This window comes from Ceratotherium simum, chromosome 14, assembly GCF_057802395.1.
Source record: "Ceratotherium simum simum isolate JZ-2026a chromosome 14, ASM5780239v1, whole genome shotgun sequence".
Classification (NCBI taxonomy): Eukaryota; Metazoa; Chordata; class Mammalia; order Perissodactyla; family Rhinocerotidae; genus Ceratotherium; species Ceratotherium simum.
In genome coordinates this window covers 22918028-22976739 of record NC_141913.1, presented here as the reverse complement: position 1 = coordinate 22976739, position 58712 = coordinate 22918028, and the positions used below count along the sequence as shown (strand labels likewise).

The window sequence follows — 58712 nt, the reverse complement described above, 5'->3', positions numbered from 1 at the left end:
GTACACTCTTTGACATCGGTCATAAAGGGATCTTTTAGAATTCCATATCGACTTGGACAAGGGAAACAAAAGAAAAAATAAACAAGTGGAACTTCATCACACTAAAGAGATTTTGCAAGGCAAAAAAAAACCAGGATCAAAATGAAAAGACAACTCACCAGCTAGGAGAAAATATTCACAAATCATATATCCAACAAAGGGTTAATCTCCATAACGTATAAAGAACTCACACAATTGAACAACAAAAAAACAAACAACCCCAATCAAAAAATGGGCAGAGGATATGAACAGACATTTTTCCAAGGAAGATATACAGATGGCCAATAGCCACATGAAAAGATGTTCAACATCACTAATCATCAGGGAGATGCAAAACTACATTGAGATATCAACTTACACCCCATTAGAATGGCTATAATCACCAAGACAAAAAATAACAAATGTTGGAGAGGTTGTGGAGAAACGGGAACCCTAATTCACTGCTGGTGGGAATGCAAACTAGTGTAGCCTCTATGGAAAATAGTATGGAGCTTCCTCAAAAAAATTAAAAATAGAAATACCTTATGATCCAGCTATCCCACTACTGGGTATTTATTCAAAGAACCTGAAATCAACAATCCAAAGAGGCTTATGCCCCCCTATGTTCATTGCAGCATTGTTCACTGTAGCCAAGAAGTGGAAGCAACCCAAGTGTCCCTCAACTGATGATTGGATAAAGAAGATGTGGCATATACATACAACGGAATACTGCTCAGCCATAAAAAAAAGACAAAATCGTTCCATTTGCAACAATATGGATGGACCTGGAGGGTGTTATGTTAAGCGAAATAAGCCAGGCAGAGAAAGACAAACACCGCATGATTTCACTCAGATGTGGAAGATAAACTTAACACATGGACAGAGAGAATAGTGTAGTGGTTACCAGGGGGAAGGGGGTTGAGAGGTGGGCACAATGGGTGAAGGGAGGCATTTATATGGTGACTGACAAACAATAATGTACAACTAAAATTCCATAATGTTATAAACTATTATGACTTCAATTAAAAAAGGAAAAAAAACCCCAGATATCAGAGTTCAAAATAATTGGAAGTAAAACTATCTCAACCAGTTTTTAACTAATCAACAGTTCATGCTACATACATATTTGATAAAAATGGTTTTATTTCAACCAGTCAGTGATTTCTGATTATTTCTTCTCTATAGTTACGAAGAAAGGATGACTCAATTGACAGGAACTCTGATCTTCCAAACACTGGTGGTGAAGAGCAGAATTTTGGTTTGTTTCTTTTCAAAGTTTAGGAAAAGGTGAAATTAATAGGTCCCTCTTTCTTTAAAAAAAAATCAACAAAAATGTAAGTTTCATAGACATATGCATATATACAAAAAGTCACTGATATGAGCATAGTTGTAAGAATGCGTTATAAATTTTAAAGTAGAGAGAAAGGTATCACAGACTGCCAAGAATTAAGGAGAAAAGATAACAGAACTCTGATGTTTAAAAGTGACAGGATCAAACTAAGACTAGATATAGAGAAGAAATATTTAAGAAAAGCCTTTGGAGGACACCAAGACATCTAGCTGAATTAACTTAAGGAATCGCAAAAGGATGATGACAGGATTCTGAAAAATTTTAAAACTAGATAAATGAAAAAATTCTGATGAATGAGTCTTTGTTAATTACAAATTTCATAGGTATTTTTATAAAATGGAATGGGAACGCTTTCTGTTGAAATAAAATTGAATATGCTACAAAAAAAACCAAGAGGGACGGGGTGACCAATTGAGTCAGACGCTGCAGGTGGGTCAAACAAGATGAGACCTGAGAGCTGATCCTTGGATTTAGCAAAACGGAGGTCTTTGGCCATCTTGTTAAGAACAATTGTGGCAGACTCAAAGCAATAAAAACCATACCAGGGGCCTGCCAGGTGGCACAAGCAGTTAAGTGCACGCGCTCCGCTGCGGCAGCCCGGAGCGGGGTTCACCGGTTTGGATCCTGGGCACGCACTGACGTACCACTTGTTAAGCCATGCTGTGGCGGCGTCCCATATAAAGTGGAGGAAGATGGGCACGGATGTTAGCCCAGGGCCAGTTTTCCTCAGCAAAAAGAGGAGGATTGGCAGATGTTAGCTCAGGGCTGATCTTCCTCACCAAAAAAAAAAAAAAAAAAACAGACCAAAAAAAGCCATACTGGAGTGAGTCAAATAGGAATGAAATAGAGACAACGAGTATGGACAACTCTTTTGAGATGTAAAAGGAAGAACAAAAATGGGACAGGAGCTAGAAGGCAGAATGGGGTTAAGAGACAGTTTGGGTTTTGGTTTTGGTTTTGTTTGAACCAGGTGAAATCATAGTATGTTTGTAGGTAGATAAGAATAATCCAGTAGAGAGGGAAAATTTTGTGATGGTCAGAGAGAGGGGACAATTGCTGAAACAATGTTCTGTAGGAGGTGAGTGAGGTGAGATCTAGCACACACGTGGTAAGACTGCACTCTGAGAAAAGTGACTTTCATCCATAGTAGGCCAAGTACTTGAGGTGAGTAGACCAAGTACATGAGGCAGGTAGGTAGATGTGGGTGAGGACGTTCTGAAAGTTCTCTTACGATTATTTCTAATGTCTCATTTCTACATAAATCAGGTAAAAGTATCAACTGAATAGATTTGTTGGGAGAATCGAATAAGTTAATATATATAAACACATAGGAGGTGTGTAATAAATGTTAACAACTATTAAATTTTATTACATGTTATTCTGGGTAACCTAATCTATCCTCATGGGTTGAATGAAATGACCTCGTATCCTTAAGCTTCAGATTCAAAATCCTACTCCTGCTGGACATCTCTCAAAATCAACAAGTCTAGAACCCCAAAAAGAAACCCTGTACATTTTAGCTGTCACCCTCCGTTTCTGCACAATCTCCTCAACCTTTGGCAACCCTAATCTCCTTTCTGTCTCAATGGGTTTGCCTACTGTGGACTTTCCATATAAATGGAATCATACAATATGTGGTCTTTTATGGCTGGCTTCCTGCAGTTAGCATAATATTTTCAAGACCCATCCATGTTGTAGCATGGATCAAACTTTCTTTCTTTTTACTGCCGAATAATATTTCATTGTATGAATATGCCACATTTTATTTATCCATTCTTCAGTTGATGGACATTTGGGTTGTTTCCCAACCTTTGGCTATTATAAATAATGCTGCTCTGAACATTCTTATACAAGTTTTTTTAGTTTTTTGGGGGTTTTTTTTGGCTGGGAAAGATTCGCCCTGAGCTAACATCTATTGCCAATCCTCTTGTTTTTTTTTTTCCTCCCCAAAGGTCCAGTACATCATTGTATAATCTAGTTGTAAGTCCGTCTAGTTATTCTATGTGACCCACTGCCATAGCATGGCTACTGACAGACCAGTGGTGTGGTTCTGCGCCCAGGAACTGAAATGGGGCTGCCAAAGTGGAATGTGCAGAACTTTAACCACTAGGCCATCAGGGCTGACTCTCTTGTACAAGTTTTTATTTGGATGTATTTTTTATTTCTCCTGGAAATACACCTAGGAGTGGAATTGCTGGGTCATATAGTAACCCCAAGTTTAACCTTTGGATGAACTACCAGACTACAGCAGGTATATTTTTCCATTGCAGAAGTGAAACCATGGATACCATTTTTCTTTATAAAAGGTTTGTGCTGCACTAGCTGGAGATCTTGAATGAGAGAACTTTTCATTCAGGTTAGCTGGTCCTTTGATGCCCCACTGTGCAGAGCAAACCACTGCCCTGCTGGCCACAAAGAGCCCCTTTCAAAACCAAGACTCTGCCCTTAGCACTCTAGGTGGGGTTTGGAATGTGACTTCTAAATAAAGTCATAGTCATTTTTTCCTCTTCACTCATCATCCACACTCCCCAGTAACATCTTAATTAAAAAATAGTGTATTTAAAATAACATGTGATTCTCAAATTTATTTTGTCATCCAATTATAATTGTGTGATAAATCTATTGGCTGCAAGATGTTTGAACATTTATATATGCATGGTAGTTACAGATGGTATTTTATGGTGTTTGGATGATTTTTTAAAAACAAAATAAAACACCATCTAAATCTTTCATCATACCCAAACCAATACACACTGCATAATCTTTCAAAAGTTCAGTTTCCACCAGGTTATTACCCTCTTCAAAGACCTTCAGTGTCTCTGAGGTAAAGAACAGACTCTTTGAGCTTGGCTCACCCTCTGCTCCATCTGTGGCTCAGTCTTATCTCCCGCCACACCCTCTGTGAATTTCTGCTCTGTCTGCTCTGCTCTCTGCACCTTCTCCCGGACGCACCCTCCTGAGTCTGCTTCCTGGCCCTCTGCTCTGAGAATGCTTCCCCCTTCTGTTACTATCTAGGTATGACTCACCTTCTGAAGTCCAGGTCGATGTCAGTCTCCTCTATGAAAGCTTCCTTGACATCAACAAAGTGATCGCCCCCTCCGCTGAGATTCTGCAGTATTTATTTTTGCCATACATCATTGAATATATTTTTATAGACGTATCATATTTTCCCACTAAGTTATAAGTTCCTTGACGGCAGAATGACACAGTGCCCTTTGCCCTGGATCCATAGTTTTTAGTGTAGTGTGGGTCTGAGGAAAGGTGATTTTGCCAAAATGTAATTTTGATTTGTTAAATGCTTAACGAAAGCTGTGTTTTAAGTAGTATATAAATGGTTTACTATAAATAACATTTCCTTTTAATTACTTCAGTAATTCCCTACATTCGTGTTGTTCAGCGACTAGCTTTTGGACTTCTTTTTGGGCAAATTGGATTTGTAATCAATCTTGATTAAGTGCCTACTCTGGGCAAGATACTGGAAATATGAGAGTTCAAACAGCAAATTTGCCCTTATGAACTTTGTCTTCTAGCAATCACCTTCACGATACTCTTATTTTTCCTAAAGTTTCACAATCATGTTACATGAAATTTTGGACCCTGAGTTTCATGGACCCCAGGACGTACGTAGCATGTTTGCTCTGACAAGAGGAAGAGAAGTGGGCATTCTCTTTCTCACTATGTTGAATACTGTATGACCCTCTACAACCATCTACACTATGCTGAATTTTGCTCTGCTGCAGAACCTGCCCTTTCCTTTTCCTGGACACTCTTTCTCTGTTTCTCTTCAGTTCAGCTCAGCAAACATATATTGAGCCCCTACTATATTTGAGGCATGATGGAAAGCAGTAGTAGCCTGACTTATTAGTATATGTTATATGTTTGTATAGTATATAAAATGGGTGTTATATATAACATATAAATTTATATGTGTATATTTTTATAAGCAGGGTAGAGTAGCATTTAATAAGGGTTGTTAACGAAAGTAAATATGTCAGGGGAAAACCAAATAAAAGTAAAATTACCCTGAGGAAGTGCTTAGTCAATAAAAGCATACCATAAGAGGTACAAAGGAAGTGAGGGCCACCTGAGGAAACAGCCAACGCATGCTTGAAATATCTCAGACTCACGGTGGGGCTTCTGGAGAGGGACACAAATAAAGCGTGCACTTGATGAGACTGCTATGTGTGAGTGTGTAGGTGTGTGCCTGTCTTTTTTTTCTAGGGGAAACAAAATTATAAAGACGTGTGCAGTAAGTACTACAAATCATGGTCTCTTTTTCCTTCCTCATTCGAATTGCCCCAATATACCAGCTCTCTGTTCTCCACTCTCGCCCTGTTCCAAGCGCTTGGGTCTTTGAGTGTTCTATCCATAATGTCATAGTTCGACGCTGCCCCCTTGTGGCTGTTACATGCATGTGTTTTAACCCGCCTTGTTAATGTGCCGCTTGTCTATAGCTACTTTTGTAATTTGATGCCATTCCTAATACTTTCTGCATTTTCATCCCAACCACTAACTCCACCCGGCATTTAGGAAGAACGCGTTACTTGTGTGACAGACAAAGAGTAGAAATAGGTGCTTCCTTCCTCCAGAACTGCTGGTTTTCCCGTCATAGACTCATGAAAATGGGTTATGATACTTTACATCCTTCAGGATAACAAGTGTCCCAAGAGCTTAAAATGGTGGCAGGGTTGCACATTACGTTGGAGTCTAGACATGATTATAGTATTCTCCCAAATTGCCATGTAATCTTTATTTTAAAACCCCAGTATCCCACAAGCAATAACGAATTTCTTTCACCAGCATTTATTGAGCACCTGTTAGCCGCTGCCTTGAGGAGCCCCCAGCCCTGTGAGCCACCGTGCGGGACCGCAGGACAACTGCTGTAGTGCAGTCTGCTTACACTGGGGATCTTCATACATCGGGGGCCTGGGAAAGAGCGCTCGAGTCTCTCTGAGGGGTCAGTGATGGCTTCACAGAAGAGTCTAGGCTGAGGCTTAAGGTGAAAGGTTATGGGGCCAAGGTTGGGGGGAGGTTAGACATTCCAGGCAGAGGGCAGAGCAGCACTGTTTCGGTGAGGAAGCTCACACAACACCACTCTGGGACTTTATTCTCAGAGTTTCGCCAGCCCAGGCAGCACTCCAGGATCTTGCTTTTAACGACTTGTTTAAACATTCTTAGGAGAACCTTTTTTTTTTTCCCAAACAAAATCTTACACTGAACCATAGGGTATTCCTGAGTTACAGTTTGACCAACCACTGCATTACCTGATGTTTGTTCTCTTTCCTTCATATAATTTTCCGTTTTCAAAATTACTTATTCTAAAGCAACACGAGGTCTTTTCACAGTCCACTCGTCCCTAGAAACTGGACTGGAAATTGGCTGAGACTGATGTCTCTAAGAAATCACAGAAAACTACATTTTTGATACCTAGCAGGGGAGGGACAAAGAGAGGAGAAGCAAAGTCCTGCTCTCTCATCTCCCTATAGTAGATGCCCACAAATTAGCTCGGAAATGGACAACCCACAGCACCAAACCGTTAGGAGCCTTAGAGAGTATGAGGAGGCCGCACATTGAGATAAGCGTTGGATGTATAGACAATAAATAATATCCCATGAAAATAAGAAATATGGTTCAAATGTATATAAATGTTGAATGAGTAATAAATTATAAATACATTTAGAGTTGTTACTGGATTAATAGCACTGTATATTTCCTCAGTCATAAAAATCAGCTGCTCATCATGCGGGGAGGTCTGAGAAACTTTTTGAAATTCGAAGGAAGTTTGCAATGCTGGAAAAGACTGGAAGAACCGGTTTAGTTCTTTTTCCCTGTTTTTGTCTAGGTGCTGCCTACTTCTCCTTCAGATCTGGTTTCAACTGGGATCTTTTCTGTGACCTCTGACATAATCATATCCTGCTGTTTCATGCTTTCATAGCTTCCTGTGCCTCTCCTCTGTAGAACTTATTACAGTTGCAATTTTAGATTTGTGTGTGTGTGTGTGTGAATATTTAATGTTGTCTCTCACCCATTACTATAAAATGTCATATGGGCAGGGACTGTGTCTTTCTGCTCAATACTATCTGTCTGAGGTGTAGCACAGTTCCTGGCATACACTAATCACTCATTAAATATAAATCATTCATTAAATGAATAAGTACAATAAACTAAAAGTCCCTGAGCCTCAGTCCAGAGAGATAAATACAGGGAAGATATGTCAAAGTAGATCAACTAAGGCCCTGGTGGCTAATAGATAATTCCAGAGACCTGGAATTCCAAAGGAGGTCTCCTTGGAGGGGAGACCCAGACATGTAGAAGAAGGGGAAGACAGAGCTCATAATTGTCTTCTGTTAGACCATCAAAGGGCAATTTCACCTTTTGTGGACAGCCAGTGTTGGAAAAAACATCAGATTAAGAACTAGGGACTAGGTTCTAGTCCTGGATCTACCTCCTTTCAAACTGGTGTAGAACCTTGGACCAGTTACCTAACCTCACCCACCTCCACTCAGATTCCTCATCTGTAAAATGGAAATATTTTCTCCATCTACATCATCATTGTGAGAATCAAGCAAAACAATGGATCCAAAAGTACATTAAAATTATAGAGTATTTAGTAAATATAAGGGTGGTATTTTTTAGCTACTTGTCTTTCACGATACTCCTCTTCAGCCTCTCCTAATTTGTATTTCATTCCTTATTTTTCCTTTTTAAACCTTCAGATTTTTCCTCAAGTTTCTTTATGAAATGCTTTCTATAGTTTTTCTGGATAATTTTCCTGTAATTGTTATTGATTATGCATCTTAATAACTATCTAAAATGAACTCAATTTCTTAAAGGCCCCACAGAGACTATCCATCTCAATGTCTTAGTGGCTCAGTGAAAGGAGAGCCAACGTTCTTTCTCCTTACTGTCACAAAACAATTCAACAAATACTTATTGATTGCCTACTGTGTGTTAGGTGTTGAGCAATACCAAATTAGCATAATCACAAACCTCAAACATTTTGTAGTCTGGTCTGGTGCAGTGGTTCTTAAGCCTGGCTACACATTAGATTCATGAGAGCCTCACCCCAAACCAAATAAATCAAAATCTTGGAGACAGAACATGGGCGTGGTTGTTTTTCCAAAATTTCCCAGGTGATTCCATTGAGCAGCAGTGTTGAAAACCATGATCTAGTTGGAAAAGAGACTTATACAAGTTTATTGTAATGCTGTGATAGAGAAGTAAACAAATTGCTATTAAAGTAATAAATTCTACTTGGAGATGTAGGGAAGGAAGACAATTGCTGTACCCTCCAGGTCCTTCTGGCTGGTCTAAGAATTAAATTGACATCTATTAAAAAAGAGAATAACAGGAGAAAATCAAAGTTGAATAACATGTATACATGGGAGAAACCCAGGAAAACTGAGTAACTTGCCAGAAGGGCCAAAACCACCACCTTTAAATACCATCTTCAGCTAAAGACAAAGGAGGATGTTGGGGGTGGGGGGAGTCAGTTATGAGAGATTGCCAGAAAAAGCACAGTAAACAAGAGTAAGGTTATAATGCAGATTTAAGTCCTCTTTTGCATTGATAAGAGTTTCTGGGGGGCCGGCCCCATGGCTTAGTGGTTAAGTGCGCACAGTCCTCTACTGGCAGCCCAGGTTTAGATCCTGGGTGCGCACTGACGCACAGCTTGTCAGGCCATGTTGAGGCACCGTCCCATATACAGTAACTAGAAGGATGTGCAACTATGACACACAACTATCTACTGGGGCTTTGGGTAGAAAAAGGGGGAAAAAAAAGGAGGAGGATTGGCACTAGATGTTAGCTCAGGACCAGTCTTCCTCAGCAAAAAGAGGAGGGTTGGCATGGATGTTAGCTCAGGGCTGATCTTCCTCACAAAAAAAAAAAAGAGTTTCTAGAGGTAAGGTCATCCTCCTCTTCCTGGTACAGAGAGGGAGATACCTTTACAGATAGAGATTTCCCTTACAAATGTAAATGTCTTATAGAGGGTAAATTCTACTTGGTTTTCAGAGCTTTTCTCATGTCTGCAGTTTTATTTTGTTTTTTTTAAATAACCAGCCCAAAATAATCCTCATGCCAAAGAGACACATCTTGAGGTGGCAAATTCTGCTCCGCTGCAGAGAGAAAGCAGAATATAAGCTCCATGAGGGCGAGAGATCTTTGTTTTGTTCATTGATGTATCTCAAGCACTAGAACATGTCCAACATAGCCATTCAATTCATATTGTTGAGCTGTAGCTTTAAGAGCAAATAAGTAGGATTTCAGCAAGATAAGGTATGGGAAAGGAATTCAAAGCAGAAGCACTAAAAAGAAACGACATGAGAATAAGCACAGAGTATGTGGGAAGAATTTCAAATAGTTGAATAAAACTAGATTGCAGATTGTATGATGGAGGCTAGTGGAAAACTGCATTGATTTCTATGCTAACAAATTTGTTCTATAGTGTGGAGAAATTGGTCAATATCAAAGAACAAAACAGTATACAATTTATAGTTTTCAAAAATAACACCAAAGTTCTAAGGTTATCAAATATGTCTCTTTATGAACCTGCAGTCCTATAAACAAGATGACTGTCTGCCTCCATTTTTATAGTGGAAGAAAGTTGATGAGGTTTATTTTCCTATGTTCAAAACTCGCTTAGTTTGACGAAAGAAGCTAAACTGGCAGGTGCCTGGCTTTCATTACAGAAGCTCAAGACACAAACAGAAATTTAGAGATTCAATATTAAAAGAGGGTGAAAATATATAAATAACATTGCTTAAGAATAAATATCTCCTAAAATAAAGCAGATTATCAAATTATTAGGGTACAACTGAAAAGAATTCTGAATTGAACATCTTAATAGATTGGAAAAAAATTCTTTAGAAGAAAATTTCTCGGGGCCGGCCCAATGGCCTAGTGGTTAAGTTTGGCATACTCCGCTTCGGCGGCCTGGGCTTGGTTCTTGGGCGTGGACCTACACCACTTGCCGGCGGCCATGCTGTGGTGGCATCCCACATGCAAAATATAGGAAGATTGGCACAGATGTTAGCTTAGGACAAATCTTCCTCAACAAAAAGTTATTAATTAATTAATTAAAATAAAAAATAAATAAAAGAAAATTTCTCTTTGGAGGAAGCCTCGTGAGTTAGAGGGAAAAAATCAGATTTCAACAAGTTCAGATAAGGTATGATCCCTGGGCCAGACACTTTAAAAAAGAAAGAAGTTACTAGAAAGGGTAGTCTAACAATGTTATCATAAACTGATACCAATGAGGAAGGATAAGGGGAAATATTTAAAGAAATCAAAGTAACTGCACATTTGAATAAGATCTAATTTTTTTAGTGGGATCAGTCTTATAAATGGGATGTACATACAAGGATATATAGCAGTCACGGCCTAAAACTCTTAAGAATCGTTTCCAAGGGGCCGGCCTGATGGCATAGTGGTTAAGTTCACGCACTCCGCTTCAGCGGCCTGAGATTTGCAGGTTTGCATCCTGGGTGTGGACCTATGCACTGCTCATCAAGTCATGCTGCAACAGCAACCCACATGCAAAACACAGAGGAAGATGGGCACAGGTGTTAGCTCAGGGCCAATCTTCCTCACCAAAAAAAAAAAAAAAAGAAAGAAAAAAGAATCATTTCCAGAAGGTTAGTGTCCAGGATATTGTTGGGGAAGAGGGAGAATCCCCTTCTGCCCTTTCCCTTAAGGTTCTTATGGCTGGCCAAATAATTAAAAGACAGGTTAGCAGAAGAAAATAAAACTAAACAAAGTTTAATAACATGTATACACTACACGGGAGAAACTCAGAAAGAGAACTGAGGGGGCCGGCCCCATGGCGTAGTGGTTAAGTGTGCACGCTCCACTGCTGGCCACCCAGGTTCGGATCCCGGGCGCACACTGATGCACCACTTGTCAGTCCTTGCTATGGCGGCATCCCATATAAAGTGGAGGAAGATGGGCATGGATGTTAGCCCAGGGCCAGTCTTCCTCAGCAAAAAGAGGAGGATTGGCATGGATGTTAGCTCAGGGCTGTTCTTTTTCACAAAAAAAAAAAAAAGAGAACTGAGCAACTCATCATTCTGATTAACCTGCTGCCTTAAGTATTTTCAGCTAAAGGCAAGGAGGGTGTTGAGGGGTTAGTGGTTTGGGATTTCAGAGGGGAGGAAGACAATTCACACAGAGAGTGAAATGCAAATGTTTTTCAGATAATTCCTTACAGGGCCACCTATAGAGAATGTGGCTGGAGAGACAGAAGTCACGGTAATCAAGATTGTGCAGATTTAAGTCCTCTCCTTCCGTACTGATAAGAGTTTCCAGAGATAAGGCCGTCCCCCCTCTTCCCAGTACAGAGAGGGAGATACCTTTACAAATGTAAATGTTTGGTAAACAGAACTTTGATAAGAATGGGCTTAGCAAGGACCCTGCCAGTCTGTCCATACCTAGAGTTAAATTTCTTTAGGCAGTTAGTGGGGGAGGTCAAATGTCCGTCAGAGAAAATAATCAAGGTAAAGAGATATATTTTGAGGTGGCCAAATTTTGATCTCCCACAATTTCAAAGACTCTTGAAAAATTCTGCAGATTTTACTTTTCAAATTTTTAGAGATTTATTTGGAAGAGGAAAAAGACAGATACAGGTTTTCTGTTTGGGGTAGAAGGTATAATGTCATTAATTTATTCCAGTGCTTCTTAAACTTTGGGATGCTTGAGAATCACCTCAAGGCCTTATTAAAACACAGATTAATGACCCCAACCCCAGAGTTTTTGTATCAGAAGTCTGTGGCAGGGCTTAAGAATTTGTTTTTCTAACAGATTCCCAAGTAATGCTGATGCTGCTAGTCTGGGCAGGATCTGAGAGACACTCTGAGATTTAGTGCATGTCTTGGTTTGGGTTCCACAAGAAATAGACCCCGAGACAAGGATTCAAGTGTAAATAGTTTATTTGGGAGATACAGAAAACATCTGTAGGGGAGGGAGGAAATGTGTGCTCTGGAGCATATAGCAAGTCCTGACCAGTACAGGGCCATCCGGACTGCCCTGAGCAAAAAAGGTGAGAAGTGACCTTTCAGACCAATAGATCATATGTAGCTGGATGGGGAAGCGCATAAGGGTGAGGTGTTCTATGTCGAGGAAACAGCGCGTGTGAAGACTCTCTGGTGGGAACGTGTATAGCAACTTTGGAGGAACAGAATCTGTGGCTGTAACGCCCTGGTCTCTAGTAAGGAGAGTGATGACAGATGAGGCTGGGAAGGTTAAGCAAGAAGCAAATCATGTAGGTTTGTAGGCCAAGTTAAGAACTTTTGTTTCATTTCTTTTTCTCTTGAGAACAATGGAAATCACTGGATGATTTTAACCAGAAAATGATGAGAAATTCGAGGACATATACTAAGGAAAGCAAAAGTAGACTCAGGAACACTGATACCAGTCCACAAGTAGGGACGATATGTTTGGGTAGTGGAATGACAGTGAACAGGAAGAAAAGCAAAGAGACTTAAGAGTTTTTTAGGAGATAAATAGGACATGATAATGAATTGGATATGTGGAGTAAGGAAGAGAAGTGTCAAGGAAGACTCTCAGGCTTTTTTGGCTTAAACACGTGCTGGAAGGTACTATGATTACCGAGCTGTGGAACACGGAGAACTAGGTGTGTGGAGAAGATATGTGTGGTCTTAGCTTTCATGAGTTTGAGATGCCTGTGAGACAATCAGAGGTAATGAGCTAATAATTGGGTATACAGGTCTGGTGCTCAGTGGAGAAGTGCAGATGAAAATTTGAGATTGGTTAACACAAAGCTGGTACTTAAAACCTGTATGAATATGATCACTGATGTACAATGAAGGATGAGAATCTTTGATTAGGGATAAAGTATACAGTGAGAAAAGAGAAGGGCTAGAACCGAGCCCTGATGAATTCTAACATTTAAATGCCTGGTCAAAGAAGGCAAACCAGCAATGAAGAAGGAGGAGATGACTCTAAGGAGAACCAGGAGAGCTGAGTGTCATATATGCCAACAGAAAACAGTATTTCATCACAATAAAATAAAATAGGTGCTAACTAGCTATGAGACCTCTGTCTAGGACATAAGGGACTTTTCAGCATTAAGGTTGTCAGGATACAAACCCTGATTTCCATCTTTTCTACTAAGGAAAATAATATTTAACTAGAAAGAGTGGCATAAGCATAATTAATAGAGAAGTGAAGCTCAAGATACATAAACAAAAGTAAATAGCTGCTTCAGATGAACTCGCTTCTGTAGGTCCAGATAAATTGCATCCCAGTATGATAAGGATGACAGTGGCAACCCCAGGACAATGATGATAATGACAGCTGTTTGCAGGGAGCCTCCCACATTAAAGCTTCATGTTCAATCTGTGGGTAGCATGAAAAGAACGAAAGAATGAAAGACAGGTGGCTGTCTTCCAAAGATCTTCTTCCGCTAAGGCTTCCCTGGACCAGACCCACACCACAGCATACTCAGACTTCCTTCCTTCTTTTCCTGCTCCGTGTCTGCCTGTGTTCACCAACTTCATCCCCCAGCTGATTCATTGTAGTTTCTCTCTTCCCTCTTCCCTCAGTGCTTTTGAACTGGTGACACATTAACTAACCTCTGGCTTCACCTTGAGGTTTTGTTTTTTGGACCTAGGCTCACAGAGAACTCAGATGTACAGCCCAAAGGGATCCAACCCCACCACATTCTCAAGGTGGGTAGAATACCAATCTGTGATGATTATGACAATGATCACTTTTAAATTTGTGATGTTATCAAAGAACTACTGCAAATAATCCTTGAGCAATGATAAAGGCGACACGAGAGACAAGTAAACCAGGAAGTCCCATGTTTAGAAAAATGAAGACACAGGCTACAGTGACTTCACGTGTACATCTCCATCACTGGATTAAGTGACGTGATATCTCAAACCCGATTCAAAACTGTTATAAAATAAAGATGTCCTTTCCTGCATTATAATTTTCACAAATGTCAGATTAACTTGCCTCCTTGTCATCATCTTAGGCCACATCACATAATAAGCAGCAGGGTTATTTATCAGGAATATGAAAGTAACAAACCTGCATAGATTCTTTACTTCTATTTAGACATGTTTGTACTGAAAAGTCTCATACTCATGATATCACAGGCCCTCAGTAAGCACCAGCCACTCAGTACTTAAGAAACCCTACCTAGATCAAACTGCTCCCGATTCTTGTGCAAAAAGTACTTCTTCAGAACCAGAATGTCTTCCCCAATGTTCACAGCCTAAATAACAAATGGAAGAAACAAAAACTTCCAGCTCCATTGAAATAATACATCTATCGCCAGTGAAGACCATACAACATCCCACATACAGTCTCCCTTAAGCATCCCTAGTAGAACTAATTTTCCAAAGAGGAGAACACATACTCTGGAAGTTACCCGTGAGAATTATGTTGCTTGACAAAATTCCAGAAGAGCTGGCTTGTAAGCAATTGGAAAACACATAGTAATTAAAGGACCCACTGTATATTCACTCAGTCAAATCGAACTAAATACATTTCATATTTTAACACATTTAATGGACCAGTAGATTAGGAATTGCTAGTCTTGTGAATAATATGCAAGGGCAGGATAAGAGCATTTAGGCGTAGTCATAAGTGGTTTAATAATCGCACTCAAATTTTACTGATTAACGGATGGAGCCTGACTAAAGCAGTCTTTAATGGTTTGCTCCCGGGCTGGCCTGGGTTCTGTGCAATAAGGTCAAGGCTTTACTTATCAAATCTGCAAATAGGGCCGGCCCCGTGGCTTGGTGGTTAAGTGCGCGCGCTGCAATGCTGGTGGCCCAGGTTCGGATCCCAGGTGCGCATCGAGGCACCGCTTCTCCAGCCATCCTGAGGCCGAGTCCCACATACAGCAACTAGAAGGATGTGCAGCTATGACATACAACTATCTACTGGGGCTTTGGGGGGAAAAAATAAAATAAATAAAATCTTTAAAAAAAAAAAAAATCTGCAAATAAACCTTGGTATGATAGCTAATACATTGAGTGCCAAAACCAAAATTCCGAAAATGTAAGTAGCAACAATGGGAAAAACTAAAAAAGATAAAATTCAATAGTCATAAATGTAAGGTCCTAAATTATGAAAAAACATTTTAGAGGTTATAATTGACATAAATTGCTGTCAGCGCTCATGTACTCTTGAGCAATTCTGACTAAACTGTGGTTTCTAATACAATGTACATAATAGTACCAATTATTCTGCATTGATCAGAAAAAAATAGAGAGGACTGTATTGTAATCAAGAGGCCAACAGTTCAGAGCATTAACGAAACTGAACTGGGACCAGTTAATGAAAACCAGAAAGATAAGTGACTCTAAAACCAGGCCACGAGGAATGACTGAAGATAATGAGGACGTTTAACCTGAAATAAAGTAAAAATTTTCCTGATATTGCGAGAGTTTCTTATTTTATGCATTCAAAAGCAGAAGCATCTACAGATTCAGTGCAATCCCTGTCAAACTTCCAATGGCATTTTTCACAGAAATAGAACAAACAATCCTAAAATTTGTATGGAACCACCAAAGACTCTGAATAGCCAAAGCAATCTTGAGAAAGAAGAACAAAGCTGGAGGCATCAGGCTCCCTGATTTCAAACTATATTACAAAGCTACAGTGATAACGGTATGGTACTGGCAGTAAAAATAGACACATAGATCAATAAAACAGAATAGAGAGCCCAGAAATAAACTCACGCATATATGGTCAATTAATTTACGACAAAGGAGCCAAGAATATACAATGGGGAATGGACAGTCTCTTCAATAAACGATATTGCGAAAACTGGACAGCAATATGCAAAAGAATGAAAGTGGACCACTGTCTTATACTATACCCTCAAATTAACTCAGAATGGATTAAAGACTTGAACATAAGACCTGAAACTATAAAACGTCTAGAAGAAAACATGGGCAGTAAGCTCCTTGACATCAGTCTTGGTGATGATTTTTTGGATTTGACAACAAAAGCAAAAATAAACAAATGGGATTATATCAAACTAAAAAGCTTTTGCACAGCAAAGGAAATCATCAACAAAATAAAAAGGCAACCTACTGAATGGAAGAAAATATTTGCAAATCGTATATCTGATAAGGGGCTATTATTCAAAATATGTAAAGAACTCATACAACTCAATAGCAAAAAAATAAACAATCCAATTAAAAAATGGGTAGAGGGCTGGCCCTGTGGCTTAGCGGTTAAGTGCACGCGCTCTGCTACTGGCGGCCCGGGTTCGGATCCCGGGCGTGCACCGACACACCGCTTCTCCGGCCATGCTGGGGCCGCGTCCCACATACAGCAACCAGAAGGATGTGCAACTATGACATACAACTATCTACTGGGGCTTTAGGGAAAAAAAAGGAGGAGGATTGGCAATAGATGTTAGCTCAGAGCTGGTCTTCCTCAGCATAAAGAGGAGGATTAGCACGAATGTTAGCTCAGGGCTGATCTTCCTCACAAAAATAGAATAGAATAAAATAAAATAAAATAAAATAAAAAATGGGTAGAGGATATGAATAGACATTTTTCCAAAGAAGACATACAAATGGGCAACAGGTAAATGAAAAGATGCCCAACATCACTAATCACCAGAGAAATGCAAATCAAAACCACAATGAGATATCACCTCACACTTGTTAGAATGGATATTATCAAAAAGACAGGTGTTGGCAAGGACACGGAGAAAAGGGAGCACTTGTGCACTGTTGGTGGGAATGTAAATCGGTGTAGCCACTATGGAAACAGTATGGAGATTCCTCAAAAAGCTAAAAATAGAACTACCATATGATCCAGCAATTCCACTTCTGGGTATTTACCCAAAGGAAACAAAAACACTTAACTTGAAAAGATATCTGCACCCCACGTTCATTGCAGCACTATTTACAATGGCCAAGACATGGAAGCAACCTAAGTGTCCAATGGATGAATGGACAAAGAAGATGTGATGTATATATATACACAATGGAATATTATTCAGCCATAAAGAAGAATGAAACCTTGTCATTTGTGACAACATGGATGGACCTTGAGGGCATTATGCTAAGTGAAATAAGTCAAAGACAAATACTGTATGATCTCACTTATACGTGGAATCTAAAAAATACAAAAACAAAAACCAAACTCATAGATATAGAACAGATTGGTGGTTGCCAGAGGCAGGGGGGTAGAGGGTGGGCAAAATGGGTGAAGGTGGTCAAAAGGTACCAACTTCCAGTTATAAAATAAAGTCAGGGGCCGGCCCGGTGGTGCAAGCAGTTGGGTGTGCACTCCGCTGCAGCGGCCCAGGGTTCGCCGGTCGGATCCCAGGTGTGCACCTACACACTGCTTGGCAAGCCACGCTGTGGCGGTGTCCCATATGAAGTGGAGGAAGATGGGCATGGATGTTAGCTCAGGGCCAGTCTTCCTCAGCAAAAAGAGGAGGATTGGCAGATGTTAGCTCAGGGCTGATCTTCCTCACACACACACACAAAAATAAATAAATAAATAAATAAATAAATAAATAAATAAATAAGTCATGGGGATATAATATACAGCATGGTGACTAGAGTTTAATAACACTTTATTGTATGTTTGAAAGTTGCTAAGAGAGTAGATCTTAAAAGCTCTCATCACAATAAAAAAAATTGCAACTATTTGTGGTGATGGGTGATAACTGGAGTTACTGTGGTGATCATTTCACAATATATACAAATATCGAATCATTATGTTTCACACCTGAAACTAATATGATGTTATATGTCAATTATATCTCAATTAAAAAAACACAAAAGCAGGGGCCGGCCCCGTGGTGCAGGCGGTTAAGTGCACGCGCTCTGCTTTGGTGGCCCTGGGTTCACGGGCTTGGATCCCGGGCACGCACTGATGCACCGCTTGTCATGCCATGCTGTGGTGGCGTCCCGTATAAAGTAGAGGAAGATGGGCACAGATGTTAGCTCAGGGCCACTCTTCCTCGGCAAAAAAAGAAGAGGATCGGCATCGGATATTAGCTCAGGGCTGATCTCCCTCACAAAAAAAAAAAAAACAGAGGCCATAATTTTATGTTATTTATTTTTGATCAGATGAGAGTATGGAATTATGAAGCTGTTTTATGGAGATCACTTTGATTGGATGTCACATGCCACAGCCTGAAAACATTCTTGAAAGCTCACTAGCTCAGAAAGTGCTCCCTTCAGCTCCACGGCACTAGGCTCACAGACTTAATCACTATTTTCTTTTTGCTAAGCCATCATCTCTGCTCAGCTTAATCTTCCTCATAAACTGCTGGACTTCTGCAGCTTGTCAACTGAAGACAAGGTTTAAATTTCAAAAGGCAGGACACAATTTATGCATTTTTTCCCTAATAAAAATACTGTTTTTTAAAAAGACCACATATTTTTCAGTTTGTTTTGAAAAAAATTCAAACTTACAGAAAATTTGCAAGACTGTTACAAGTTCTCATATACCCTTCATCCATTGTCTCTAGGTGTTAATATTTATTTATCTGAGTGTGTATCTTTCCTTTTAGCTTAATCATTTGAGAGCAAATTGCAGATATTGTGGCCTAATGTTTCTGACGTATCTCCTAAGAACAAACACATTCTCTTACATATCCACTATACATATTAGTGGAGGGACAGACACTTAGATCAATGGAACAGAACAGAGAACCCTAAAAGAGACCCACACAAGTACACCCAAATGATTTTTTACAAAGATGCAAATGCACATTCAATGTAGGATGGAGAATCTTTTTGACAAATGGTGCTGCAGCAGTTGGACATCCATAGGCAAAAAAAAAAGAACCTCAATCTAAACCTCACAACTTACACAAAAATTAATGGATTATAGATTTAAATTTAAAATATAAAGTTATAAAACTTTTGTAAGAAAACATAGGGAAAAGTCTGCAGGACATAGGGCTAGGTGAAGAAGAGTTTTTACACAAGACACCAAAAGTATAATCTGTAAAAGAAAGATATCAATAAATTTGTCTTTATCAAAACTAAAACCTTTTTCTCTGTGAAAGACCCCTTTAAGAAGAAGAAAAGAAAAGCTAGAGACTGGGAGAAAATATCTGCAAATCATATATCTGACAAAGAACTTGGATCTAGACTATATAAAGAATTCTCTAAACTCAACAGTAGAGAAACAAATAAGCCAATTAAAAAATAGACAAAAGATCTGAACAGACATTTCACCAAAGAGAATATACAGATATCAAAAAATTACATTTAAAGATAGATGTTCAACATCATTAGACATTCGGGAAGTGTGAATTAAAACCACAATGAGATATCATATAGCTATTTGAATGGCTAAAATTAAAAATATTCATAATACAAATGCTAGCAAGGATGTGGAGAAATTGGATCTCTCATACATTGCTGGTAAAATAGTACAACTAATCTAGAAAAGTTTGGCAGTTTCTTATAAAACTTTACATACATACCCACAATACAACTAACAAATTCAGGAAATTTTACCTTGCTATAATATTACTATCTAATATATAGTCAGCATTCAAATTTCACCAGTTGTCCCAATTAATGTCCTTTATTAGGCAATTTCCCCCCTTGTGGATCCACACATTCTTAACCACTTAGAAACAAGTGGTTTTTATCATGTACACAGGGTACATCTTAAGCTGTATTTTGTTTCGTTTTTAGATACTTTTGTAACTATAACACAAAGATGAATAATAGTTAAGGTATTTACAAAAGCTGAAAGAAGTAGTGAGACTAGCCTTTTCAACTTTTGAAGAGAAAAGAAGTAAAGTAGATAAAAATAGGTGAAACTGGGTGCTTGCTACATATCAGGCATTAATCTTCACAATGACTCTGTGAGCTGGGGCATTGCTACATTCACTTATAGAGAAGGAAACTGAGGTTGTATTACACAGAATAAATGACTTACCCAAAGTGACAGGTAGAAAATGGTGGAACCTGGTTTCAAACCTGAGGTTGAATGATTTAGAGCTTAAGCTTTATCACTCTGCCATTCAAATATTCCATGAACTTAAATTTACATTACCTTTGGAGAACTCCACATTGCTTCAATCAGAGCTTGCTTATTATTTACTTAGACACAATTCTAACAAGCTTGGTTGTTAGGTTTCCAGATTGGTTGCAAGGTGGAAAAGAAAGGCAAGGTTAAATATAGAATCATCACAGACATATATATATATGTTTTTTTTTGTGAGGAAGATCAGCCCTGAGCTAACACCCATGCTAATCCTCCTCTTCTTGCTGAGGAAGACCAGCTCTGAGCTAACATCCATTGCCAATCCTCCTCCCTTTCTTTTTTTCCCCAAAGCCCCAGTAAACAGTTGTATGTCATAGTTGCACATCCTTCCAGTTGCTGCATGTGGGAAGCGGCCTCAGCATGGCCCGAGAAGCGGTGCGTCGTTGCGCGCCTGGGATCCGAACCTAGGCTGCCAGTAGCTGAGCATGCGCACTTAACTGCTAAGCCACGAGGCCGGCCCTAGACATATGTTTTAAGAAATTGAAAGCAATCTAAATGTGCAAAATAGAAGACTAATAGTACATCCATACATTGGAATGTATGGAACTATTAAAAATATCACAGAATCTTTTTTTGACATTGGAAAATGTTTGATACCAGGCTAAACAAAAATTCAGGCTACAAAACACCTATTTTGGTGAAAATTACATAAAGTTATACATAAAAATATATAAAAACGTTCTGATATATACCAAAATGTTAATAAAAATTACATTAGATGGTAGGGGTTTATGGGTGTGTTCTGTTTTAGATGTTTTTTCATTGTTTTTCTAATTTCTCTGTTGGGCAGTTATAACTTGTATAACTGAGAACACTCCTCCCTCCTTTTTTTTAACCTCTTAGTTTAGAGACAATGCTGTGAATCTCAGTACTCCATCTATGCCTGGAATTTTGTATAGCTCAAATTTGGAAAGCACATGAACTAAAGAGGCAATTAGCAAAACAATATAGAGAATTCGTCAATTTTGAAGGAAAATTCTTGGTTCATTGAGTAAAATAGAATTGTCATAGGATCAGGAGTAAAACACCGTGTTCACGTTCTGCTTCTGCTGCTCACTACTATTGTGATCACGAGCAAGTCATCCCAATTCTCTTTGAGCCTCTATAAACTGAAACATCATGAACTACATGGGTCAATGACTGTAACACTGCCTTCAAATGTCTTCTTCCCAGTTTGACTATATTCCTTCCTGGGCACCCAGCTGCTCTGAGAGAGACATAGGAAATATATAATTAAATATTTGTCAAAAGATGAATTGACCTAGGCTTCTAGGTCATTTCATTCACTATTGGGCTGGCTTCCCCCATCTGAAAGACCTAAAGGGATCATGAGAAAGATTTTCTGACATGCACTTCAGGGTCTAAAAGTAGATCCTTTATTTTTATTTATTTATTTTTTTTGTGAGAAAGATCAGCCCTGAGCTAACAGCCATGCAGATCCTCCTCTTTTTGCTGAGGAAAACTGGCCCTGGGCTAACATCTGTGCCCATCTTTCTCCACTTTATATGGGACTCCGCCACAGCCTGGCTTGACAAGCAGTGCGTCGGTGCGCACCTGGGATCCGAACCCAGGCCGCCAGCAGCAGAGCATGCACACTTAACCACTACACCACCGGGCCGGCCCCAAGGTAGATCCTTTAGAGAAAGATGATAGATCCCTGTGAAGTTCATTGGGTTATAAGCCAAGGCAAGGTCATTCATCAAAGAGGAGACAAAACTAGAAGAGACAATCATTGAGCACAAAAAAGTTAATCAAGTTTTCCTTTAAACTAAGTTGTCATTCGTTTATTTGGAGGGGGGGGGGATGAATATCTTGTCCTTTGGAGTGAACACTAAAAAAGGTAAATGAATGAGTAAATGATTAGTCAGAAGTAGATCTGAATGGACTATAGATCTATAATAAATCACACACAAATTAATGCAAGATATATATATATATATCTCCTTTAAATATAGGCACAAATGGAAAGTGATTTATTGATATTGAAAATAAAATAAGAAAAAAAGTGAGGAACCAAGTAAGAAAATAGGATTGAAAAAATGCAAAATTCAAAACTGTAATGATGCAGATGCACACCACAAGATTGTTAGGGGGTAGGTTTGCTCAGATGCCCCTCTCACCACCATCATAAGTGAAGTCAGCAACTTGGAAATCTTCAGGAAGTCTTTATTTTACCTAAGAAGAGACTTACTGGAGTAACCTATTTCAAAAATCATTTGAATATTGATTAACACAACGTTCAAACTTTTAAAAAGTATCACGTTTTCAAGGCAAAACATTATCCTAACACACAAAAGCAAAAAATGTATTTCTTGGGAATTTAAATCTGCCTAATCTGAGATAAAATCCTTGTTTTTCTGCAGAATCCCTAAAGCATCTTCTTGAAGTACCAAAAATTTTAGGGCCAGCCCCGGTGACCTACTAGTTAAGTTCGGCATGCCCCACTTCAGCAGCCCAGGTTTGGTTCCCGGGGGGCAGACCGACACCACTCGTCTGTTGGTGGCTGTGCTGTGGTGGCGGCTCGCATGCAAAGAGAGGAGAATTGGCAGTGGATGTTAGCTCAGGGCGAATCTTCCTCAGCAAAAAAAAAAAAAAAAAAAAATTAAAAATCACCAGCTGGCACACAAAAATGAAGTTTCCCACAACAAACGGTAGCTAGCTAGTTAGAGGATGAATGGATGGATGTATATATGGATAACCAAGAGAAAAGGCTTCTCCTTTAAGTATAAAGTTTTTAAAAGAAACTGCATACAGTGTTGCTTAAGGATGTTACCTTAGTAGGATGTTTGTTAGAAGTTCTTTTTTTTTTTAAGGAATAATTTTATATTAGGAAACAGTACAATATCTTGCTTAGATTCTAGGTGGTGCAACAGGCAACCAGAAGTGAGAAGTGTGTCAGTTCTCCAAGAGTATTTTCTATGAATATTTTTGTTAATATAGCCTAACTATGTAAATGTTTAGAAAATTACTCTTTTCTTAAGGGTCATATGCTATAGCAGAATTTATTTTTTTTTACACCACATTACATTCACTATAGGCTCACTAAATATGTGATATGAGTGCTTTTTAAAAGGAGTTTCTACATTTAAGAATGTACCCTATTTTTTGCAGAAACTAACAAGAGGATTCCAAAATTTTATGGAAATGCAAAAGACCTATAACGACCAAAACAATTTTGACAAAGAAGAACAAAGTTGGAGGACTTTTACTTCTGGATTCCAATACTTACTCTAAAGTTACAATTATCAAGACAGCGTAGTATTGGCATAAGGACAGACATAGATCAATGGAACAGAATTGAGAGTACTAAAATAAATCCTTTTGCTTATGGTGAGTGGATTTTCATCAAAGGTGCCAAGGCATTCTTTTGGGGGAAAGGATAGCCAGGTGCTATCTACATGCAAGCAAGCACCCTACCTCACACCATACACAAAATTTATCTAAAGTGGGTCATAGACTTAAACAGAAGAGCAAAAGCAATAAAACTTTTAAAGAAAATATAGGAGAAAATCAGAGACCTTGGGTTAGGCAAAGTTTTCTTAGATAAGATACCAAAATCACCATCCATAAAAGAAAAACAACAATCAAATGGACCTTATCAACATTCAAAACTTTTGTACTTAGAAAGACACTTTTAAGAAAATGAAAGAAATGTGCTAAAACAATTTTAACTTATAAAATATAGTCTATATCAAAAGTGCGGTCCATGAACTCTGAGAAGGGGGGACGGTCTCTGAACATCTTCTTCAAGGGTCTCTGAGGTCAAAAACATTTTCATAAAAATACCAAGACATTTACTTGTCTTACTGTGTTGACATTTGCACTGCTGGTGCCTTAGCATGAATCCAGGCAGTGGCACCAAACATAACTAGTGTTTACATTCTTTACCACCATTCACTAAGGGCAGGGGGAGAAAACAGCTTTATTTAAGAATATCTTTGATCAAACACTGAAATCTTTAATTGTATTATACTTTAACCCTTAAGTGCAAGTCCTTTTTATATTCTCTAAAAGGAAATAGGAAATACGCACAAAGCACTTTCCTGCATAATGAGGTGCAATGATTGTCTCAAGGAAATGTACAATTGTTTTGTTTTGCACTCAACCAGCTGCTTTGTTCATGGCACCTCCATTTTTTGCCTGAAAGAGCAACTGACAAACAAACCATGTGTTTTCAAACCATTTGGAGAAAATGAGCCTGTCACTTCAAGGAAACAACCAACTATTTGTTGCCAATGATAAAATTTGAGGTTTAAGCAAAAATTGGAATTTTGGAAAAGCTGCTATCTTCTCAGCTTCCCAATTTTTAAAGACTGGTGAGATCAATGGTGATATTAACAAACATGATTATTTGACGTAATATAAAAAGTGTCAACATGTGGCAAATCAACATAATTCATACCACCATCTTCCACCTAACCATTACACAAGGTTACAAAATCATGCGTGGGTAAAAGATCCATTCAAAGTGGAAGATAGACAAATAGATTTTACTCTTACCAGCATACAAAAAGTCTGCTATGGTTTCAGATTGCAACTAACCTTTAAGAAATTACCGTTTGTTGAGTTTTGTTGTAGTATCAAAGAATATCCACAGTTATCTTTTAAAAAGGCTATTAAAATACTCCCTTTTCCAACTACAGTCATGTGCCACATAACAACGTTTCGGTCCGTGATGGACCACAGATATGACAGTGGTCCCATAAAATTAGTACCATACAGCCTAGCTGTGTAGTAAGCTATATACCATCTAGCTTTGTGTAAGTACACTTTATGATGTTCACACAATGAAACTGCCTAACAATGCATTTCTCAGACTATATCTCCATCGTTAAGCAACACATGACTGTACATTATCTGTGTGAGACTGGATTGCCTTCATATCTTTCAGCTAAAACAATCTATCACAATAGATTGAATGCAGATGCAGGTATAAGAATCTAGCTGTCTTCCATTAAGCCAGATACTAAAGAGATTGGTAAAAATGCCAAACGATGCCACTATTCTCACTGAAACATTTTTGAAGTTACTTTCCATTGATAATATCGTTAATGCAATGAGTTTTTTATTTTAAATGAATAAATGTTTTAATTTTCTCAGTTTCAAATATGGTTAAGTATAGCAGCCGACCCAGCAGCACAGCGGTTAAGTGCGCGTACTCCGCTTCGGTGGCCCAGGGTTCACAAGTTTGGATCCCAGGTGCGCCCCGAAGCACCGCTTGTCAAGCCATGCTGTGGCCGCATCCCATATAAAGTAGAGGAAGATGAGCATGGATGTTAGCCCAGGACCAATCTTCCTCAGCAAAAAGAGGATTGGCATCGGATGTTAGCTCAGGGTTGGTCTTCCTCACATACACGCAAAAAATACGGGTAACTATAAAATCCACAAAAACAAAACCTCTTAGGGGCTCTCAATAATTTGAGTGTAAGGGGGTCCCAACACCAAGAAGTTTGAGAAATGTTGGTCTAAGTGAATCTAAAATTACTTTATAAACATAAAAAATGCTTTTGAGTTGTAATATATCAATTATATCTGGAAACAGAAAAACAAAGTTGGTTTATTCTAAGCAAACACTCGAACTTTTCAAAAAGTTTTAAAGAAAAACTATTTAAAACCCTTTAAGACTACTGAATAACCTGGTTAACCATATATAAGCTATTCAAGTGATTTGCTAATATTGCAAAATAAGTTTTCTTCTAGGCAGTGGTTTCTTCATGTTAAGTATTGGCTAAGAACCAAGTCTGTTAAAAATAAAAGTGGGTCATAATGTACCACATGATGATTATAGTTAACACTGCTGTATGAAAGGTAAGAGAGTAAATCCTGAGTTCTTGTCACAAGAAAAAAAAAACTTTTCTTTTTTTTCTATCTATATGAGATGATGGATGTTAACTAAACTTATTGCGGTAATCATTTCATTGTATATGTCAGTCAGCCATTATCCTGTACATCTTAAACTTACGCAGTGCTGTATGTCAAATATCTCTCAATAAAACTGGGGAAAAAAAAGTGGGTTAGATAAATCTGTCATCATAAATCCCGGGCACACATTTGATTAAGAAATATGATCATGATCAGGGCCGGCCCCACGGCATAGCGGTTAAGTGCACGCACTCCACTGCTGGCGGCCCCGGGCAGATCCTTGGCGCGTGCCTACACACCGCTTGTTAGGCTATGCTGTGGCAGTGACCCATATAAAGTAGAGGGAGATGGGCACACATGTTAGCCCAGGGCCAGTCTTCCTCAGCAGAAAGAGGAGGATTGGCATGGATGTTAGCTCAGGGCTGATCTTCCTCACACATACACACAAAAAAAGAAAAACAACAACAAAGAAATATGATCATCAGCTGATTATTCTTTACAAGGATTATTCTAAAAGATATATTATTTTCGTAGAATTTCTCATTGTCTGGAGTATTTGTACTTCTTGGAGACAAAGACAGTGCCTCAGATCTTCCTACCAAAGTTGAGGCTAGCAAAGAATAATAACCCTTTATGTTCTGTATTTTATTTTTTTGTGTGTGAGGAAGGTCAGCCCTGAGCTAACATTCATGCCAGTCCTCCTCTTTTTGCTGAGGAAGACTGGCCCTGAGCTAACATCCATGCCCATCTTCCTCCACTTTATGTGGGATGCTGCCACAGCACGGCCTGACAAGCGGTGCGTCAGTGTGCACCTGGGATCTGAACCCGGGCCACCAGCAGCAGAGCGTGCGCACTTAACCACTACACTATGGGGCCGGCCCCTAGGTTCTATATTTTAAAACAAAAGGAAAAAAATTATTCCAGGCTTTCCTGGCAGGATTTACAAAGAGACTGAATAAATCTGCTGGATATAAACATAATTGGTAGACTTGTACTGAATACACAGTAATAGTAAAGATAACACGCTCTGTTCCAAGTACTTTGTGTATTACCTCACTCAATCCTCACAACCCATAGAGGTGAGATGCCAAGTAGTTTGTCCAAAGCCACAAAAGTATCAACCTGCAGAATCAACAAAACCAGGCTAACCTAAGAAACTATGCTTGGTTGTTTTAAAAGCTGTCAGTATACCTTCTTCTGTATTTACGTAGCCCTTTTAGTTTCTATTTGTACCTTTAGATTCTATCCCAGAAAATATAGTCCTTGCATACTCATTAAAATGCCGTGCTGATAAAATGCCCTGAAAACAGAACATCCTATACACAGCTTCTTAGAAAGGTCAGGTAAGAGCAGTGGAAGGCCATTTGATTGCACTCTTCACCTGTCTTTCTTCAGTTATTACAAGGGGAAGACCAGACGTTTTCAGTTTTTTCCTAGATTTGGCACCTACAGGTGCCAACATACATGAAAGAACCACTTACCTATAACATAACTTTCACACACAAATATTAAAAAGTAGCTTTAGAGTCAGCCCAGATGGCCTAGTGGTTAAAGTTCGGCACTCACCACTTTGGTGGCCCAGGTTCACTTCCCAGTCACGGAACCACACCACCCATCTGTCAGTTTTCTATGTGGCAGCAGCTCACATAGAAAAACTAGAACGACTTAAACTAGGATATACAACCATGTACTGGGGCTTTGGGCAGGGAAAAAAAAAAAGAGGAAGATTGGCAACAGATGTTAGCTCAGGGTGACTCTTTCCTTGAAAGAAAAAAAAAAGTGCAATTGCAAAAAACTTTTTTTTAAAAAAAGTAGCTTTAGAAGCTCCTTTTTATCTTTTCTGTTTTGGACAAAAGACAATTTACCGTAGGTAGCAGTTGACTAAATTGAAAACTGACATGATATGGAGATTCCTCAAAAAGTTGACAATAGAACTACCACACGATCCAGCTATTTCACTTCTGAGTATTTATCAGAAGAATATGAGGGGCCGACCTGGTGGCGCAAGCAGTTAAGTGCACACGCTCCACTGTGGTGGCCCAGGGTTCGCCGGTTCGGATCCTGGGCGCACACCAACATGCACTGCTTGGCAAGCCATGCTGTAGCGGCATCCCATATAAAGTGGAGGGAGATGGGCATGGATGTTAGCCCAGGGCCAGTCTTCCTCAGCAAAAAAAAAAAGAGGAGGATTGGCAGATGTTAGCACAGGGCTGATCTCCTCACCAAAAAAAAAAAAACAAAAAAAACAAGAATATGAAAACACTAATTCAAAAAGATACATGCACCTCAATGTTCACAGCAGCATTATTTACAATAGGCAAGATATGGAAACAACCTAAGTCCATTGATAAATGAATGGATAAAGATGTGGTATATATACACAATGGAATACTACTCGGTCATAAAAAAGAATGAGATTTTGCCATTTGCAACAACATGAATGGACCGCGAGAGTATTAAGTGAAATAAATCAGGAGAAAGACAAAAACTGTATGATTTCACTCATACATGCAATCTAAAAACAAAACTTAAAACAAAAAAACAGATTGGTGGTTACCAGAGGGGAAGAGGGTTGGGGGATGAGCAAAATGGGTGATGGGGGTCAAGCATATGGCAATGGATTGTAACTAGACTTTTGGTGGTGATCACTTTGTAATGAATACAGGCATCAAATTGTAATGTTGTACACCTGAAACTTACATGTTAAATACCAACTTAACTTCAATTTTTAAAAAATGACACAAAAATCTCAAAACAATGTTAAGCAAAAGTAGACAGATATAATTTTTACTGTGTGATTCCATTTGTATAAAGCATAAAAGCAGGCAAAATAGTCTGGTTAGAAGTCAGTGGTGGTGGCAAGTTGTGACTGGAAGCAGGAACGAGGGGACTTACGGGATTCTAGGAATGTTTTTTCCTAATCTGAGCTCTGATTACTCAGGCTATTGTTCACTTTGTGCACATTCAGTATTATATACCATTATTTTGCCCATTTAGACAGATATGAAATTTACTCCTTGGTATCTCCTGTATTATTTCTTCCTCTCCATAAGCTCCATAGAATGGCTATAATTCATCTATCAGTCTCCTCCATATTCCCTCCCCTGGCCCTGCTCATGTTAAATTCTGCAACAGTATATCCTTCATCAAGTATACTCTCTTAAGAATTCACATTACATAGGAAATTGCATGGTATAATTTAATGCAAGTTTGTCAATCAAGTACATAATGGAATACAAACATCTACCTTCTTTTTTCAGGGGTGGGAGAGAGTACAGCAAGTTACATCTCTCTTGGTCCCCGGACTGGACAGTTGCTGTTAGGGTAGGAGGGGGATGCAGGCTGTAATATCCATTTTCTTGAGGTTCTGTATCCTTTTAATCTCTTAATATAACTCATTTTCATTCTCCATCTTTTTTCAAAACTGTACTGCATAATTAAAAAGTTATATTGCATACTAAGAAATATCATGCAATGAGTATTCATATTTGTATTGAGTTTTACACTACATGTATTTACATGTTTTCTGGGTCACATCTTTTCTATAAAGGTTAAAATGTCACCACCTCCACAAATGGTTTACTCTCTGAGCAGCAGCCCTAAGGGATTTCTATAAAAGTCATGATTCATTGATGACCGTAACTAATACTTATTAAGCAGCCCAACTGGTATATGACATTGTACTTGGCAATATGGTCTTATAACCCTGATCTTACCTAAGAGTAACTTCTCTATATACAACTGTCTATTAACCAGTTAACTAGCTTTCAGCGTGGTTGCTAACCGGCTTGAAAATCTTGCTGCATGAACACTGGACAAAATAGTTTTATAAGTTGATTAACATTTGAAATAAAGATAAAATAGGTTTATAAAGTTAAACCAAACATATAGCATCAGCATGTGGTAGCTTTCTCCTATCCACTTTTTTAAGTGCAAACAATGGTTGATATCCTACAAGTCTTCCAGGGTGAGTTATGAGAGTTAAATGTTATCATGTTTGCCTCTAGACAAAATTTTAAGTAGACACTCAAGTAGGAGAAAACCACTTTTAATTGAAAAATAAAGCAATACATCTCTAATAGGACTATGTTTAACAACATAAACTTTAATTTGTTGAGGGAAACAGCTTTCCTATAAGTGGTATTGTGAGATTTAGGTATCAGAGTATCAATACGGTTTCCCTCCTTTGACAGTTATAAGCATATTAAAAATAAGAATTTTTTCATTAATTTAAACTGTAAGTTTGTAAAGCCTATCCCTATTCCTAATCCACTGACAAAAGGAGGAGAGATTTTAAGCAAACATTTCCAAACAGTTCTCAGATAATAGCTATAGTCAATATTTTCCTTATGAAAAAGTTTATATGAAAGACACACAAGATTATTAATGATATTTAACTAAGCCACAAAACTTCAAAACACAATTTCATGAAGATGATCTCTACTACAATTTTCCTTTAAAGTTCTCAAATCTCAGAATGGTTTAACTTGACATACTGGAAGTAATAAACTTTGAAAGAAAGTACTAAAGTTATTGCTTTAAACTGGAAAAACCTATGGTCAAAAGTCTCTTTTTAAAAAGAGTTCATTAACAGCTATTCTTACAATTACACTCACGTAACTGCAGAGAAAATGTTCAAGCATGTAGTAAACATCACTCTTTTGAATGACAGAACAAAGGCATATGATCTTTAAGATGTATGGCTTTTTGGTGATTATTATTACTACCCATAAATAAAGTCATTACTGTTTGACTGAAAAAGGTTTATACAAAACTTCACTTTCAAAATTAACATTTTTATTAAATCAAGTTAAAAAAATGTTCACTGTAAAAAAGTCAACAAGGGTTTTAACAAAACCAAAATATACCTTTTTATACAATATATGTATATATTAGCAGCAAACTACTTCTGAAACTTTTCTTCTTTCAGTTATTTCTTTTAAAGAAAGTATAAACAATGTATTAGTACAGAATGTCAGCTAATCCACTCTTCATCTTTTATTCTGTGATTTGGGCCTTCCAGTACAAGTTATTTTATGATTCTCATTAATGGATACCAAAAACAAATCCAGTTTTGACTAAAAAGTAGTGAAACAGAGTGCTGGTGGAAGCCATCTCATTACTTCATAGTCACCCATTACCTTTGAGAATAACAAATGAGCACCATATAAACAGGTAATTGTGAGTGTGTGTAAACTCAATTTCTAAGGTGTAATAGTAGCCAACTAGACCACTTAGTATTCAACTGTTAACTTGCTAAAAATTTGGTGATATACAAAATTTTAATCAAATCAGATATCAGAAATTCTGTATATAACCTGACAAACTGTGTGCAAACATATGTGCCCGTGTATATACACATACAAAAGTGTATGTATATATACATATACTGAAAGTTTCTAATAAAAGTTTCATCCTAGCTAATCAGAAATACCGGCTATTGAAAATTCTGAGGCCAAAGAGCTGTAACTCAGCTTAGTATGCTTTAGGCTTACAAATTAGTCAGCCAAACGAACAAGATTTGAAATCACCACTGTCCACCAAAGAAATAAACTTTTCTTTTGATACTTCCTTCTAATAGCAAAAAGGAAATATCTTTACAATGAGCACTCACTTTTTAAAGAGTTAAAATTATTAAAGAAACCTCACTAGTCTTCAAAAATACTAAACGTTATATAAATACAATTTTCTTATAGTTGAATTCTTCAGCTAGAATCTGTATTAAAAGTTTCCTTTGGATTGTTTCATTTAGCACTTCAAGTCTCCATTCTGCAATTCTGATAATTGGCTCAGATTTGTTAGGTTTCTATCAATCACATCTTTCAGCATTTGCTACTGTGTGTTAGCTGTGTATAATAACGTCAATGGGAGGAACTGTATCAAATTTCAAAAGCAACATAAGGAAAAATTCAAGAATATGTAATATAAAAAAGATAAAGTACAACAGGGATTCCCTTTTCACCAATACATTAATGAAATACAATCCTTTTAACACTTTTAAGGATAATGTCCTAACTTTCACTTTTTAACTTATCAAGAGAATGAAGTTTTTAGATGGCCCACCTTTATTTTTCAATCAAAGAACTAAACAATAGACTGAATTACTTTTTATTAATATACACATCAAGTTGTTGAAATGATGACTTCATGTCGTTTTCCCCTTAAGATGGCACTTGCAGGTACAAAGATGCAGATATGTCTACGGCCTTCAGATGTTTACTTGAAAAGATTCTTCAACAGCAGTTTGATATTGGGTTTCCTCATCTAGCTGAAGATTCTAAAAATAACATTAACACGTCAATACGAAAAACATATTCCACTACTCAATGATTTGCCCATTACACATCTTGATACACAATACACATACTTGAAACAGTTTATGTTTGTTACAACATATACTATCCTTTAAAATATAAGATTTAAATACTTGCATCTTGGTAAAAAAGTTGAGTTTAGTTGTAATTATTTAACTTATTAATTATGTAAGTATTTATGCACTTATGTAATTATTTAAAAACAGAGAGGATCACCAGAGAACGAAATTTGAGAGTTATAGTCCCTTAGGATAAGTCATTAATTAAAAGTATAGTTAAGGGAACCCACCCTCATAAGTGATATATTTTGTATTATCTCTAAAAAAGAATGTCAAATGTCTGAAGGTAAATTCGTTTTTTAAAAAATAAGCATTCATTAATTAAGACAGCTTCTTGATCATAACATGAAGCTAAAAACTATAGTTCAATCTTAGTTATACTACTACTCCTTAACTTAAAAAATTCTATTTGCTATCATTATGTCCTATAAGTTAGCTTTAAAATAGGTTTCTACTTGATAATCTCAAAAAATTAAAATTATACATTCTTCTGTGGCAAGGTAAAACAATCTGACAATTAGATCAAAAGTAGTTCATAAAATATATTTTTATTTTTCCAAATACAGTTCTCCAGACAGTTACCTTTCTAACAATGAGATTTTAAGAATAATCTAGTTACTTCATAAAAATGCTAAAATTATGAGTACACCTGACTTTTACATACATTCTAATTATTTTAAAATAGTACGACTGAAAAATGCAAATTCCACAAAATAAAAAAACAATTTATCAAGAATGATGTAATTTCAACACTGAAGGGCAGAGAAAAACGTAAATTCTGTTCATGCCATTGTCAGAAGTACACAAGCCTGCGCTTACCTAAACTGGAAAACAAGTATCAGTCATCATTTGTGAGGATTAATCTTGAATTAGAGAAGGATTTAATTCATTGAAGTTGAATAAAATGCAATTTCACAATTAATAAAACAAAGGTCATATAATTTAAAAAAAATTATCATGACACATTTGGGAAATAGAAATTAACCCAATGTTTTGCTTTGGGGATCCATTTTTACATTATGTAACTTCCCTCATGCACTCTGTTAAAGCAGTCAACTAAGGCCAGAATCTACTAATCAACCCGGCTTCACTTAACAATTAAGCTCCCTCATTTTTAAAAAGAATGTGTCTCACATGTAGATATAAGAAATCTATTATAATGGGTTTAACAAGCAACTTATAGTACATGAGAAATACATCCTGCTTCATCTGTTGTACCAATTTTACTTCTTTAGCAGGTACAATTTTTCCTTAAAGCTAGACAGTTTTCATACAAAATCATCATTTTGTTAATCTGAGAATTTATTCTTCCTCTATTAATTATCTCTCTAGTACAGGAGGCGAACAGTAAATTCAACTTTTACCACTTCCACAAACCAAAGGTCACCTATATTATTATAAAAACAACAGAATTTACTCTATAACCACCCAGTATGATACAACAGCTTGCCTCAAAACTCAAGTCTAGATTGAAAAAGTTAATTTAACCTGAATATTTAAATGGTATTTTCTTAATCTTGAAGAATTCACTTACCACAAATTCTCCATAATCAAACTGATGTCTTTGATTTAGATGACTAACGAAATTTCTAGTAATCTGGCTAGGATCTCCCCAAGGAAGAGACACACAAATAGGACATGTCTATGAGAAACAGAATGTTTTAAATAAAAAATAACAAAAACAACCAAATGTTATAATTATTGAAGGTATTAAAAAAATAGGCTTATGTTACCAAAAACATCTACATGAAAAGCATTTCTAAGGGCCAATATCCATGACTAGGTCATTTCCCGACCACATTAGCTTAGATAAATTACACTAATCTAACGTAACACAATAAAAAGAGAAATCTTCTAATTCTATTACTTAAATCTCCACTTTTACAACTGTTTCAAAAGAAACACTATATCCAGCCTTTAATAATACCAATTGTAATGAGTTATCATTAACCAGTAAGTAACCTCATTTGAGCCACACAATAACTGTGATATAATTATTATTAGCTTAATTTCATTTGTAAGTAAAATGAAAGTAAACTTTAAATTGTATCCTTAAGGTTTTAAATGAAGTACATCTTAAAAAGTGAATGGATGACATACTGAAATGAAATAAGAAGGAACTCTTGTAATCGGACTCTAGCCAAAATTTGTGCTATAATGAATATAATGCAGAAACAAAAATCTGCTAACACAAAATAAAACAAATGAAATCTCTTAAATATGAGATTTTTCCTAGAAATGTCTTTGGCACTATATCTGTTTATCTAACAGTAACTGACCCTCTCCTAATGAACAAAGTAAGTTTAAGGGCATACTCAATAGTTACTGAGGCATATTCTTTCACAATTTTTTCTAATACATCCACTAAAACTGCTTAGAAATATCTACAATCCTTATTTTATTTATAACATTTTCCTTCTATTATTATTTCTAAAGAAAATATTTATGTATCAAAAAGTACAGCTGAGTGCTCAGCCCCATGGCGTAGCGGTTAAGTGCACGCACCCCGCTGTTGGCGACCAGGGTTCGGATCCCAGGTGCGCACCGATGGCTCCACTTGTCAGGCCATGTTGTGGCGGTGTCCCACATAAAGTGGAGGAAGATCGGCATGGGTGTTAGCTCAGGGCCAGTCTTCCTCAGCAAAAAGAGGAGGATTGGCATGGATGTTAGCTTGGGGCTGATCTTCCTCACCAAAAAAAAAAAAGTACAGCTGAAAGGAAAGTCTCTCTTCCAGCCAGTTTCTTCTGTTCTATCCACAGGTGAACTCACTTACCTATGAAACTCATGTTCCAAATGAGGAGCTGTAGGACCATTAACACAATGTTGGAATCCTGCACTCTGCTCCACCTCCTTCATGCATCAAAAAAGATCTCACCACTTTCTTACACACACTCAAAATGCCATCAAGAAGATATGTATGCATCAAAAAGAAAGTATGACTCTTTTCTTTCCTTGCTTTATGCATTCATATACTAGATTCTACAAAGATACAATTAAAAATACCTAACTTTATTCTTACTTACAGGTGTTTTCACCTGCAGCAGATCCACCTAACCAGATCTAGCTGCTTGCATCCTACAGACCAAGAAACTGCGAGACCCCAATAGAGTCAGATTCTGCCACTCCTTGGTAATGAGTCCCCAGTTCACATTTCATTGCTTCACTCATCTCCAGTCTGTTCTCCTATATTATGCTCACAATAAGCATCTCCCTTTTTAGAAGTGAGTTACTGGAATTTTAAATATCTCATTTTGCTTCATAGTCATCAATCTTTTGTTGACAAAAACCTACCTTATTGATAATGCCCCATCGAAACTTAAATCAACTACCTTCCCTTGTACACATGAAGTGAAATAAATGGAACAGCATACTTTAAGCTGAAGACTGTCTTAAACATATCTACTTACCACAGGAACTATCTGAAATAGGTGATTACTGTTACAGTGATCCAGTAAACGCTGTCTGGTAAAATTTGATTCTTGACACAAGGGACACTTAAAGGTGGGATGCCCAGAACTATAAAACAATTTTAAATGAAATATAGTGAACTTGAAATCATAACATAAAAATGATGTTTTCCTAATTTTTTTTTTTGCTGCAGAAGATTTGCCCTGAGCTAACATCTGTTGCCAATCTTCCTCTTTTTGCTTGAGGAAGATTTTCCCCAAGCTAGCATCTGTGCCAATCTTCCTCTATTTTGTATGTGGGTTGCCACCACAACATGGCTACCACTGAGTGGTACAGGTCCATGCCCAGGAACCGAGCCGGGGCACCAAAGCAGAGCGTGTGGAACTTAACCACTAGGCCACAGGGCTGGCCCCTCCTACTTTTTAACCAATTACTATAGTTTCTTTTTTTAAAAGTTATAGTTATTAGTCTATTCCAAGATTCTCTCATTTTGAAAAAACTATGTTTTCAATAAACAATCTAGACCAATAAATGATCTTCAATAGATATTCTCAAACGATCTCAGTTTACAAACCCTTAGTGTCTCAGTAAATTTTTTCATGGTGTCTCTAGGCCTAAACAAAAACAAAAGCAACCCTGGCTGTTCCATCTATTAATATAATTGTTCGTGTGCGGCCAAAAAGATGTCACTGTACGTTCCTTGAAAATTTTAAATATCCCATGGTGTCCCAGTTTGGAAACCCCATATCTAGGAACTGAAAATTTTAAAAAGACTTCCATCAATATCATATCTTTATTCTAGCCCAGTCTCTAAGAATCTAACATACAGAATTCATAAGAAAAGTAAAAAACAAAAGCATTGATCATCAAAATGATCAACATTTCAAAACATTTTGAGGATCACGCATCACTGGGTTTTAATACCTCCGAATTTCAGCAAGGGACAGTTCAATATTGACAACTCTACCTACATTATGCATGGAAGAAACCTGACCACAGTGAAAGAGGAGAGCTAAACTCTTCTTTTTTTTTTTTTTTTTTTTTACAATTTTATTTATTTTTCCCCCCAAGGCCCCAGTAGATAGTTGTATGTCATAGTTGCACATCCTTCTAGTTGCTGTATGTGGGACGCAGCCTCAGCATGGCCGGAGAAGCGGTGCGTCGGTGCACGCCCGGGATCCGAACCCGGGCCGCCAGCAGCGGAGGGCACGCACTTAACCACTAAGCCATGAGGCCGGCCCCTAAACTCTTCTAATTTAATGTGATCTATAAAAGCAGCAAGTGCATCATTTGTTTCTAAACGGCTAACTTCTAGCATTATGTCTGATGATTTACTGAATAAAAAATTTAATTAAAAAATCTATTATTATAAAGTGATAGATATTACCTACTTAAGTAGCAGAATTTTCAAAAGCTTACCTTGTATTGTCTTGATAAGTTTCGGTGTTATCAGATGTGGATGTTTCACTCCTATTACTTAAGAAGCATAGCGGGGAAAATGTTAATACCTCAAGTAACAAAGCACATTACAGATTCATTAACTTGAACTGCTAATGAAGACTAGTCTGAATTTATTTTAAAAGTCTCAACTTGAAATAGTTCTGAACTATGAAATAATTATGGTATTAATTACTTTTCAAATAAATTCTGATAAGAAGACTGCTTATCAGATCCTTATTCACATCCTTTAAAATTAATTTATGCAGGGGGCTGGCCCCGTGGTGTAGCAGTTAAGTGCATGCGCTCCGCTGCTGGTGGCCCGGGCTCGGATCCCGGGTGTGCACAGACACACCCCTTGTCCGGCCATGCTGTGGCGGCATTTCACATAAAGTGGAAGAAGATTGGCACAGATGTTAGCTCAGGGCCAGTCTTCCTCAGCAAAAAGAGGAGGATTGGCATGGATGTTAGCTCAGGGCTGATCTTCCTCACACACAAAAATTAATTTATGCAGTTACAAAAGTAGACAATATAGAATTTTGCAGAATTATCTTAAATCCATAGCATGACAATATTTCCCCAGGTCCTTTAGACTTTCAAATTAAGAGACTCCTCTACCTCTACCTAGACTACTAAGTTTTTGAATGCTGGGGGAGAATCAAGAATTAGTCAACTTTTTGACCTGTACCTAGGATATGGTTTAAGGTTGTGGCCTCCAAAGCAGAGTAGGTTTACGAAAATATTTGAATGTTTATTATGTTTTTTCCAAAAAGGAAGTAGGCTTTCCAACATTTAATATATAGAACAACCTGACATCCTTACTCAGATCCCATGCCAGCAGAGTCATATGTCATATGCAATATCAGAGGAATCCTAAGGGAAGAGTGGACATTCTACATGGGGATTGTCACTTACACATTACAAAATTTCATCAGTGTGGTCAATTTTATAAAAACAAGGCCTTTTAATAGTAGAAACATTAAAACAGAAATGCGATAGGTAGTGGGCAAAAAAACTGTACCACACAGAAGTTTGCTCTTATATCTCAGTACCAGAGTTAAAAGAGTTGTTAAACTTAGAAAACGGGTTCTTCTTTTTTTTACAAAAAGACAAGCAGTACTAAATCATCTACCTAACAGATGTTCTTTTCTTTTTTGAATTTTCTTTTTTTGGTTTTTCATAATAAAGCTACATACAACACGGTGTATTTGGGGTAAAGACATCCTTCCAATGACAGTTCCCTTCTGTGAAGATAACAGTGTTATCTCACCACACGTATTCTATGCCCAGCAAGAAAGCAAGCTTCCCTGTTTCCATACCCAAATAGGAGACTATTAAACCACAATTTTGCACCTTTCTAGCAGATATTAATCTGTCTCTTCAGGTAAAGGTAGCATTTTAACAATGTGGAGACTAAAAACTGCTTTTTAAAATAAACTCAAACTATGGAGCGTGCATTTATTAAAGGGATGTTAGGATTTTGTTACGAAAAACAGTGTGTGTCACCTATTCTTAAAAATCTCCTGTCTATACATTTAAACTTAATAACAGGTTTTTCTAATCAGTTTTAAAATCTTCCAAATAAACATAATCATTGGGTTTTGAACATGCGCTTTAAAAATATTATAACAACTTCTGAATGGTTTAATAAGAACAACTATAACATCATTAGGGAACATAAAAATTTCAACAAAAGCCCTTTCGATATTTAGTGAATGGGATTGAAAATTTTGGTAATTTCAACCTATGACATACTTCTGCCATTTGGATCTACATTTTTTTGTATGGTCGGTATCTTTTTCAGCCATGACAGTCAGCAAAACCAAGTATCAAAGTAAAGCAAACTTAGATCCAAATCTTTGAATCACTGAATCACAGTGTTCAACTAAGATTTTAAAAAATTTAAGAAAGCATTGTCAACAATAATGTTTTCAGTAAAAGTATTAATAAAACTTAAAGAATAAAAATATTTTATACCACCAAATAAAGCAAAACTTTTTTTATTTTTTTGTGAGGAAGATCAGCCCTGAGCTAACATCTGTTGCCAATCCTCCTCTTTTTGCTGAGGAAGATTGGCCCTGAGCTAACATCCGTGCCCATCTTCCTCTACTTTATATGGGATGCCGTCACAGATGGCTTGACAAGCAGTGCATCGGTGCGCGCCCGGGCCACCGAAGCAGAGCATGCGCACTTAACCACTTGCGCCACCAGGCCAGCCCCAGCAAAATTAATTTTTAAAGTAACTATTTCATCTTTATCTCACTTAAATTTTACATGTTTTATAAGGTACATAAAGCATCACTACCGTAAAATATATGCATGGTTTTTAAGTACTGGGAGTACGTGCTCAATTTTTTTCACTGATAGGGTATGCAATCACAAAACTTCAGATTTAAAATTTTTTAATATCAAAGTTAATTCCCTTTTAAAATGCTTTCTCCCTTCCATCTCCCATTACAATTCTCTATTTTCCATTATTACTGTCATTATCATCATTCTTGTACTTCCTTTCATCCTGTATCATGCCTGGGCTACTACTGGTAGCCTACTCATTTGCTCCAGAAATGTATGAATGCGTTCAACAACAGAAAATCCATTATTGACATCATATTATCAATTAAAAGAAAAAAAATATGATCATTTCATCAGATGCAGAAAAACCATTCAATAAAATTCAACCTCCATAATGAAAACAAAAACAAAAAACCTCTAATCACCCACAATGCTTTTAAAAATACAAACGCCCACACTTGAGATATCAGAATATCTAGGAATGGAACCAGACGTATGTATATTTTTAATTCCACAAAAGATTCTGATTTGAGGAGAAACATTTACTGGGGAAATCTTAAATTCAGAGTGATAGTATCATGGAACAGATAAAGAATATCTATGTTAAAAAACTCTAATAAACATCATGCATAATAGTAAAATTTTACACGCATTCCCACTAAAATCAAGAACAAGAAAAAGGTGACTGCTATTTAATATTGGATAGAGATCCTAGTTAATACAATAAATCAAGGACGATATGAAGCAATGAGAGACAAAATTGTATTGAAAAACAAAATAATTTTCTACATAATAAATCTAAAAGAATCTACAGGTAAATTATTTAGAAGTATTAGAACTAATAAATCAGCAAAGTTGCTAAATACAAGATTAATATAAAAATCTGTAATATTCCTACACACTGGTAATAATCACTTACGTTATGCAACAGGAAAAAAGATCCATTTGTATAGCAACAAAAATGACAAAGTTTTACTAGGAAAAGATATAATAAAATATACTTACACGTACTCTAAACGGACTTCTTTTAGCTCATTTTTTTAAAATGGGAGAGATAGGCCATATTTCTAGGTGGGAAAAATTAGTATATAACGCCTATTTTCTCCAAATTAACCTATGATTTCAATAAATTCAACCTCTATAATGCTTCTGATCAAAATCTCTACAGGGATTTTTGGGAAACTCAAAACTCTGATCCTAAAATTCACATCGAATAGCAAAGAGCCAATACAGAGAAAATTCTGTAAGTAAAACAAGGGAAGAAACTTTCCCTACCTGATAGTAAGACTTATTGTTAAACGCATGGTAATTAAGAGAGATGAGACTAGAGGAATAAACAAACAGACCAACAGAACAGAATACAGAGATGTGTAGGGCCGAAGTAGCATTATAAATCAGTGGGGAAAGAATGAACTCAATGAACGATACTGGGACAAACGGTTAATCACATGGAGAAAAATTTTCCTACCTCAATTATACATCCAAAATAAATGTCAAAAGCACAGCTTTAAGATGTTAAAGAAGAAAATATCTTTAATAACCTTGATGTGGGAAAGGCTTTCTCAAGTATGACACAAAAAAGCAAAAACCATAAAGAAAATAAATATTACACATATATACATACATATAAAAATATAATACATAATACTTTTATATGTCAAAAGACACCATAACAAGACTAGCCAAAGTCTGAGAAAAGATATTTGCAATCAGGTAACAAAAGCAAAAATAGACAAGTGGGACTACATCAAACTAAAAAGCTTCTTCACAGCAAAGGACACAATCAACAGAGGGAAAAGGCAACACAGGAATAGAAAGTATCTGTAAACCACGTATCTGATAAAGGATTAATCTCAAAAAATATATAAGGAACTCCTACAACTCAATAGCAAAGAAACAAAAATAACCCAATTAAAAAATGGGCTAAAAACTTGAACAGACATTTCTCCAGAAATGACATACAAATGGTCAACAGGTATATGAAAACATGCTCAACATCATTAATCATCAGGGAAATGCAAATCAAAACCACAATGAGAATCACCTCACACCTATTATGATAGCTATCATCAAAAGAACAAAAGACAAGGTTGGTGAGGATGTGGAGAAACTGGAACCCTTGTACACTGTTGGTGGGAATGCAAAATGGTGCAGCCGCTACAGAAAACAGTAGGGAGGTTCCTTGAAAAAATAAAAATAGAACTACCATATGATCCACCAATCCCACTTCTGGGATTTATCCAAAACAAATGAAATCAGGATCTTGAAGAAATATTAGCACTCCGATGTTCACTGCAGTGCTATTCACAATAGTCAAGATATGGAAACAATCTTGTGAATGGAAAAAGAAATAAAGATATGAAGGGATAAAGAAAACGTGGTATATACATACAATGGAATATTATTCAGCCCTAAAAGAAAATGAAATCCTGCAAATGTGACAACATGAATGAACCTTGAGGACTTTTGCTAAGTTAAATAAACCAGTCACAGGACAAATACTGCATGATTCCACTTATATGAGGTATCTAAAATAGTCAAACTCATAGAAGCAAAGAATAGAATGGTGGTTGCCAGGGGCAAGGGGAAGGGGAAAACGGGGAGTTGTTAATCAACATGTATAAAATTTCAGTTATGCAAGACACGTTCTAGAGATGTGCTGTACAACATTGTGCCTACAGATAACAATACTATATTGTACACTTAAAAATCTGTTAAGAGGGTAGTTATCTCATGTTCAGTATCCTTACTGGAATTAAAAAAAAAAAAAAGAAATAACACTATGTATGACTGTGCCATTTTATGCTAAATTAAATTGTGATATTCCCTAAAGCAAAGTTTTCAAAATACTAGAGTATCTCATTTTCAGTCTTTTTAAAATATGAAGAAAAATCTTAAGTTCTATGTTTATGTTTTTTACAAAACAGCAAAAAAATTTTCTTTAATTCTGAGTAAAAAATATATATATATTTGCAATGCATATAATAAAGGACTATTATCCAGAATATATAGAATACCTATAAATAAGGAAAAGGACATTTTACCTAATATTTGTACCAGATTCCTTAATAAATAGTTATTTAGCCACTTAAAATGTTCAACACCTTCGAGAGAAATCTGTTAGGAACAATATAAGACTGCCTGCAACTTCCATTCTGTCAGTCTTTGTGAAGAGCTGTATTTGGACTAAACTGTACGAGCCTCCTGATATCCAGTTATTAATGTTTACAAAGAGTCAAGATTAGTAGGAAAAGCCTGCAAACAGACCAAATAATTTCCAAGGAAGACAAAATAGAAATGTGTTCTAGTATCTTAATGATTACAAACATCCTCTTTCTTTCCTCCTCCTCACTTTTGGTGGCTAAAGAAAACAAAGATACAGTCTCACATGTTAAAAGCAGAATTTTATTGTTATGAACTAGAAATGGCCTTAGTAAAACAACTAGCACTGCTATATAATTATTATGAGAAACTACAACATACCAATGCAATAATTTTGTTAAACATCCTCCAACATTTATTGGTCTATGGTAAATAGTTCTACCCTGATTGATGTGACTAAAACTAGTGCTAGTTTATTTTGGATGACTCAATTGGAAGTTATACTGTTTACATATATGGCAAAGGGGATTTTATCTGTTTTACCCATCCCTGTATATTCAATAACATGTAGAGTCTGCCCAGCAGTTCAGAAGGTACAATAAAGGTATGTTGAATTAATAAAATAATCTATAGATTTATTTTGAATTTTTTTTTTCACTACTGAGATAGGTGCATGCAAATACCACTTTAAGAATTCCATAGCTGTAGAGTTCAGAGTTTAAATCACCCATTTGTACTTAGGGAATACTATGAACTGTATTCTAAGGAAACACAGGCTCTACTCTTAGGTAGTCCCTTGACTTTGCTACAGAGAGGTCTTCATTAAAATAACGAACTTTCATAAGATGCCACCAAACCCTGCTCAGCTGACTATTAACTATATGGACCTGCTCTTAATCAGCAATATTAAATATATCTGTTTTCCAGTTATTTGACAAAGAGTAGACCCTTAAATTCTCCAAACTGAAATGCTTATCAAAAACTTAGCTGCTAGCTGCAATTTACTTTGAAATGCATTAAAAGATAAGACATATAGACGGATGGATAGATATACCTAGTTAATTGTTTACATTAAATTCTGTTTAAAAAAAAAGAACATGCTTAGCTGCTAGAAATAACCTTCATGGAGAACCGCCTGAATGTATAGATCCTGTCCATTCTACCAGCACATCTAGATTAAGCCAGAATATCAGAGAAAAGCCCCTGGAAGAAAAGCATTAACTGCAATAAGGCATTATGATAGCCTATACTGAAGGTCTTGAAAGAACAGCCCTGTGTAACTTGTTTTGTATTTACCACAGGAAAGAGGATGTTTACTGTATAGTTTCTTCTTCTGAGGACCTATAGGCAAAATCACTTCAGTATCATTTCTTTTAGTATCAGGAACAGCTGTTTCTCATTATTTTGTTTATAATATCACAGACGCTGTTAATAACATAATGCATGTTTTCTGCTTTGTACTAGCTACTTGGAAGCTGTGAAACATAAGTGTATAGGACATTATAACATATTTGGTGACAACTGAAATCCTTATGTGCTGGGTATTTTTTGCCCCTCCAGATCTCTTCTCCATTTTTCACCATGCTTTGTGCACTGAGAGACTAACCTGCATCAACAGATTCCCTTCTCTGCTTCCCAGGTGGGTTCAGCCCAGCGGGAGATTTGGAGGGAGAAATAAGAGGAAGGTTAGGATACTTATTTCCCAGACTCCTCCTTCCCAGCAAAACTGCCTAGACTGGTTGCATCTCTCTCCAACTACCCTCTCCACACAGCTTTCTTTCTCCAAGTTCTGGTATCTACCTCCTCCCCTCCCCTGCTTTCCACAGACCCAGAGTACATATCTATTCATTGTGATTTCCTATACCCTGCTCACATAGTGTACCCAATACCCTGCCCTTTGAAAATACTCCCTTTACTAAATTCTCCTCAAACTACCTAAGTTGAGCATACTATCTGTTTCCTCCCAAGACCCTGACTATACCCCGGCTTCATATGTTGTATTTCCTACCATTTTTTAATTTAAAAAAACCTTCTTTTTCGTCTTTCACCAATTTCCCTACTAAAAATTCATATACAAACACAATTTTTCCATTACAATTAGAATTTTGCTTAGGATATAAAAAATAAGACTAAGAAGCCTATTCTAGATTAAAAAAAGACACACAAGTAAACAAACAAATATTATAAACTAGAGGGTCTAGAGTTAGAGGGTCTAGTCAGAACACAAAGGAACAGTTCTACCAGAGAAAGAAATTCCAGAGGTCAGGAAAGATTTCACAGAGTAGATAATAGTTCGTCTAAATCTTCAAAGGGAAGAAAAAGCCCACTAGCTGGCAAAGGGTGGGTTGGAGTGGCAGGGGAAGGGAGTGCTGCTGGTAAAAGTTTGGAGTTGATGGGGTGATTGCTGATGATGACGATGACAATTAAAAACTAACATTTACCAAGCAAGGTACTATTCAATATGCTTCACCTGTATTAACGTATTTATTGACTCCCAACCCAATGAGGTACTAACAGTATCATCACCATCCCTTTTCTTTAAACAGATAAAATTGAAGTATAGTTTCTTGCCAAAGTCATGCAATTAGTATGTGACAGAGCCTGGGACCCAGGAAGCCTGGCTCCAAGCTTTCATTTTTAATCACTAAATTTTATTGCTTCTCAAGGATGGCAAGGATATAGTGCAAATAATTCAACATGGCAAAGGCATATGATGCAGTGATGAGTAGCCAAGAGAGAGAAAGGCTGAAAGGAAAGGCAAGTGCCAGGTGAGAAAGGGGGGCTTTAGAGTAAAAAATTTTGTCTTATAAGCCAGTTGTTAGATTTTAGATCATGGAACCCCTTGAGAATCTTGACATTCTCCCTCCAGAAAAACGCACATACACAAAAAAATTTGGCAGTTTAGGTAGTTCACAGAACCCTTACAGACTCCATGGAACCCAGGATGAGAAACACTGCTATGGGGCCATGCTAAGTGATTGACAAGGTACAAAGAGGAAGGTACAAGGACAGGGAGAAAGAGATCAGAAGCGCACTTCGGAAATATCACGTTGGCAACAGCATATAGTACAGATTAGAAGAGGACCACCAACTAAAAGACTATTGCAATAGTTCAAGTGAGAGATGATGAGGGCTTGAGCTATGGAAGTGACAACAGGGATAAAAGAAAAGCACAGATGAGGAACACTGCTATTAGGAATCAATGGTACCTACGACCAACTGGATCTGAGTGAGTAAGAAGGAAGAAAGCCTGTCTCCTGAGAAGAAAATTCGGTCATTTAACATGCAGTGATTGCACAAACCATATATACTAGGAATTTTGCTAAGAGCTGGAGATACGATGTCGAACAAGACAAACACCATCCTTGCACTTGAGAATAATCTATTGGGTTAATAACAAATTGGAGTAATTTCAATACAGCAGAAGTACAATAATAAAGAAAGCATAAGAGATGAAAAAATTTACAAGGATTTTAAAAATCACAAAATAGGAGTGACTCATTTCATCCAATGATATTAAGTAAAAAGAGAACCTAAAAGAATTTTGCAGACTAGACAATCAGAAAATTACTCAAGACCTTTACTAGAACAGTTTCAATTTAGGAGTAGAGAAGCTTGACTGCAGTATGAGTGCTTAAGATGGATTAAATTACTGAAAATTAGTAACATGTGAGATGAAATGCTACTACAATAAAATCTTAGAGACGCTGCTTAACATACTGTCTCCTGGGAGCCTTTTTATAATACTGCCAATACCGCCTTTCCTTACACAGCTATGTGTGTGCTTGCTATAGAGTTTTTAAAAATTAAACACTTCATTGTTTAGAGATACATCATGGGTGATAATATTATAATGAAAGGCAAGAGAATGAACAACCCAAAAAAGAGGATAATGGTTACCTCTAGGAGTATGGGGTTCAAACAGGCACAGGGTGACAAGGAGATTCTACGGTCCAGAAAAGTGTCCTATTTTTTGACCTAGGTTAGTGGGTAAATGGGTATTTTCTTTATCACTTTTGTTTTTTTTGGAAGATTGGCCCTGCACTAACATCTGTTGCCTATCTTCCTCTTTTTCTTTTTTTTTTCTTTTTGCTCCACAAAGCCCCAGTATATAGTTGTATATCATAGCTGTAGAGTTGTAGCTCCTCTATGTGGGACATCGCCTCAGCATGGCTTGATGAGCGGTGAGTAGGTCTGCACCCAGGATCCGAACTGGCAAACCCCGGGCTGCCGAAGCAGAACGCATGAACTAAACTGCTATGCCACCGGGTTGGCCCCATTACTATTTTTTAAACCACACATGTGCATGTTGGCCATTCTTCTGTGTAAAATACATTTCATAACAATGTTTAATATACATAAATCTGAGACAATAAACAAATCAAACCAAAACCTAGTTTTAAAAAAATTGAGACTAAAATAGAACTAAGAATATAATAAGGTATATTAAGTCTCACTTTTACATGACAAGTCTCACTTTTATATGACATTTTATTATCAGAATAAAAATTTCAAACAGCTCTATTTCTTAAATAGCAAAAAAAGATTTTAGTTTGCAAACACATTACTGAAAGGGATTTTCTCTAGCTTTCAAATAATTTCAATTGCAAAATAGTCTTCAACTCTCAAGTCTATTTTTTATTCAAAGAAATGTAGATTTTCTTGGAATGTTGTTTTTTTTTTTTGTGAGGAAGATCGGCCCTGAGCTAACATCTGCCAATCCTCCTCTTTTTGCTGAGGAAGACCGGCCCTGGGCTAACATCCATGCCCATCTTCCTCCACTTTATGTGGGAGGCCGGCCACAGCATGGCCTGACAAGCAGTGCGTCGGTGCGAGCCCGGGATCCGAACCGGCGAACCCTGGGCCTCCGCAGCAGAGCGCGCGCACTTAACGGCTTGCTCCACCGGACCGGCCCCTAGAATGATTTTTTAAATAGCATAGCTTAAGTATATCATGAAGTTGATCTCCCAGAAGCAATCTTACATGAGTCAAAGAAACTTCTGAAGACAAACGATATAGTTTTGATACTTAGCAATTTACTTTAAAACACACACACAAACAAAAAACAAAAAAATCTTATTATATAGTTCCCAAAACAATTTCCATTTCAACTATAAAAATTCTCTTTTTGAGAATAAATATTGCTTACCTGTTCCCTACTGAATCCTGAGAGATCTGAAAGTTTGGAATGATAGAAGAAACACCATATTCATCTTGATACTTCTTACAAGATTTGTAATGATGTCTCATACGATAGAATTTAATCTGTAAATTATTAATTAAAATGTAATGTGACTTTTAATTTAAAATAGAACTCATAAGATTGAGACATTGTCAACAAGAGGAAAAACCGATAAAAACAGATAACTATTCCATTTAAAGAAGCGTGTTTTTTTTAAAGTAAATGATTTAATTCTTAAGTAGGAGCTGAAAATAAGTAGTAAGTTTCTATCCATTAGATGTAGATGTAAACCCACTGCAAAAAATATTAACAAATAATTTCACACTTGAAACAATACTACTACTAATCAACAAACAATAAAATTAAAAGTACTAAGAGGTTGCCTCATGGTATTGGGCATTTCTTTAACTACTACAACCTTGGCAGAGTTAGAAAGCACTTAAAAATAAGATCCAGGTTAACACTTGGAACATTTTTCAGTTTCTCACTGAAGAGCAGAGCCAGAATCTCTCAGGTGTATTTTCCAGCTTCACTTCATTGCCCTGTCAGTTAGTACCTCCCTCACAGAGATAGAAAAGCAGATCTGACTTGTGTGAATGCATGAAATAGCAACTGGTTTTGCTCACTAACTTTATTAGCTATTTGAAAAAGTGGCTGCAATAAATCCATAAACACATAGATATACTCAAAGCCTAAACACCCCTCACTATTTCACTCCCTCTCCAAATGACAGAATAAAATCCGTATTGGAGAGTTAATGCCAGTTATTTGCCAATAACTGATTCTCCCAACTGTTCCTTAAAAATTAAGCAAAATCAGGGCTGGCCCCGTGGCGTAGCGGTTAAGTGCGCGCTCTCCGCTGCTGGCGGCCTCGGTCCGGATCCTGGGCGTGCACGGACGCACTGCTTGTCAGGCCATGCTGTGGCAGCATCCCACATAAAGTGGAGGAAGATGGGCACGGATCTTAGCCCAGGGCCAGTCTTCCTCAGCAAAAAGAGGAGGATTGGCATGGATGTTAGCTCAGGGCTGATCTTCCTCACCAAAAAAAAAAAAATTAGGCAAAGTCTTCTGCCAAATAGTTTCTGATTTCTTAGATAAACACAAATACATCAAGTGGGCAACTAGAGAGCTGCTTGACTGCAAATCCATTTGGTCCATTTCTATGTGCAAAACTGCAATAATGATGTTATCATCAGAAAAACTATTTAAGGGTTCAATTTGCACAAGAACGGAGTTTAAATGAGTTAATGCCAGTTTGCTCATTTAGTTCATTAAGTAGGTAATCAATGAGAGATTACTTTGAGAAAAATACCATGCTAAAAATTATGGCAAATTCAGAGATTGTATCTTTCAGTCTGTTCTCAATAAATTTATCATCTAGTAAGATCTAGAACCACAGCTTTTTTGGCCTTTTCTACACAATTCCCAACCTAAATAACTTCCTTCTCTTCAAAATAGCACCCTCCAAGAAAAATCAGACAGGAATTTCAGAATAGAAACCTGACTTTCAAAGAAGAGCTATGTCACATTTACTCTACCTGTTTTGCACAGCATCTGCAGCTACCAGAAAACTTCCTCATGATATTTTCAAGGTCTAAGGCCCGTTCAGGACATGCTCTCTCTCTTCTAGTCACACTTCCACGACAGAGGGGACAATGTATTCCGCTTTCTCTCATTGCAGTCAGGAAACATTTTCTACAGAAACTAAACCAAACATTTGTGACATGTTAACTACACAAAAAAGTACTCTTTTCATTTCTATGATTAAACACAAACAAGCAGTTATGGATATGTATACATACTAAATGAGTTAGGCTATTCATAATTTTAAAATTAGAATTTTAAAAACTTTTTATGTATTTCTCAGAGTGTAAGACTAATAACTGGACTAGATGAGAATATAAAAGAAACTACACTCAAGTATGCTTTATGACTTTTTAATATATATATGAAAAATAAATATTAATATTATATAACATTACTAGAGGAAGTATGGTACAAAGGAACGACTGGATTTTATCCTGTGTCATTTAGTAGCTGTGTGATCTTAGGCAACACTCTTAACCATACTGGATCTCCATTTCCTCCCCTTATAAAATGAGAGAATAGACCACATCAGCTTTTGTCTCAAACTGATATACTTCAAGATATTGTTTCAAAAGATATGATTGGTCTACTACAGAACAGTGCACAAATTGATTTGGGAAATTCTAGGACAAACAACGTTAATAAAATTTCTCTGCTAAGGAAACTTTGCCCAAACTTATATGGTCAGGAAATATGAAAATTTCCCACCACAGTGTGCAATGGAACATAATTTGAGAAATATCAAGAACACTTCCAGCTCTAAACATCTATAAGCAACACTCTAATTGGAATCAAACTCACTAAAATCTTTATTTTTTCTCCCCTAATCCAAGTAAATACCAAACGTGATCATTTTGCTTTTAGAAAAACCAGATAAATCATAGCCATCTATATCTGGGATCTAGAGTAAGTACACATTTAACCCAATGCCTTATAAATGCAAATATACCAATCTTCCTCATCTATACTAACAAAAGTTGAGAGGTAAAAGTGTAATAACAGACCACAGAATCTGAGTTTCCTAACTTTGTAGCATCAAACAAGTCTCTTTTTTCTCTACAGTTTCCTCACCCATAAATAATAAATAAAAGTATCTACACTTGATAGGGTTGTTCAGAGGATTAAAATAGGTAATGCAATAAAATGCCTGTCATAGTATTTCTGACAGTCAGGAAAGTGTTTGATAAATAGTAGCTAAAATATCACTAAAGTAGCATTAAAAGTGATTACCAATTAAGACCATAAATTAAAACATTAAAAATATTAATCATAACGCAGGAGTCAAAAAAATACAAAGTAAATAAGACCAAGATACCATTTTTCAGTTGTCAAACTAAAACTTAGTTTTAAAAATAATAATAATAACCAGTGTTAAAGGAGATATAAGGAAACAAGTGTTCTACGTGTCTGATAGCAATTTGTCAATACTTATCAAAATCTTTAAACAGAGGGGGGTCCCAAAAGTCTGACACTTAGCTATTGGACATACAATTATCAAATCTTACACGATCTTAAAATGTCAGGAATCTCTTCTCTCCATTTCCACTATCATTACTTTGGTTTAGGTTCTAATAATTTCTCTCTCTGACACAGCAATGAAGGACCTCTTCACTAGTCTCATCACTACTAAGCTAGACCCTGCTACTAAAGTAAACTTTCTAAAACTGAAATGTGACCATGGTGCTCCCTTGCCAAAAATTACTGAATAGGTCTCCATGGCTTTCGGGAAAAAGTTCAAACTGGCTTACATAGTAAGTTCCTACCAATATCTCTAAGCCGCATCTCCACTACACTCATCCTTTGGCTCCAGCCAAACTTTGTAGTCTGGATACAGTCATCCACCGTAACCCCTCCCTGCCTCTGCATATGCCGTAAACCTAATCAGGGTATTCCCCAAAAGCCTGAATACCAAATCTGACCTAAAGTATTACTTCATCCAGGAAATCTCGTCTATACTCATAGGCTGACTTAGATACATGCTCTCAATGCTCACATAAACTTTTCCTCCTAAATCTCTTTCACATCAATCATATTCATGTATGGGTCTTCTCCATTAGACTATTAACAGTCTCCAGGCAAAGAGCACTTTGTAATCTCTGTACCTGACATACAGAAAGCATTTAACAATTGCTGTTTGAAGGAATGAACGGGGATTAAACGGGAATTTTTACTTTGCGAAGTTATTCTAATGAATATGGACTTGCTCCTCTAACTAGAATAGTCAATGGGTAAATCCTTTGCTATCATTGAAATGGCAATGAAAACTTTTCATATTCTAACAGACCCACAGTGACCCAAAGCCTTTATCACCTCATCTCTCACTACCTGTGAATCAAAAACTGATTTTGTAACTAAATATAAATTTGTTTAAAGGCACAGGTTTGTCTGTTGTGAAAAAAGAGCAAAGGACGTTGTAAACTGGATTATTTAAAATACAATTCTATTTCCCCACCAAATTCCTTCAGGTCAATCAAGACCCTGTTCCACCATTACCACCCCTTCCAAATAAAACTTTTTCCCCTCTGCCTTCTTGAATTCATTCTTCAGCCAGAACCTTAGAGCAATTGTGTGTGTGACAAGAGGAGAGGGTGATAAAGGAGAGGATGGAGGAGACTGATAGAGCAGTCAGTTCCTATTCCTCTTATCAACAAAATCTACTTTGTTTCATTTCCACATCTAGTCTGGTCACATCCAAGCCCAACGAGCTGATTTGAAAAAGATCCTTTACGGGCCAGCCCTGTGGCGTAGCGGTTAAGTGCACGCGCTCCGCTCCTGGCAGCCCAGGGTTCGGATCCCGGGTGTGCACCGACACACCGCTTGTCTGGCCATGGTGAGGAGGCGTCCCACATACAGCAACTAGAGGGATGTGCAACTATGACATACAACTATCTACTGGGGCTTTGGGGAGGACAAAAAAAGAAAAAGATCCTTTACAATCATCTCCACTCTCTTTTCCATAGCCTTGAGGTCAAGCCAAATTACAGCCTGATTTAAAATGTCCCACAAGGGAAGTGCACTAGAGCAAACTGCTCAATTACCAATTCTATGAGGTCAATAACCCAAAGGGTAATTGAAATGATTCTGTCCAGAAAAGACTCACTTCCTCTCACTTCGCCCTCTTTCCCTCCCTTTCTTCCACCCACTGCCAGCACAAGCAGAGGAAAAGCATCAAGTTATGATAACGAATACCAACAGATTTAAGGCCAAAAAGTATACACTGTGCCTCAGACATCTCAAAATGTTTCTCTAACAATCTGCATTTGTTGCACCAAATAATAAAAGAATTTCAGACTGTCATTCATCTCCCATAAACAGCAAAAACATAACGGGCATAATTTCAATCATGAAAAGTCACGTACCCTTGGCTCACACAACCACCGCAAAACAGGAATAACATGGACAGTGCAGTGAAGATTGAGAATCAAGTGAGAGGAGTGGGGATCAAGAAACAACTGTAATGAAATTTCGGATTGAGAACCCAAAGTTCAACCCATTCTTTACAAAATTATAGAACCTAACTCTCAAAAAAAAAAAAAAAAGTTGAAGGAGAAAGAAATACAGTAATTAGGAACTTGTTCGATTCTTTTCAGCGATTTGCAAGCACACAGAACTTTCAACCCCAAGTGTATTTTTTCAAATAAAGATTTCCAGGCCTCACCTGACAGAAATTCTTTTGTAAGTTTGGAATGGAGCCGGGGAATTGATATGTTTACTTATAAAGTTCCCCAGGGACTGTGATCAGCAGCCAGGTTCCCAGAAGTGCTATATACCTTTACATGAAGGGCTCCTTCTAACCTCCACTGACACTAGCAGTCTATACAATTATCGAAGTTCCTTTTATAAATACACCAAATCAAACAGCCCCATGCCACCTCACCTAATCCCTTTGTGCTCCTGTCACCCCAGGGTTACTTCCTTGATTTCAGTTCATTCTTCACAGCAGTTTTCCTTTCTTATCTCCACCCTTGTAGTAACCAAGTAATAAGCAGAAGAGTAAAACAAAGGGCAACTATCACTTCAATACCCGGAAATCCTGTCAGCTCTAACATATGAGAGTAGCAAATCCCTTCTAGATCATTCTGATATGAACCCAATTTTAAAAGAAGCAAAACACTTTCAAGGGTGGTCTGTGCAGCTGGGCTGAAAGGTAAGCTAGAGAAGAGCTCCTGGACCTGGAAAGGACGAACCAAGGTTCTGAAAGGAAGAAAAGGGAACACTTGAAAGCAGGGCAGGTCACGGAGCGGGCCCGCGCGGGCACCTTCGGCCGGTTCTGACACTCGACACCCCAGCTCTCACCCAGGTTGCTAGGAAACAAAAAGGCTCCACGTTCCATGCAACTCCTCTCGGGCCTGGAGGAGAGGGGCCTCTGGGGCGTGAAGATCCCACGGGGACCGGCCTGGCCACTGCCCCAGGTGGCGAAAGCGAGGGACACCCGGGGACCAAGAGCCGGGCTGAGGGGCCGGGCGCAGGAAGCGGGCCCCGAGCTGGGAGGAGGGCGCCGGGGCTCTGACGGGCCGGGAACGGGCCCTCCGCGCCGCGCGGCGCCGCGACAGGCTCGGCTCCCGCCAGGCCGCAGCCGAGGAGGGTCCACGGGCGGACGCGGGGCCTGAATGACCACCCGGTTCCGAGGGGGGAGGGGGCGTCTACTCACACGTGCTGACAGGCCGCGGTCCGCACGGGCGTTTTGAGCACCTCCTGACAGACGGGGCAGTAGAAATCATCTTCGGTGTAGGACGTGGCCGCGGAGAGCTCCTCTGCCATGGCGGGGGTGGAGGATCAAGGCGATGGCGACGCCGGCGGCGGCAGGGGCCGAGGTGGCGGTAGCGGCCCGGGGCCGACTCCCTGCGCGAACCCGGAGGGGGAAGAGAATCGCGTCAGGAAGCAGCTCGCGCCAGGAAGGGGGCGGCACCCTGGCGGGGAAGGGGCGGGGCCGAACGCGAGACGCTACGGCCGCACGCACCGCCCCGGGAGAGTCGGCCCTTCTGGGCGCTCTTCCCGCAGGGGCCGGACGGGAAGGCGGGCGCAGGCAGCGCTCCAGGAAACGAGCGATTGCCTTCACTTTCGCTTCTGCTCCGGCTCGGAGCACGCGGAGAGCCTCCTCTCTCGCCCAGAAAGGGTGCCCGCAGACTGCGGCCTCCCGCCTGAGGCCACACGCTTACCTGGCGCCCGGACTTGGCTCCGCCCCCAGCGGCCTTCTTCGCCTCGGGCCTCCCTTTTCCCACCCTCCCGCAGAGCTCCCAGTCCTCCCCGCTGTCTTGCTCCCCGCCGCAGCCCACCCTTTCCCGCGGCTCCCTGCCTCTCCCCACGCCGCCCCCGCCGCGCCCCTCCACTCGGCTTGTGTAGACGCTCACTGAGGAGCCCCGGAGCGGCGCAGCTGATGGAGATGCTTCCCTAGCGCGTGTTGGTAGAGTGGTGGCCCTGCGCCGTCCTCGGGCTTCCTGTCCGGCTGCTGCTCCCTTCGCATCCGAGGCCGGGAGGGCAGTGGCCGGCGGACCGCGCTTTGCTCATCGGCCCGAAGCGGGGCCGGGCCCGAGGCTCACGGTGCACCAGGATCCCACCGTCCCCTCCAGCAGCTGTCCCCTGGCATTGCGCTGCCAGCTGCCTGCAGCCCGCCCGGCAGGTCACCGAACACTGGAGGGCTGTGAGCGCGGGGCCGGGGAGTGGGGAGAGGGCGGGGCGGGGAGGGCGGCCTCCATAGCAACCGGCGCGTGGAGCCTTCAGCGGCTTGTGACGTAAACAGGTGGATGCCCACCTGTACCACCAACCTCTCTGCGTTAGGGACCCTGTTTCTTACCGCCCCTATCCAATATATTGGGTTTTTCAGGAATTATTCCTCAAAAAAAAAAAAAAACATTCCGTAACGTTAAAGATTTGTTCCTTACTTTTTCCCCTTGTCAGAATGTTTTGATCATGTCAAGATGTGTTATGAAGCAAGTAATATCCGTTATGGGATTTTAATCCTTTGAGGAGGAAAAATTAAAAATAAGCTCCCTTGAGAGGGTGTCACCTTTCGCCCTTAACAGTGTGACTGACGGGTTTCAGTCGCAGATGCAGTCTTCCACCAACTCCTTTGTTTTTTGATCGCTTTGAAGAAAAATGAGGTAGAAGCATGGATCTAAGCATTTCACCAACGTTAAGTTATTGACTAATTTAAACGTTTCTATTTTTATTTAGTAGGCTCTTAATTCCCAGATATATCTGTAAAATTGATAAATCTGTAGGATGGAGCCACAACCACATGAAAGGAGCTAAGGAAAATCTGGAACATCATAAAGCATACTCAATTAGCTTCAGAAGAGAAAAAAAGTTTCATTACCCTGCTCTGTTAAAGCTCTCCACTATGGTCTAAATGAATCATAAATAGAAGCCATTGAAGGGACTAGTTAATTCAATTCTGTCATTGTCTACATTGTCCTTGGCACTATGTTAGATGCTATGCAGATGTCCTGAACTTTGCTCTCAACTAGTTTGCACTCTAGGATGTCTATCAAAATGAAAGGACAAAAAATTATATTTGCCAAAGTATTAAATTTTTCATTAGCGATGATTATAAAAAGGATGGGAAGTGGAAGGAGTGGATTTGTCTGGACTTAGAAAAAACTTTATGGAGGGAATGGGCGTTAATGTGCATCTTAAAATGACAATTCCAGGACCAGCCTTTTGCGTCGTGATTAACTTTGTTGTGCTCTGCTTCAGTGGCCGAGGTCCACTGCCGGGATCCCAGGTGCAGACCTACACCACGCATAAGGCCATGCTGTGGCCACAACCCACATACAAAGTAGAGGAAGATTGCATAGATGTTAGCTCAGGGCCAATCTTCCTCACCAAAAAAAAAAGACAATTCCTAGAATAATACTGACTGAATTATTTGTCCAATGAACAGCAGTTTTCTTCTATCAAACTACAACATTTTGTATTTTTGTCCCCTTTCCTCCCTAGCAAGAACAGTGAAAGCAGAGGAGGAAAGCTAATTTTAGCTTCAGATTTCCTGGAAGGAGGAAGAGCATTTGATGGGAGGGGCACCTAGTAGCAGTAGTCCAGGTGCTTTTCAAATTCACTTATAAAATGATTCTTGGATTCCAAATTTCACCTTTTTGATAACATATTTCCAATGATATGTCACTCATTTTGACCACTTTAGGACGTGTATTTTCTACTTAGTAGAGTGTTGCCTTTTGCTCATTGGGAATCCTTAACCAGAACATTAATTTTGTGACTTTAATTTTATTTGCTTTGGGCCGGCCCTGTGGCTTGGTGGTTAAGTGCGCGCGCTGCAATGCTGGTGGCCTGGGTTCGGATCCCGGGTGCACATCGAGGCACCACTTCTCCGTCCATCCTGAGGCCGAGTCCCACATACAGCAACTAGAAGGATGTGCAGCTATGACATACAACTATCTACTGGGGCTTTGGGGGGAAAAAATTAAATAAATAAAATCTTTAAAAAAAAAAAAAAAATTTTATTTGCTTCATTCTGTTCTGTAATGGCAGTCTTACTCATGCCCGAATTCAAACATGTTTGAATATGTAAGCATATAGTTAGCAATATGTGGAAATCCATCAAAAATGTGGGTAGAAGGAAAATATAGTTACCCTCTAAGAGTTAAGCTTAGAAAAATAAACCATAATTGCCAAAAGACACAATCTTCTGTCTTGGCAGCATTTCATATGAAAAACTACTTGATATTTTTATGGCAGTGTCACAGATTTACTTAAAATACATTCAGCTGTGTAAATAAAATAGCCTTCGGGCAGTAGAAGGAGAACCCTAAACGTTAGACCAATTTGATAAACTTAGTGCATTGCAATAATTTAAACAGTTCCCTGAAGCTTCAGTTAAAACACTCAATCTCTTAATACTCCATCTCTCTCTGCTCCCCTCAAAATGACATCTGGGAGAATAGGAGGGAGGACAAAGGGTAGCTGACATGAACTTGAGACACTGATGGGGAATCTTGGTCCTGGGACCTTCAAGGTCTCTGAATTCTTGCTAGACTTGCCTGCAGCAAGGCTAATTTTGGCTACTCAGTGAGGTGCAATGAATCCTGGGTATTCCTGGTACGTGAAGGCTACTCTGGCCTTTCTCAGCCGGGTCAAAGTCCTTCAATGTGCTCTGGTTGTTTCAGCCTAACACCTTCTGAACCCTCTGAATCTCTGCCACAATCATCTTCTAGTTCCTTGATGCTCAATACAGCTACTGTCCATGGCATCCCTTGGAGTCCTCCTCTCTCTCACTCTGAGAGGCAGACATTCCTTCTAAACATTCCGTGTCACTGAATTTGCATGAAGTGCTGACCCCCCGGTTGGTTCTGCACAGCTTATAGGGAAATGTGCTTTCAGCTCCCCAGCCCTCAGCACTCCCCTCAACCTATCTAATATACCCTTCCCCTACTCTGTCTCTTTTCCAACCACAATCCCTTGGACTGGAAAGAATGGACCTTTACCCTTGCCACTTATTGCTGATTGGACCCTCCCATATGCAAAATTCTTCAGTCAAGTCCACTAAACCAGTTAATTAACATGCTAAAGAGGGAGATAAATGAATTTAGGAAGTTAATTTCTTTGTTGACAAAGCCTGGCTTTGTCTTGCTACAGAGCCTCAAAAGCCTGTTTTTCTGGTAAAAGTGGTTGTCTTTGAAGAAGTGGACTAGGAAGCTGGGGGATGGAATGGGAGCAAGGCTCATGTTTCACTGTCTACCCTTTGGTATCTTTTTAAATTGGTACCGTGTGCAGTGTTGACCTTCAGCTGGTTTGCACCAGTACAGCTCTACTAGTGCTTTTCAGCCTTGCCCATTCTGATTGGTCAGTAGTCTGTCCTGAATGACCAGTGCTCATTTGGTTCCAGTTGTTAAATATTTTCAACATTACTCTTGACCACATACATAAATAACCTAGTCTCTGAAGGCATATAATTTAATTGTTTAAGCCTGTTTTGGAAATACATTTAAAGAAAAAAGAGCAATATTCTTTGCATTCTTGTTGAATTCATCCTAATTTCTTCTTTTCCCCACCTCACCCCAAGACACACACACGTAGGCAGACGGATGCCTCAGGCTGAGTACGAAGGAGGTCAGGGGAATAAAAAT

The 58712-nt window shown here is 38.3% G+C and overlaps 1 protein-coding gene across 4 annotated transcripts; it reads right to left on the bottom strand.

Moving 5' to 3' along the window:
• Positions 1-30280: 30280 nt before the first annotated feature.
• Positions 30281-55238, bottom strand: RNF138 (ring finger protein 138). Of its 4 annotated transcripts, XM_014781315.2 has the most exons (8): positions 54981-55233; positions 54281-54471; positions 49581-49746; positions 48010-48125; positions 37449-37505; positions 36029-36137; positions 34156-34263; positions 30281-32525 (listed from the first exon to the last, which is right to left on the bottom strand). In XM_014781315.2, exons 2-8 carry the CDS (start codon positions 54388-54390, stop codon positions 32457-32459), a joined length of 735 nt encoding a protein of 244 aa, XP_014636801.1. In that variant the 5' UTR covers positions 54391-54471; positions 54981-55233; the 3' UTR covers positions 30281-32456. The 4 variants fall into 4 exon arrangements, with proteins under 4 accessions (XP_014636801.1, XP_087295236.1, XP_087295237.1 ...); XM_087439110.1 differs by lacking the exon at positions 37449-37505 and having other exon boundaries at positions 54981-55238; XM_087439111.1 differs by lacking the exon at positions 34156-34263 and having other exon boundaries at positions 54981-55236.
• Positions 55239-58712: the final 3474 nt, after the last annotated feature.

Excerpts from the sequence above, each read along its gene's own strand:
- RNF138 (XM_014781315.2), bottom strand. The coding sequence starts at position 54,390 with ATGGCAGAGGAGCTCTCCGCGGCCACGTCCTACACCGAAGATGATTTC. Across the intron at positions 48,126-49,580 it reads GCAGATGCTGTGCAAAACAG|ATTAAATTCTATCGTATGAG; the intron begins GTAGAGTAAATG and ends AATAATTTACAG. Across the intron at positions 32,526-34,155 it reads TTGATTATGGAGAATTTGTG|AATCTTCAGCTAGATGAGGA; the intron begins GTAAGTGAATTC and ends TGTTATTTTTAG.